At 39.5% G+C, this 62,638-nt stretch overlaps 3 protein-coding genes across 3 annotated transcripts; all 3 read left to right on the forward strand.

Annotated features, from left to right (window-relative positions):
- Positions 1-43,220: 43,220 nt before the first annotated feature.
- LOC140147478 (uncharacterized) lies at positions 43,221-44,828 on the forward strand. Its single transcript, XM_072169254.1, has one exon. The coding sequence runs from the start codon at positions 43,221-43,223 to the stop codon at positions 44,826-44,828; it is 1,608 nt and encodes a 535-aa protein (XP_072025355.1).
- Positions 44,829-45,077: 249 nt separating this feature from the next.
- Positions 45,078-45,992, forward strand: LOC140147479 (uncharacterized). Its single transcript, XM_072169255.1, has one exon. It carries the CDS (start codon positions 45,078-45,080, stop codon positions 45,990-45,992), a length of 915 nt encoding a protein of 304 aa, XP_072025356.1.
- A 119-nt stretch (positions 45,993-46,111) lies between these two features.
- On the forward strand, positions 46,112-47,422 carry LOC140147480 (uncharacterized). Its single transcript, XM_072169256.1, has one exon. It carries the CDS (start codon positions 46,112-46,114, stop codon positions 47,420-47,422), a length of 1,311 nt encoding a protein of 436 aa, XP_072025357.1.
- Positions 47,423-62,638: the final 15,216 nt, after the last annotated feature.

Below are 62,638 nucleotides of genomic sequence, written 5' to 3' on the forward strand. Positions count from 1 at the left end.
AGGTTGTCTGAGGAGGATGTTCCCCCCTCAGAAGTAAGAAACTTGTGCAAAATGAAGATCTAATTGAAGCGATTTGGTGGACAATTTTGGCACTATTACTAGTGTAAAATTTTAGGTTTGGCGGCCAAAATTTGTGAAATGTGCGGTTCATGAAGCCTTTCTTGGACAAGTTTCCCTATTGTCGTAGGCCTATAAATCGGCGAAAGAAGAAGCGAAAATGGCCACTTGTATATCGATTACGCATGGGGAGTGTAAAATGAAGAAAATTGAAGTGTTTTGGTGGACCATTTTGGTACAAGTGCATGTGTAAAAGTTTAGTTTGAAAAAGCCGCAAATTTGTTAAATGATAGTCCATGAAACCTTCCTTGGACAAGTTTTCCCTGTAAGCCTATACCCTTATAAATTATTGTGTTAACATAGGGCTTAAATTGGCAATTGGAAGAAGAGCGAAAATGATCATATGTTTATCCACTACGCAAGGCGGAGTCTGAGGGGGGGGTGTTCCCCCCTGAGAAGTTTGAAAAATTTGCAAAATGAAGGTCGAATTGAAGCCATTCGATGCATTGTTTTTACACTACTATTTGAATCAATTGCTTTTTAACAGAAAAAGGGCCCGAACTCAATTTGCAAAACTTGAGATTGGCAATTACTAAAGCATGCATAAATCGATGAAGTCGGTATGGAGTCCGTCTTAATACTGACATTGGTGGCAAAATGTGAGGGGCCCTGCATATCGGCGGACCCGCAGTAATTTTCACATGACCCGCCTTCAAGCAATGCCTAAAATAATCGCAGGCCTATAGGACCTACTTCCAATCGTCCCGACTGTGCGGTTATTTACACATGGGCCTACTCAATTACGTGCAATTTAGTTTCTCTCCTCCTTTCCTCCATTTTCTCTTCTCTTTTTCTCCTTTCTTCCCCTTCTCTTCTCTTTATTTTTTGGGGGTGGGTCCGTCAGCCACCTGAATCCGCGCCTTAATTGAGTCAATGTGTATGTTGGGACCGGGAGGGGAGGGGGGTACTGAGGCGAGGCCTACCACATTTAATAACGAACTTACTTACTCTTTGTGGGATTTCGAATCGCAACACAGGTAATAATAAAACCAGTAGCAAACTTCACTTAAACCAACAAGATAGGCCTACAACAACTTTACAACAACTTTACAACTTTCTTTTTAATTAATGAAACAAAGCTTATTTTTGACTCAGAGTTTAAATTTAAGATGCTAGCCGAGTCAATAACTTTGCACATTCTTCGGGTTCCTTTGTTTCCACTCTTGTTAAAAGAAGACATAAAACCTGATGATCAGCTGACTCTTTCTGTTGACAATTTAAGTTTAAAACATTATTAACACAATTATTTGTTTTCAATTTTCTAATATTTTTTTCAATACGTTCCATTAAATAATTCTTTAGGCCTATTCTGTCATGTCTGTAAAGCACGGTATCGTATGCGTGCGGTATCAGAGAATCCGCGATATCGAGTACCGCTCAACCTTAGTCAAAGGTCAAAACCAATTATAAAAATATGGCGTCATGTAATTTCGTGGCTTCGCTTGTCTTCGAAGCGAGCAGTGATTTTCACGGATTTTACAAGCTTTTACACATCATTTTCTCAAAATAGAAGGAATACACACCCACTACAGGTAAGTGACGAAACCGTTACTACACATGAAGTTTTAGGGTGTGTCCAACACTTTAATTTTGAGATTTTACCATTGTGAACATACCGATTCACATTATAAATCGTATTTTGTAAGCTTTCTATTTTCTCAGAAAACTGAGCAAAAATTCACCTAATACTGAAAATTGACTGTTTTGACTGTTCTTTAATTTCAACCTTATCAAACCTGAAACAAATGTGCTGCCTTGCGAACACAAATTTTGCATATCATTGTCAACTGGAAGGGTGAAAATAAGTTTAATTTCATTGATAACATGAAATTGATGCATATTTGTGTTTTCAAAGCTGTGCATAATTAATGCATTTCCAAAATAAAAAATATTTTGGTACTATTAGGGTCTGCCATTGATGATAAATAAGTGTGGGTAGGTCGATTCACGCTAGCAGTTATGAAATTGCAAATATGATCAAAATTGTGATGGGGTCATCATGTACCTCTCTTTGGCTTGTACAATTAAAAGCATGTAAGCTACATTATTATCAATACCACCAATAGAACGAGAAGATTTGCCCCTTCATTATGCATACCACTTTGACCATTTTTTTTTTCTCATTTCTTCACAAAATGCAAAAAACCCACAAAAAATGTGATGGGTGTAGTACCCCCTTAAGGGTATACGATATATTGTTGGTTGAAGCAAAAAAAAAAAGTAGTTCGGATCATCTTGCGAATGGTAGTGAGCTTTAGCAAAAAATTGCATTGCTCAATTCGTAGCGAGCATGTAGAAGAATTCAAATATCACAGATATACTTTTGTAGGTCCTGTTGTTCTTGAGTTATGTTGTAAATAGGGCTGAAACAACAACAGTTTTGTAAAATGTACATGACTCATTAACAATAAATTAAGCAAGTTTTCAAAGTATATGATTTGTAGAATGAACTTTTGCAAAACACCAGTGTTATTTTTCAATAATATATTGATTCAGATAATGAAAATCGATTTTTTGGCTGCTTCGACCAACAATACCTCGTACATTTGGGCATGTTTTTCGCACAATATGTTATACGCAGAGCACAAACAGCCATGTAAAAGTAAATTTTGCCCGGCGCAAAGCGGTAAATCTGGACATACTTTAAGTAGCCTTTTTGATTCTACCTCATTGTACCAGATAGGCTGAGAATTGACACATAGATTTTGTGAAGATAAAAATGATGATAGTATTTGATGTCTAATGTCATGAACATAATTCTCACAGAGGATTGAAACTTTGGTACCTCAGAAATTGGGAAAGCAAGTCGGCATACTTGTTATAACTGAATAAGATTGGATTGGCAAAATGAACCAATTTACTTTATATGATGATATTAAACTATCCAGGTCTGTCTGAATTTTTTTCATCATTCTGAAGAGTAGAATTAGCTCTTGATCTGTTGAGTTAATAAATTTGTAATATAGAACAGGGTTTTATAATCTGTGTCACCATAATCCAGATTCAATATCTGATCCACCCACCATAAAGTTATATTGAAAAGAAATAATCCTCGAGTGTGTTTGAGATGAAAGCAATGCCATGGTTTAATTTTCTTGACAAAGTAAAGTAGTTGTGAGTGGTCGTATACCTTGCAGTTGAGTTTGCCATCGTATTTGTAGTAGATCTAATGAGTCCTGTCCATGTCCACATGGAGACTAAACATTGTAAGTGTTGGATAATTGCAAGGTGTTCTGATTGTGTAGACACACTTTAGCAGGCGATGAATTAGACAATAATAACTGCGCACCATCTATTTTGAGGTCATTATGTGAAATCGGAGGGTTTTGTTTTGGGCTGAGATATTTTTCCGATAAAAATACAGAGGCCCAAAACAAACCCCGACAATTTCACACAATAAACTCAAAATAGATGGTGCAAAGTTATTATTGTCATTCATTACCGTCGTATTTAATAATTTGAACAAATCAAAATAGCATTTTATGTTATTTTATGCCATAAAACGTTGTTAAAATATATTACCAGTTTTAATTATTGTTGTAACCTACCCTACAAAAAATCGACCAGGCGAATTTAACATTCGCGCCAACAACAAGAGCTACCAATCACAGAAACGCGGCGGCATCGCGTAGAGCCGTGCGTTGCAATAACGCTTAGCTTTATACACGCACGCGCGCGCAGAAGTCATTGTAGCGCGTCAGGAGTCATTGTGAGTTATTAATGACCTCGCAATTAGTGCGCGGTCAGGCAATCAATTTCTTTTGATTGGATCACAGGTTTCGCGTATATTAATGAGGTTATGAATTAGAGGTTAATAACTGTGCATCGGTAATTTGGAGGGCATTGTGTAAAATCTAAACATTTTGCCTTTGGAACCGAGGAATATCCCGATACGCCCCGAGGGATATTCCGAGGTCCAAAGCAAAATGTTTAGATTTTTCACAGTGCCCGACATATTACCGATGCAAAGTTATTAACCTCATTCATAACCGTCACTTTAATCTCTTCACCTTACAAAATAACATGAAATTTTGCTCAAAAGTTTATAAAAATAGATTATTTTTACATCTTCCCTTTCCAAAAATCGATCAGACTAAAACAGGACGACCAATAACAAAAGTGCGTATCACAATCTGTGCAAATATGGCAGCGCGCACTCCAAATACGGCAGCCAGTGCGCGCGCAGTTTGTTCGACGCACAACAACATGCAAATAACTAAATGTAATTGGATCACACGCATCGCGTTTATTAATGAGTTTATGAATACGAGTTAACTGTTTTTTCACTTGAGGTGCTGGCTCAGCCAATATAAGTTTTGTTTTCAGCACCTGGGTTAATATGGCAGTACACTCAAAATTAACAGAAATGTTGACAAAATTCACTGAGGGCTCAGTCAATGAATAAGAACTGACTGGTCCACACCTCCATGTCTTTTAGTGTGTTCCCCTCCCAAATGGGGTGATAGTTTTAAGATGATTTGGGATTCAGTGGCAAGGAAACATGTGGACTCAACTTGGAGTTTGTGGTGATGACACCTGAAAAGTGATGCACACCTTTAATTTTCTGTGGGTTTGAACACAGCTATGGCGGTTGTATAGAACATAGTAACTGTGATATGGAGAATGATCTGACAAAATGTACATTGTAGGCTCATAGCATTATCTTATGTGTAAAGCGGATGGTTGGATTTCATGGATGTGACGTCGCATGGATTGTCCCAATTCATCTCATTCTGTTAGGTGCATTGTATGTTTACATCTTTGTATGCATTTGAAATACATGGAGCTTTGTGCATTGATATAAGAGAGGAACTGGATATATCATTACACATATTAAAGCCAAGTTCTTGAATCTTGGGGACCTGCGCATTAACAGCAACAGGTCACATTTCTTCAGGCCCCTATACAGTTCACCTAAAATCTGTGTATTTATTATATAACGAAGTATTAATAATGGCCGATGTTAATGTATCCGCATAAGTGAATAATGAAACAATTGTGCATTTTCATATGGCACATGCTCTAAACTCCTTTCTGGTTGACTCAGTTGATCCCAGGCCCCGGGGTACTCAAGTTTGGTTTTGGTAGGGACGTGCAGCTGAGATTTTGGAAGTAGACCCATAAATATACCAATTTTTCAAGAAATTTGGACCCATTGATATACCAAAAGTCAAAATTTTCGGCCGAATTTACCCAAAATTGTGAAAATTTTGGGAAAATTGTGAAAATTTTGGCTAGATTAAGGAAAAATTGGGCTGTTTTCCGAAAAAATTGAGAAAATTTTGAAAAAAGGACCCATCCAAAATAGGCTTTGAAAAAGGGGTCATTGATATACCAGAAGGCTGAAAATGCTACCCATGTTTGCGGCACGTCCCAGTATGGTCATTTATACTGAGTACCCCCCGGTCCCAGGAGCTCTCAAATGCTACCCAACAAAACAAACCTTTTGTTTCTATTTCCATCACTTGGGCCAAAAACGTGGTTGATTTTACAATTTCATTATTTCGGTTGCCATTTCAAACATTTAGTGGGCACTTTGACAACCCCATCCCACCCGGCTGCTTGTGCCCTGTCTACACATGATTTAGAGGAGTAGGGCCTCTATAGTTGACATTGACTCTGGAATTCCAGTATAATTGGGGAGGGCAAGTTAGCGCAGCGGTAATTCCCTCGCTTTGCACCACTGAGGTCCCGGGTTCAAGCCCGGCGCGCCCAAGGACTCATGTGCAGTTGGTTTATCCCGATCCATGCTCGCTCTCGCAGGTTTTCTCCGGGATCTCCGGTTTCCTCCTGCTTTCAAAATCGGTGATTAGTTGTTTCGTTATCAAAAACTTCCTTCACCCAATGGAATTTGGGGAGCTGCAGAAAATGGGTGGATCTGATTGTGATGATTCACCATGCAGCGAAATTACAGCGCTTTGAATCCTCTGGAAAAGGCGCTATATAAATTCCGAAATTTATTTATTTTATTCATAATTGTCTGTGATTTGAGCTTATTCAGATCATTTATTGAAGGGCCTTGAATTCACTGTCAAGCCTGGGCTCTCTTGGCCTGGGATCACTTTGATCAGTGGTTCGTAACAAGGAAAGTGTGATCCAGTTGACCTAGCAAAGGTCATATTCTAACGTGCACTATGACAGCGAATTATAAGATCAGAAAGCTAGACAATTTTCCAGGGTCTGTGGATTGATTGATTGAAAAAGATAATATACTCTGGTATAGGCCTGGGGGATCTGTATCACTTTTGTTTGATTCTGTAAGTGTGAGTGCTCTATTGAGTTTTGCTATTAAACTCCAAATTCTGAATTTTATACGGGTTTTGTTTTATCGGATGTAATGAATGAGCAAATTTGTTACTGGGCCTTGAAAGAAACAAATATTGGAGTATGAATTATGCACAGGAAATAAGGAAAGAACCGAGTACAAATTATATGATAAAATTATGCTCCTGTTTCATCTTCATTCCGGTGGGAAAGAAATTAGCATCTGTTACATATACAAACAAAGCTGTTGTGTTATTAGCTGATATATTTTTCAACCAAAACAATCACAGTAAGATTCAGTTGCTGTTTGCTTGATCTGATTACCTGGGAACAGGGAGAGGATGCATGTTGCTATGGTTACTCATCTCAATGATGATGCTATTGATGATGTCAACTTGGAGAGCTAGGGACATGGAGTTGGTATCCGGTATCTAGGGTCTGTGAAGTTTCATGTAACAACTTTTATAGTGGCATACTATGGCTGCTTTTTGTTTCTTTACACTTTCTTTATCACAGCTCAAGTCCATTAAGGTCATGTGTTTGGTGGTTCTTGAGATGCTACATGGAGCAGCTCAGCTTGTGCAGGACTCAAATACTTTATTGACTACAGGTGCTGTTTTGAACAGAATCTGTGAAGTAGCCTATTGTTGCAGCCAATTCTAAATTCCAGCACAAGGCAGCCATTGGAAGTTTTTAAAAAGTGACATGTCCAATAATGTGTAGCTGTTATCCATTTAGTGTCATCCCAATTGACATATGGGTTAGCCCACATGGTGTGAGACCTCATAAGGTCAAATTCAAGGTCCAGACTTTGATGGCCTAGTCTATTACCATGATCCAGACTTTGATGGCCTAGTCTAGTAGTACATGTACCACAACACAATGGATACACATAATCATGCATTGGAATCAACAGAATTTGGGAATAAGCTTTTTTCATGGATTATCTATTGAAATTGTAATTGCTTGGATCAACGGCTAATCAGACTTGCAGCAAAATAACCAAAGTATCAAATCAGAATTATGTATTAATTTAAAACTTACAACAAACTAAAGATAAGCCTTCACTCCATCTATTTTTAGAGTTTCATACAAATTTTAACATTTCTTATGTATTTCTTTATTTTTTGAATATTACCTAAATTTTTCCACATTTTAATTGTTTTAGCCTACATGGAGTGTGCTATGGTATCCAAAGTTTCAGTGATGTTGTGTAAGCTTAATATCTAAATTCTCTCACCATCTTTTTTAGATATAGTGTTTATTTTTTTAGAAAATTAATTTAGAAACACCTACCGTAAAATGGGGTAACTTTGGGCATTTTTAAGAGTTTTTAAACCACTGCTTCCAAACAAAACCAATTATATTTCTAATTGACTCTTTTTTATGACATTAAGGTTCCCTTCTACACCTTGAAGTTGAAAAAGATTTTTTAATAATTTTGTAAGGGTGCCCTAGGGGTTAAAAATAGCCTGACCAAAGTTACCTCGCCTTTGGGGCAACTTTGGTCAGAGTATTACATTCCATGAAAAAAAATCAAAAAAATTGATCTTCGCTGTATATAGGCAAGTTGATGTTTTTTGTGACATTTGACCCCTTGTAAAATTAATCAAGCACACATCCTTGCCCACAAATATCGATTTTTATTTTTTCTGAAGAAAATGTAAAAAAATGCTCATTTTTGGTCAAAAATCCTGAATTTTTCGTACATTTCAAGTAAATTAGACATGGGCAACTATTATTTCTTCCAAATATATTTCTTAACAAATTGACACTAAATATGACTAAAAACAATATTGCTGTACGAAAATATGACCATTTAAAAAAATATATTTGACCGACCAAAGTTACCCCGCTGACCGAAGTTACCCCATTTTACGGTATAACTTAAAATAGAAACACTTAATTAAAAAAAGCTGGCAAGATAATTTTCTAAATTTGATTAGTTTTCATATGACACCTTGTTTGTTGAAATTGGACTTATAGTTAGCTCCAGAAAATTCTAGAATTTAGGTAATTTAGTGTTTCTAGAAAAAGTCAAGAAAATTGAAAAAAGTACAAACATTACCATTAGGCCTAAATATCTCCTTTGTTAAGACTAAAAAATTTTTGGGGAAAAATCACTGTCCTTATTAAGTAGCATTTTTATAACATAAATCAAAAACCAGAGTTATGCAGCGGGTATAAAGAAGAAAAAATAACATTTAAACAAATTACCTGTTTTCATAAATTAAGCTGATTTTATGAACTTGGCAACATGCTAAAAACCCTCCATGTGCAAAGTCTATGGAGTGTTTCAATCACAAAAAATTACGTAAGTCAAAAACGCTCTTTTGGAAAAAATGAAAAATTGGCAGCTGAGTTTTTCTCACCCATCTACACATTCTGTATTATGTTCAACCAAATCTAAGCATGACCCAGTAGCCGTTCATACTACCTGAAATAATAAAATAAAATCCTTGTTCTTGTTATGCCTAGTTTAAAAATGGACTGCATGGCTCACACAATTTGGGGTTGAGGTTACATCATTTAGGCCAGGCTAGCGAAGATAACATTTCCAGACTTATAAAGGCTCAAAAAGAAACTTATAATTTTTCACAAGGTCATATCTTAAAATCCTGTGCATAAAAATGAGCCAAAATTACACACAGGATTACTTCAATACTCTACTCTAAACACATGTCAGGAACCAAGCAGTTGTCCAACTGAAACAACAGCAAAATGCACTGACACAGAACAGCTTCCTGGACCACATTCACAGGCAATTAATGGGCATCCAGCAAAAGAAATCTGAGAATGCGTACAAGATCCTTACACAGGTAATTATTTCTAAAGAGTAAGTGGAATAGTGTGGAATGGGGCTGGTTTCTGCTTTTCACATACTTTCTTCAAGAAACAGGTCTTGTTCCACACTATTCCACTTACTCACAGATTTCCTGTGCTGGGTGCCAATTATTTTCAATGTCAGTGCATTTTGCTGTTGTGTCAGTTGGACAACTTACTGACCAGTATTAAGAGTAGAGTATTGAAGTAATCCTGTGTGCAAGTTTGGTTCATTTTTATGGATAGGATTTTAAGATAGGACCTTGTGAAAATTTTAAAGTTTATTTTTGAGCCCATTAGTAAGCGGACTAATGTGTTCTCATGTGACTGCTATTTTGATCAAAACAAAAGGTACTATTTTAAGATATTCTGAATACTAGTAGCAATATTAATCTCAGTTAGTGTATGTATTCCAAGTAAAACAGCATTGTCTGAAAGAAACCTTTTGATTTTCTAACCATGCATCATGTTTTTGAGAACTAGTAGCGATCAATTTTATTTAGTGTAATATGCATTCCAAGTAAAACAGAATTTTCTGAAGGAAACCTTTTGATTTTCAAACCATACATCATGTTTTAAGACCTCAAAATATCTTTTACTTTGGTTTCTTTTATTATACTGAATTTTACGGTAAATTAGGGTAAAATACCAGAGGTTTATTCACAGATTCTCAACACATGAGAATCTGTGGTTTATTTTACTTACCGATTTGGAACTACTGTTCAATGATTTGTGGAGTTCATGAGCCCCTCAATAAGGAAAAGGTAACCTGCACAAAAATGGGCTATTCCATTTAAAATCCACACTACCCCTGTGGAAGATTTTGGAAATATCTTCAGAGTATGAATTTCAAAAGGAATAAACACATATAGGCAGCTCCATTTGAATTTCATACATCCTCTGAGAAAGATTCAACCCGAATCTTCCTCTGAGGGAGAGTGAGTTACAAATGGAGCTGCTAATGAGTTGATTCCATTTGAAATTCATACTCCCACTGTGGAAGATATTTCCAAAATCTTCCACAGGGGTAGTGTGGATTTTACATGGAATAGCCCAATACAGGTTACTTCAAATGAATGATCTGTGCTTCATACATTTATACCTGAAAAGGCTGCCATTCTCATCACTCTAGTGCCTTTCCACTTAGAACACCCCAGCTGGAATTCATGGATTTGCTCAAATTTAGCATTAGAAGATTTTGAAGGGTTTTTATTGAATGTTGTATCAATATGAACTGCATTAAATATGTGCTAGAATCTAATGATGAGATAACAAAATGTAGAGACATTTCTTTTTATATTGCATGAAAGCCCTGGGAAATCAACTTAAAATGTTTTATCTCCCAACAATTTCCACTTTATCCTCAAGCTTATGAATTCATTGGTCCTGTTACATTCCCAAGAGGTACTACTACATACATCATACATGTTGGCAGACGTTTGTATAGCCCCATTTCATCAAGAGCGCAGTACTCCGCTGCTGTTAATACCAATATCACAATCCAATTGGTTTACTTCCGCTGTGTATCATTATTTTATCCAATTCAATATTTTAATTTGCCTGCAAAAGTAAGTTCATCCAGCATCTCACCAATCAACAGATGTGAGTTAAATAATTGCTCAAGTATTGCTGGCATATTAATGTTATGCTAATAACTCAATTTTTGTCAAAAGCAGATGTAAGCAGTTTTGCAAATAAACTTTCAAATCTTCTTTCAGTTTAAAGGAAAGTGTGTTTAAAGTATTAGTTTCATTTTCTACTACGTATCAGAAAAAGCTTTTGCATCCTGTCAGTTGCTTATCATTGAACACTTTTATGTAACTAAGTGCAGAATTTATTTTAATTAACACAGTAGAGATGATACTGCATAATTACCTTCTCATTAACAGTAATGCCTTCTCTTCTTTGCTCCTTGCCACACACACCACACTTATATGTAACTAGATTTCGCGGTTCTCGGGTTGGGTGGTACTCATAATAGGCCTATCTCTAATTACCAAACACCGTTACTCATATACCTGCCCTGACCTTTTAAACTATTATGATATAGGCCTCGTCTCTTTGTGATCAAGACCCAAATTGACACAACTCTGTTTTGTAGCTGTGATGCTTACTTGGTATCCATAATCTGAAACCAATCGTTCGCCTCTTCCAAGCCCTGAGTGCCCTGCTACTACATTGGGGGACCCCGAAACTACCCCCAGTATTTGGATGTAGGCCGTTACTAAAGTAATGAAATCAATCGGGAGAAATGTGAATTATGAACGCGGGCCTAATATAATGGGTTATAGGCCTTAACCGGGTCCGGACCGCACTGCACCCCTCACCGCACCCGTCGGTACTCCGCGCACACGCCCGTTGATACTCCGCGTACGCGCTCTGCGTGCACGCGATAGCTCCACGCGCACGCAATAGCGCGCGGACAGCGAGCACGCGATAGCTCCACGCGCACGCAATAGCGCGCGGACAGACGGACAAACTCTCTATAATTAGTATTAAGATGACCACGCTCCTCTGTAACATGCTCAATAAGCCTACATGTAACACCCCCAACTATTAGCACCCGCTGTGTGCTTTCTGATTATGATATACTCTGGTTACACAAGTGCGGATTGCCCAAAGGAGAGGCGCTCCTCCTGCCAAACCCCCCCTCAAGAGTTCTAGGGTTACGCCTGTATACATGTATATGGCAGATAGACTCAAGCATTTCGTAAGTGGGCATATCATCCAGTGAAAGTGGGATGTTAGATGATTGGCAACAAATCAATTGCTTATGAAGGAGATATCTGAGTATCTCTGGAGGCGTATGAGACGTGTTAATTTTGCTTGTATAGTTGATATTTGATTAAAGTACAAGATGCTTTTGCCTATTAAATATGTTAAATACAAAATGAAAATGTCAAAACCTCAAGCCCGATCCTGACTCCACATCGCAGCGCGATGCGATGCTATAAAAACTGTAATCTGAGCAAGGTTTTTACGAGCTCAGCGGTGAAAATTCTCATCGTGCGGTGGAAATTTTGGTTCGCGAAAAAGTTGAACAATGTTCAACTTTTTCGCATCGCGCTGCGATATCGCAGCCGTACACGCTTCTGATTGGCTGCTGGAAAATCAAGGGCGGTAGAATGACCTTAAAAGGATATGCAGACCCCACATGCTTTTAAAACATCGCAACATCGTGCGATGAAATTAAAATGTACATTTTAATTTCATCGCGCGATGCTGCGATGTTTGAAAAGCATCGCAGCATCGCATCGCGCTGCGAAGTGGAGTCAGGATCGGGCTTTACTTACATAACATTAACTCCACACCACAGTACGCCATGCAGTTTATAAAACTGTTGCTAGAATAAACTGTTGCTAGTTGCACTGGCTAGGGAAGCCTGATTTAACTTTCCGGAAAGAGAGTGGTTTGTTTATCAAATAAATATTTAAGTAGCATCCTATATAAATAGATATATATGTATGTATATAGGAATATACAAATATTAATTGTACATCATATATTTATTTGTGAGACCCATTTGATCTGGTTTAGAAGGCAGAGCATTTATTTTAAACAATTTTTTTTAATAATTTTTTTTAAATGATGACTGAAAAGATGGTAAAATATCTATATAAAAATGAAATTCCATAGAACCCCACTAACCATGCTAACAATTACCATTTCATTTTTGTTGTAATCTGAACTTTTTTGTCTTATGACTATTTTTTATGTAAAGTGGAAAAATCCATCACCTTTCTGGCAAACATTTGCTTCAGCTGGCTACAAAATGAGGCGTTTAAAAGCTCTTGCTAATACTAGGAACACACTAGACGACAAAAATGCATCAATTTTAGATGCAGGTAGAGGTACATTCATGTATTCAATATTCATTGTATAAGCTCATTGTCTTTATGATTCTACACCCCAAGGATATGTTGGAGTGGTGTATTATATTTAATCGCTTCAACTTTCACATTGGATATCAGCTTGCCAAGTTGCTGAGCGGGCTTACGTCGAGCCTACTTGCTAGTGGAAATATTTCTCATAATTCTGAAATCTTGCCATCTGTGCTGAAACACTCAATTGACAAATTTTAATTTCAGGGAAATAGGCTAACCAAATATATGGATGGCATAGGGTGGTGTGTATTAGCTCTGTAAATTACATAAAGTCAAACTAGTGTGGATACATACAGCATCCAATACATTCACAACAGACTCGAAAGTCCATCCAAAAGACTAAAAAGCCAACTGAAACAGAGAATGGGTAGTCAACTGAATTTGAAGGCCTCCGTTTAAAGCGATTGCATGCCGCATGCAGTGATTTCCCATTTTCAATGTTATTTATGATTTTGTGGGAAAAGGTGAAATCTTACTTTTCACAAAATGTGGCAACAAGACCTAGTACTGATTCTGAGAATTATTTTTCTCATCTGGGAAGAACAAGCCAGTCTTTGCATCTAACAAGAAATTGAATGAAATGCAAGAACTTATAATACAATCCATTGTGTATACAGTACAAAATGAAAGATTTTGCTTTTAATATCACCTGCGTCTATACAGGCTTTTTTAAATGGTCAGAAAATAGGAGAAATGTATGACAGGTAAGTTAAATACAAATGGATAAAAAGAAACACTCCTGACAGAATTTATGAGGATGTCCAAAATATGAAGCAAAACCTGTCCCACATCCCATGATTTTCATTTTTTTTCTTTTCTTTTTTTTTGGCTATTGTTTGGTTATTTGATCTTACAATTATTCTGTAATTGACCAACATCTTTCATCTGGATCTGGATCTGGATGCTGTACTCCCAATTAAGCAGGACTAGCCTACATCACATCCTATACCTAGGGTTGCACAATTATATTCTGTAATTGACCAATGTTCTTTCCTGGCACAACCTAGAGTCCATTTCACTAAACTTTTAGCCCTTTTGTATCTCAAGTAACTGTTTGCAAGTTACCCTTTTACTAAACATAACTTTATGAAGGGTCCCTGTAATAAATCCTTATAACTTACAAAGGGTACCAATCATCAGTCACGTTTAGTGAAATGGACCCCAGCTCTTGTTCACATTACTTTCTTGATGGTTTCTGAATTTGATTGCTGTAATCAAATAAATATTGATTAGTATTGTCACTGTGGTATCTCAAACAAGAGCCATGATATCCTGTTACATTGTTTATTAAACCGATGTTTCCGATGTTTCTGGCTTATTCCTTGCAAACCCTGTGGTAAACAGAGAAAAAATTGACAGTGATTAAAATTTTCACAGCCCTGATCTTGGTACTAACTCTACTGTCAATTTTTTCCGAGAAGTGTCATGTAATTATCCTTTCTTTGACATGCATATTCTATTGACATTTACCAGGATAGTATGTAGCTTCAGGGATACTTATCCCTGAATTTGGAAAACCAATATCACTTGATTTTGTTCCAATAAGTGATTATAAATTGTAGACAATGGTATCATTAGCTTGTAGGCCAACAGGGGAGTGGAAAGAAGGATGTTTCTGAAACAATTTAGATGAAGCAATCATCAAGCAACCAGTGTTTTGTGACATTTCTATCTTTAAAAAGACAACACCATGGATGAAATTCATGATTTCGTAATTTAACATTGAAAAATGTGTGTTAAATAGGTCTACATTTAATTTATACTTAATTTATACTAGTACAAATATAGGGATCAATGGAAATCACATCCACCCGAGTTTCACTTCAATCCAACAATATATTCAGACGACTTTAAGATTGTTTGATCATAACCAGCCATGACAATCCAAATATCTTTTATCAGTAACTGCTAACATTGATGCATTTTTCTGGAATGGGGAGTAATGATGATCAAGCCTAGCAACTGTCAATCAAAAGCTAATGTCACATTATCATATGGCAAAATCACCAGTCTGGCAGAAGATTTGGGATCGAGGGGCCTCACCGGAACTTATTTGCAATTTATTCATCAGTTCTGGCCATTTTGTCTGATTGTTTCTCTATGCCCCGTTTACACAGAGAGAAGTCGACTTCAATTGCGACATCGAATTCAGATCGCGACTAAGGATTAGCATAAATTATTTTTTGACTGGGTGTTTACACGGTAGTCGACTTCAAAACAAATTGTGAATTCAAATTTTATGCCATCACTTGCCCATGTTTCAAATTACCATTATAAAGTCGACTTCTAATTACGTGTTCGTTTACACTGCAAAAGTCGATTTTGAAGTCGACTTTGAATTCGACAAATGTTGCTCCGGGTCATAATTCGAAGTCGACTTCTGAAGTCGAGTTCAAAATGCGACGACCCTGTTTACACACAAATGAAGTCGAGTTCAAAGTCGACTAAAGTCGACTTCAGGCTCTGTGTAAACGGGGTCTATGTGTTGTGGCCAGTAATAATCCTGCAGGCATCCTACATGTATGTATGTCCAATATATATTTGTTCAATGCCCTGCAAATGCCTGGGGCAAATGACCAGTGAATCCGTCCCATGTTCACCATTAATGCATCTGTCACCAATACCAGCAAACCCTCCTGAAGAGCTGCAGCATAAAAAAGAAAGAATAATGAACAAACTCAGGAAATATGCAGGACAATACGAACACACATCGGACAATTACCGAACATGTGTATTCGGCACACACCATTTCAACTTTTTGTGCATGCACAAAATTTGCCGTCACCCTTAACGAACATCATCTTGCACCAAACGCATTTGGTGGATGATAGCAGGACATAGAATGAAAATTGAAGAACAACAAGTCAACAACAGATTTCTAAAATACTATTTGTTTCTTGTAAGTAGGGCTGATCCGGAGATGTGTAACGGGCATTATCAAGCCTTTCCAAGTTTTAATCCATCTCACTATTGAAGTAGTATGTGAACATTGTCATCTGCATAATTGGCCTATACAAAAATGTTATGTATATAGAAATAAACCCTAACACCGACCATGGTTTTTTGCTTTCGGAAGTTATGAAAAAGAAGAGGAGATGAACAAAGAAGTCACTTGGTACCCCCAGGATTTGAATCTTAGATCCCTCGCGTACCAAGCTGAAGATCACCGACCGGCAGCAACTGGGTTGTGATTTCCTGCTTATAAATGACTTAGGGCCTATGCGAAAAAGGCATGGTTGAACTATGGTTAACCATGGTCAACCATGGTTCAACCATGGGTTTTGACCATGGTCAAACCATGGTCAACCATGCTTTTGAAAAATGGCACCACGGCCAGAGACCATGGTCAACCATGGTTAAAACTTAGCATGTTTGACCATGGTTGAACCATTGTCAACCATAGTTCAACAACCAGGGTTTTGACCATGGTCAACCATGTTTTTGACCATGGTCAACCATGTTTTTGACCATGGTCAACCATGTTTTTGACCATGGTCAACCATGGTCAACCATGTTTTTGAAAAATGGCACCACGGCCAGAGACCATGGTCAACCATGGTCTATCTAAAGTGACCATGGTCAACCATGGTCAAAAATTTGCCCATGGTTAACCATGGTCAACCATGGTTCAACAACCGTGGTCAACCATAGTCACCCATGTTTTTGACCATGGTCAACTATGGTCAACCATGTTTTTGAAAAATGGCACCACGGCCAGAGACCATGGTCAACCTTTTGACCATGGTCTATCCAAAATGACCATGGTCTATCCAAAGTGACCATGGTCAACCATGGTCAAAACTTTGCATGTTTGACCATGGTCTACCATGATTGGCAGTGGTGCCATTTTTCAAAAACACGGTCAACCATAGTCAATATGATCATGTTTAACCATGGTTGACCATGGTCAAATTGTCCATATTTGACCATGGTCAAGCATGGTTAACTTTTGACCATGGTCAACCATGGTCAAAACTGTTCATGTTTAACCATGGTTGGCAGTGGTGCCATTTTTCAAAAACATGGTCAACCATGGTCAAATATGGATGACAATGGTGCCAACAACTCCTCCTAATATACCTTTGTACAGGAGCCAACCGTTGTTAATCTGTGATGAATCCACACTTTTACTCAGTGTATAGCGTATACGGTACGCGAACGCGAGCGAGACTACAGCGTTACGCGAGAGCGCGAAAATTCGTCATGCCTGGAACCTTTGTGCGTATGCAAGCTTAGAAGTTGAATTCAGTGTCTTTTAGGTAGCGGCTAAACTTTGCCGTTTTATTCTATAGCGTTATTGCTGATATTAACAGAGAAATCATCGAAGTTTTTGTAAGGCTTAGTGACAATGATTGGCTGACATTCCTCGTAAAATAATCGTGAATTATACAATCTTTAGCTTCTTGTCGTTGTTGAAAGGGATTCTATCATGTTTCACTGTTGTTCATCACCGTTTAACAACTCGCGTCCGGCGAGTCTGCGTGGTTTACTTGATTTCAAAACCATAAAACACTAGTAACATTTATTTTGGGGTTAATTACATCATCAGGTGGGGCTTTAACCATGTTAACTGTAAACCGGCCTGCTTCACTAGTTATACTTATACACATACACAATCATATGATGATTAGCATAGAATAATAATATTAATATGTATCATTGACAGAGCCATCAATTTGTGGCATGAGATGTTCTAGAGTCATTATTATCCATGTTATCATGTCTTGATCTCTATCTGGTGTTTCCATGAAGAGTCAGCTGTAGCTTGTCGAACAGATAATGCATGCATGCAGCTCGCGTTTTTGTGCACAATACTCAAAAGTCATGTCATGACAGAAATACCACAGCTAGCTTTAACTTGCTTGAAGTCTACAGTTTTTACTCACTGCTTAAGCTTAACAGTTGTTTGGGATGTTTCCATACCAACTTCACCTCCAGTGGGTTCATCAATAACTGATAAGTCTTTCAATTGAAACTCTTGCAGTTATTCTGCAAATGTTAGATGTAAGAACGGAAACAATCTCAGCACATGTGTGCCATCCGTTTTGCTCATGCAGGCTGCCATTTTGATCTCCTACTGTATCCAGCCTGTAGGCAATTAAGCCTGTCTCCCATGGTCAGGTGAGGTGATGACCATGGCTGACCATGCTCAGCCATGCTAAAGCATGGTTGACCATGGTATACTTGAAGTAACCATGGTCAACCATGGTCAGGTGAGGTGATGACCATGGCTGACCATGCTCACACATGCTAAAGCATGGTTGACCATGGTATACTTGAAGTGACCATGGTCAGGTGAGGTGATGACCATGGCTGACCATGCTAAAGCATGATTGACCATGGTATACTTGAAGTGACCATGGTCAACCATGGTCAAGTGAGGTGATGAACATGGCTGACCATGCTCACCCATGATAAAGCATGGTTGACCATGGTATACTTAAAAGTGACCATGGTCAACCATGGTCAAGTAAGGTGAAGACCATGGCTGACCATGCTCGGCCATGCTAAAGCATGGTCGACCATGGTATACCATGGTGACCATGGCAACCATGGTTGACCATGGTCAAGCCACCATGGCTGATCATCGCTGACCATAGTTAACCATGGTCAACCATGTTTTGACCATGGTTGACCATGGTTGACCATGCTAGCACGGTTGACATTTCGCCTAGGGGTGATTGCATTGTCACATCGCATGGGATGCATGCATATCCAGTAGTTTTGCTTGTGGTATTTCATGGCATTAAATTACAGGTGTTAGGGTTAATTGGCTTGCGAAACCCAGAAGTGAACTGGTTCAACCGGAAGTCATTGTCATTTCGCCATTATTTTAAGGCTTTCCGAAAAAAAAATTGGGGGATAAATCGTTGTAAAAATGACCTAGTAATTATGCCCCCTTTTAGAAAATGCAACGCCACAGGCTGTTTAATAGAGTAAATATGGTAATTCTACTTCTTACAAGGCTGTTAAATTTAAGTTTGGAATTCAAATTAATACTCAAGATGTTTATATTTTGTTTGCTTTTTACAAAAATGTCCTTGAAAAAATGAAAAAATTTGATTAAGATTGTTATTCTTGAATCGTGAGTTGAACTCCAGCAAAACTGAGCTGAAGCTAGTGATGAATAATGAATACTTTCAAGACTTAGGTCTTGTTGGAGAGTTTTTATTGAAACAAAGGCAGCTTTGTATAATTATTGTTACTTAAGGTATACAATACATTTGTAATGCCATAATTAACATTATAATTCATTATAATTTCTTATCTCCTTTATCATTTTTCATTTATAAACTGTGACAATCTTACCGAATGTGCGCATGCGTTGTAAAAAAGTCAAACATATTGTAATTCCTTTATATCTCATAAAATGTGACAATCTCAATGTGCGCATGCTTTGAAGAAAAGTCACATCCTTTAGGCCTATATGTCATTTTTTCATTGATATAAAATGTGACAATCGCACCTAATGTGCGCATGATTTGAAGAAAAGTCAATATTGTAATTCCTTTATATCTCATTTTTTCATTGATATGAAACGTGACAATCTCACTGAAAGACAGTAACACCATGGCTGTCGAAAGATAAAAAAATAGGCCCAATCTCCTAGTCTACCATATATAACCATTGCAACCAGGATCAGCTCCCTGAGAACCATACAGGTAAATCAAGACAATTACACTATTTTGCAAAGAGCTTTTGCAAGGCGCTTTTGCACTGGCCGAATAATCGCATAAAAAGAACCAGGTCACGCTTGTGTCATGCAATGCTACGCAGATTGATGGGCGAATGGGGTGTTGATGTGATGATGACGTGATTCAATTAGCCTAATTAGCTAGCCAATCAGGACCTGACTTCATGTTTACTCCTTAAACTGCGCCAAATTGGAGAGTGCTAAAGGTGTTTGTAAATAGGTGTAGGCAGTTACTTCTGATGCACTGAAGTCTGATGCACTGAAATCTGATGCACTGAATTCTGATGTACTGAAGTCTGATGCACTGAAGTCTGATGCACTGAAGTCTGATGTAGGCCACGCGTTTTGAACTCGCCACCCAAAAATGGTGGTTTTGTTACGCTTTTCCAAATCGAGACTCGTTCAAATTGTTATATCTCTGCTTAAACAAAAGGTATTGAAGTGTGTTTGGTGTCATGTTGTAGCTAAATGTGTGCCCTAACAGACCTCCAAAGGAGAATTGTTTATCAGCTAAGATAGTGGAGTTAGAGTTGTTTGAGTTCAGAATGACCGAGGTGGCGGATGAGGCGGTGGCGGTATGTGTAAAGTCTATGGGAAATAAAGATTTTGCGTGTGCGCGTTGAATCAACTGATCATATCTTTGCATCCATATGAGCTACAGACATGGTTAAGAGCTCTTTTGAAAGATTATTTATTCTGCTAATTGTTTTTAATCATTTTGAACTCTTTATGATTGTTTTAGTCTGTGAAACTTTCATGTGCAAAACTACCTGTTTTCATATTAAACACTGTAGTAAGCAATGCGGATGTCTTCAAAATCTAAAAGTTGCCCTAAATTTTTAATTACTTATCCTATCATAGTCAAAGTTTACATTTTCTAAGAGGAAATTTGATGAGGAATCTAAATATGGACTTTCTTTTTTTGTATGGGTTAGGGGTAAAATGTTTCAGTTCAAAAATATGTTGAATTGTAAAAAAATTTGAACATATTTTGGGACACCCTGTATTCGAGATTACCAAACAGCTGTGATTTTTTTTTCTTCCAAAGTCAGTAGGCTCCCCTAACATCTAACCAAATCAATGTTGTTTACTTTCAGTTTATAACTGCAAGTTAGTAATAAGCAATGCATTAAGTGACCCATTTTTTATTTGGATTTTTTTTATTCCACCCTGTATAACTTCAAGGTCACCCTGTACAATGAGTGGAAATGTGTATATTTAAATTGCTTTTGCCTTCAGCTTTCCAAAAATGTATACTTTTGCTAGTTTAGTGTTGATAGTTGTGGAGATATTCTAATTTGAAACTTGATTGGTGTAAAAATTTATAATATTTGTGATGTAACGCTAAGGGTGGCGAGTTCAAAACACGTGGCCTGTACTGAAGTCTGATGCACTGAAGTCTGATGCACTGAAGTCTGATGCCGAATTAGCTGTGCTAACTTGACTGATTGTGTAATTAATCATTTACATAAAGTACATCTATAAATAAACACATGTGGCAATTTAATCTTATTATGTGAAGAATATATCTTGTTTTTCAGTATATTGGATTCAAGTCGCAACTGCTTTTTGCCTAAGGATCCTGGATCAATTCCCATGATGGCAAAAGTCTATGTTGTTTGTGCTATGTTATGACAGTTTCTAACCTTGAATCATAGCTTAAAAGTCAAGTTGTGAAGTATGATTTCTATTCTAATGAAAGAGTTGAGATACTAGTCACTATTTATGCTTGTCCGTCTCATCTTAGCGTTGCTTACAAAATCACCTCTGAATATTAAAAGCTTGTCATATAGTCCTCAGTGATTATTAATCAAACAACAGTTTAATGCAGTCGTTGCCCTATCGGGTCTTTTCTCCACTGCCCCTGACAATAACTGTACAGTAATGTTACCGGAAACTGAGCTGAAAGTCCTTGCCATTGGTGAAGTACGTGATGTTGCAGAAATCTCAGTGGACAGGACAGGTGGTGCACGATCGGCTTCTGAATTGAAAAAAAACTGAATAGCGATACAAGAGACTCAGTACACCGGTCGATCTTACCGCTTCCGATGTTGATTAAGATACTTCTTGCATCGATCCCGAGATGCGGAAAAACCAATAGTCATTTTGTCCCACATAAATGAATAAATAACAAAACCCCGATCCCCTGGTGGACTCACCCAAAAGGTGACGCCACACCATATGATCGCCCTTATCCTCCTTGGTCTCCGACTGACACAGACGTGCCTATCGATTGTTCATAGCACTGTGTATCAATTTCTCGACCAAAGGCGAGATATACGGTTGTAGTTTCACACCTTAGGTAAAACCAAACCGGTATTGTTCGGCTGAGGATAGTTTTGACGGCATTTTCTGGCGAAAAAGTGACAAAAACGATCCAAAACTTAGCTACATATCGTGCCTCCGTTTGTATCACGGGACACACGAGCAATTCAAAATGGCCGCTCGTTGGCGCCATTCATTTTGTTTCCCACGTAAAACAACCATTGCAGCCTGTAAGTTACAATAGATGTTTGTACATACACATTGTATTTCATGTACGGTAGGTTATTGTTGCTATGTTAGGGTGATTACTCTATCGTTATGTCTTCATTACCGTCCGATAAGACGAGTTAATCAGATATTCATACGGTGGGGATTGGTAGGGACCCGTCTGACATTTTAGTAATAAAGTTAGCCAGTCCTTACTTTACCACTAACGTTAGCGACCAGCCTCCGTGCTCAGGTTTGCTTACTGGGCTTGAGTCGCGTGTGGGGGGGGGGGGGAGGTGCCCCCCTCCCTTTTTTCCCCGCTTCGCCTCGGCCCTGTCGGGCTTGCCCTTCCCTGGTGACGGAGCGGGACCCACACCCGCTCTGTTTCACCCTCAGGGAGTGCTCACGATCTTCTAGATGTCTTTCTTTTGCTTAGGACTCTCCGAGTTCCAGCTTGACGATTGGGATAGGCTCCATCATCGCCATAAGACGAAGAAATCTACCAAGGGCACTGGTAAGGTCGATCACGGTGGATTCTGCTGTGACAGCCCCTATGGGTCATGGCAGGTCTGCTTAAGGGGGCTCCGGTCCCCGGACAAGCAGGCGGTTCCTTCGGGGACTGCTAGCGCGTCCAAAGGCTCAGCAGCCAGCGAAAGCACTGACTATACGTCGGAGCAAAGTAGCAGGCAACAGAGCGGTAACCACCAGCGAAAACCCTAGCGGGTTTTGCAGCAGGAGGATACCAGTCGATACGGTAGATTCTGCTGTGACAGCCCCTATGGGTCATGGCAGGTCTGCTTAAGGGGCTCGGTCCCCGGACAAGCAGGCGGTTCCTTCGGGACTGCTAAGCGCGTCCAAAGGCTCAGCAGCCAGCGAAAGCACTGACTATACGTCCGGAGCAAAGTAGCAGGCAGCAGAGCGGTAACCACCAGCGAAAACCCTAGCGGGTTTTGTAGCAGGAGGATACCAGTCCTCTAGCCAAAAATCCTCACGGGTTTTTAGCAGGAGGACACCCGTCTGTTGCAGGCATATCTACGGGCTCAAACAGCCACAGTAGTAGCCAGCGACGGGCAGCATGCAAGGGTACCCGGGCTTGCCTGGGTTGAACCCTAGCATGCATGGGTTCAGCAGAGACGATACCGCGGCTAACGCTGTGGGTGTAGTCTTAGCAGAACCAACTGGGGTTGTCACACGGCAGCGTTCCATGGCGGGACCGCCGAGTGATACCCTGGGCCCTAGAATAGCTGCTGGCTGTCCACAGGGACTGGCTGGCGATTATTCAGGGGTTGGGCTCGCAGTCTCTCACAGGACAGCGACCCAGGTGCATTCGGTGGCAGCTACAAAGACGAGCTACGGCTTGACTTCAGTGGTAGCCGCTATGCACCCGCCCATAGCTGCCGTGAGTGGTCCGCCACACACAGCGACCTTGGGCGAAGCTCTAGAGGGTACAGTAAGTAGCTTGAACAGCCTAGCTGATCAACAACCCACTTATGTCCTCGAGAGCCAGCGGAGCGTGGGTGATCCATTATCGCCAATGGGTCACTTACCCTCTCTTGATCGATCACTGTCAAATCAACAGGGCATAGCTCCATTGATTGACGCTGCCTATCCAGGTGGCGAGGTGATTGATCGGGGTATGCACGCTCAGCTACCCGTGGTACTAGGCAAGCTCCCTCTAGCCAAGGGACAGCCGGTATAGCGGGTACCCATACACGCGGCTTGATCCTTGCGGGGAACGCAGTGAGGCATGGGTACAGTGGTACACAGCCGGGAGCCCTCACGGGCACCTACGCTGGAACCACGCATACAGCGGTACACAGCCGGAACCCTCACGGGTACCCATGCTAGTACAGCGCCGGGTACTGACGCCAGCACACAGCTTGATCCCCCAAACGGGGAACGCGGTGTGGCGAGGGTACAGCGGTCCACAGTTGGGAACCCTCAAGGGTACCCCCGCTGATACCGCACCGGTACCGCAGCACCCGCCTTAGTCGCCACAGTCTATGTGGCAACAAGGGGGGGGGGGAGGCGGTGCTGGTACTGCAGTACCATGGGGTTACCCTGGTGGCGGATCCTTTCAGGGTCAGCTGCCGGCTGGGTATGCCCGTGGTACCCGCCGCAGGGTGTTTCTTCCACGGCCTAGCACCGCGGCAAGTGTCGCCAGCGATGGCCACGCAGTACCAACATCAGCTGTTGACCAGGCCAGCCGGCATGGGGCTAACCCAGATCTTGATCAGGGTAGGCCCGTGCTGCTAGCGCTAGGACGACGGCTGCGAGAGCATGCGGACCCAGTGGTGCCATGGCGGATACCTCAGGGTCTTGCGGGAGTACTCCCTCTTCTGCTGGCAGGTAGTCGGCGAGCCACACAGTGGTTATGCCTTCTTACCCGCTTTCAGATGCCCGTCCTCAGTTACCGTCATCATCGAGCATGATACGGATACTGTGGGCGAGGGAAAGGAGTCGGAAGCTGAGTCCGGTAGGGACACCACTACAATCTCCTTCCCCCGCTGCCCCGCGAGGGGAGCAACAGCACTGATCTTCCTCCGGACCCCCCCTATGGGGGAGTCCATGGAGGAGGACCAAGGGATCCTTTCAGTAGGATGCTCAGCTGCTGCTTCCTCACAGGGGCGCCTGCACTCTCATTCCCGCAAACCTCACGGGTAGATATCGTAGGGCTGTCGAGCTCAGTAGAGCTATGACGCCGGCGCGCTTGCACGCCCTCTGCGTGTAACGCGGGAGGACCACGGACCTACCTGAGGGGATCCGAGAGGGACCCAGATGTCGCAAGCGTATCACGCTCAGACAACATCTGAGCTCTTCCGCGAGGTGAGCCTATTAGCGGTGCTAACAGCTAGCCTCAACGAGAGCTCCATGGGCCTAGCCCATAGGGTGTCCACTCAGCGCCGGGGGGTGGGGCCTGCCACTCCAATCGCTCAACGCGATGGAAAGGCAGGGTCCTTTTTCTCTTTGGATGCTTCTGCGCTACGGTGGAGGACCGTGCAAAGAAGTTACCAACGGAGCACTCTGAAGAAGTCGGAAACTGCCCTTACCATGGGTAGGAGCTCCGACTTCAGCAGGCCGTGGCACCACCAACAGTACCCGAGCCCACTACCTCTGTAGCACCCATTTCTGGGAGGCGCAAGGGTAGCACAGGAACAGCTAGCAAGCCCCGAAGAAGAGCAAGCGCTCTTCCAAGGGAAGCTAGGCAGAGCATTCCTGGGGGGCTCAGCGGGTTTTCCACAGGGGGATCTCCGAGTGGACGACCGCTTATGGCTTTCACCCAGAGGTGGGAAACCATCTCTTTGAGCGCCTGGGTATGGTCAGTGGTGAGTGGGGGTTACAGACTGGCAACCCAGTCTCCCCACATTCTGCCTGCACATTTCAGAGGTCCACAGTAGTGCCGTCAGGCGGCCCCCAGCGTCGGGCACTACTGACAGGGATCACACAGCTTCTCCGCGGCGGGCGATTGTCCCGGTCTACCCCCGTTCTACGGGTGATCTTGGAGCCATTGCTCCTAGGAAGACCGGCGACGGAGCCCCATCCGGAACCGCAGGCTGTTGAACACGTTCTTCAGGCCCAAGAGGTTCAGAATGGGGACTCTCGCCTCGGTGCTAGCCTGCCCCATCAGGGGCATGGGAACAGCATCGCTAGATCTCTCGGACGCCTATCTGCATATGCCAATCGCCTCTCAAGATCGGAGGCATCTGCGCTTCTAGGTACAGGATCAAAATTACCAGTTTTGATACCGCCATCCGCCTGTCCATCTCTCCCAGGGTGTTTAACACTCTTGGTCAGAGCGGTGGCAGCGTACCTGAAGCACAGGGGTGTCAACATCAGTTGCTACCTGGACGTTTGGCTCATATACGGACGCACTCCACTGAAGACTACGGGTCTCATGGGGTTGATAGTCCGTGGGGTGCGGGACCCTGGATTTTTTTTGATCAGCTCAAAAAAGTCCAGCGTGGTCCCGACGCAGAACACCACTATTTGTAGGGGCCCAGATCACCCTCACGGAGGGGTTCAGCGGTGCTCTCACCCGAGCGGGTGATTTAACATGGTGCGGTGTGCCTGACTCTTGGCCGAGTCTCGGGCAAAACCCGCTGTGGCATGGATGAAGGTGGTAGGCCTAATGGCCAGTATGGTAGACCTCGTACTGTACTGCCGTTTCTACGTTAGGCTTACCCAACTACACCTTCTAGCCTGCTTGCAGGCCCAGTCGTCACCAATATCCTCGCGGTTCCGTTGTCGGAGATCGCGCGAGAGGAACTCTGGTGGTGGACCCATCAGCCCAATTTGACCCAGGGTGTCAGGTTTCCTGCACCCCGGTATGTCACGTAGTGACGACCATAGCGTCAAAACGGGGACATCCACGAGACTCCGTCTCGGGCCTATGGGGGCCATAGAGACAGAGTTTCACATCAACCTCCCTCGCTCACGAGGAGGTGATCGTGGAATCACATACCGTTGTCCTGACGGATAACACAACCGTGGTAGCCTACCCCAACAGACAAGGGGACTCCGGGCCACCACGATTGAGCCTGCATGCACGACACCTGATAGGGTGGTGCAAGTTCAGGCAGATTACGATGAGAGCGATACACATCGCGGCGCGTCACCAGCATCCTCGCGCACAATCTGTCACGAGGAAGGGTGTCGGGACCAGCAGAATGGTCCCTTGCTCCGCAGGTCGCTCAGACGATCTTCAAGGGGATGTACCACCCCTCGAAAGATCTGTTCGCATCTCATCGCAATCATCCACTGCCGGTGTACTGATCAAGGGTCGCGGACCCCCAAGCATTCACCGTGGGACGCTCTGTCCATAGACTGGGGAGGGATGACAGCTTATGCAGTCCCTCCGATCTCACTACTCATGAGGGTGGTGACCAAGATCGGGTGGGAAGACTGCATTGTCATTCTGCTAGCGGCAAGGCCGCTGGCACTCCCAGTACCAGATCTACTCCGGATGCCCGGAGCGGAGGTACCCAGTCTATCACTAGAGCACCTGCAGTTAGCTGCATGGCCCTTACCAGGAACAGCATGAGCGAGGGATACTTTTCATCAGAAGCTGTTTTTCTCATCGCCGGGCTAGACGGAAGTCTAACCTCCGTGCGCGATATAGCCAGAGTCTGGCTCCATACTACGCTTGGTGCAATGAGACAAATAGCTCTCCCGCTAGAACCTCTGTGCTGCTAGTTCCAGAGTTTCTGACAGAAAAGTTCCAAGCAAGACTTCAGCGGGCCACTGGGGCCAGCTATAAGTCAGCTGTCCTCTCCATTCACCGAGGGTTCGAGACGGGGACCTTATTAGTCTACGCCTCGACGGTATGTTCAACGCAGTGTCTACCAAAAGGAAAGTGATCCTCCTAAGGGATCCCAACACAGTCTTAGATTACTTTAAGGGTCACCCTTTTGACCTTCCGTCCAAAAGCGACGCTTAAATCGTAACTCTCAAGATGGCTTTCCGGTTTGGCGTTGGCTTCGGACGGCGGTGCTGAGTTGCACACGGTCTCGAGGTTAGCTTCCGTGTTCACAAACACTGGAGCGACACTGTTTCGGCGCTCTGTTCTCGTGCCTACGAACGGGCGCGGGGCATACCGACATTCGTCCCTCTCCAATCCCCAGGGTTGGGCAAGGTTCGGCTGAAGCCAAAGATAGGCTGGGGTGTCCGATAAGGCGCTGCAGCACTATTTCTTCCGAACACAAGCCTTGCGAGGACTCACGACCGCATTCATCACCCTTACAGAGCCTTTCGGTCCAGCCGCTGTCGCAATGGCTGGTCCAGGTGTTGGTGGGGTCCGGGGGGTCGCGAAGGTGTCGCGTCCCACGACCCACTGGACACGAGCTATCTCATCATCTTGGGTATATCGTTCGGTTGTCCCTTGAGGAGATCTAGCAGGCGGTGTCCCGGAAGCCACCTTCGCCCTTCTCTTCGATACTTCCGTTTACGTTAGTAATCAGAGACGGGGCGGGAGGTTTACCGGGACATTGTTCGGGCGATCATAATACGGTGGTGTACGGGTACCAGGTTTTCAGACTATACAGAATACTCAGCATGGTAAGAACCAGTGTCGCTATTCTTAACCACCAAACTTATTAAGTAAGGAGGTTTATGTCTGTGATCGCGTGGTCTTTTTGTTTTCCCGACCGTTGGGGAAAATATTTCGGACCTCGCGAAATCCATCGTTACCGCTCCCGATCCCTGATCAGATGCTGACCAATCTTGTACCTCCATCCGTCGGTTACTTGCTAGATCGATCTTTCAGATGTTGATGCAAGAAGTATCTTAATCAACATCGAAGCGGTAAGATCGACCGGTGTACTGAGTCTAGTCCCAAACAAAAATGTTTGGTAGACTCATAACCGTGCGATCTTACCTTTCCGATGTTGATTATCCCGACCCCGCCACCCCTACAAGTTTGGTCCGAGTAGGGGATCCCAAGTCGGATAAGGGGCGATCATATGGTGTGACGTCACCTTTTGGGTGAGTCCACCGGGGATCGGGGTTTTGTTATTTATTCATTTATGTGGGACAAAATGACTATTGGTTTTTCCGCATCTCGGGATCGATGCAAGAAGTATCTTAATCAACATCGGAAAGGTAAGATCGCACCGGTTATGAGTCTACCAAACATTTTTGTTTGGGACTAGATATAGGACAGATGTGCTAAATGAAAAAATAAGCATCCTTCACTTGGTCATGTCTGGGCTTAGGGTTACCAAGAATTGTACTGAAGCAACAGAAGTGGCAGGTGCATTAGGCCAACAACAAAAAAAGGTTTGTCTCAAAGCTCACAAGCAGTTTGAAACAAATGCGAAATGCGATTTTTTTTTTTTTTTTTTTGAATTCCCGACTTGGTATTTTTATGGTATTTTGAGGAAAAAAATCTGATTTTTGCCGAATTTTTTCGGGAAATCGAAATAAAAAAAATTCTGTATTTCTTTTTCTTCAAATTGCGCGATTTTACAAATGCGCGCGCGAGCTTTGAGACAACCCTTTTTTTTTTGCCCCACAACACTTACCTCAACATTCGGGGGGGGGGGGTAAATTTGGTCACTTTGTGTTTGGTCTTCATCAGACAGAGCACCCAAAAAGGGCTGATTCAAAATATATTTTCATTTTTTTTTTTTTCATTCTTGGTTTTTTTTTCAATGGGGCAGCCTGAATCACCTCCTAACCACTCCCACACACCCCACCCCTTCTAGTGGAAGGAAGGGAGAATAAAATTTGGGGTAAACTGGTATTAGTACACAGTAAGTACATTAGCGGTATGAAAATGTGAGTAGTTTATTTTACCAGTGCTATCTAAGGTAGATAGCAGTTTCACAGCATATAGACCACTTGACATGTGACGTCATTGCCCGGCAGTATGCGCGCGAATGATGGCACTTTCCATTGTTCTTTGCCCTGCAGTGTGCGTACGCATCGTAGTTTACTCAGAGCACGTGCATTTTAAATCTCCCACCACATTTCAAATAGTACAAGAAAGTCATTGAACAGTGAAGCGGTTCGTTCGAGCATATCGATAGACTAATCCCTCGCCTTTGTTGATAAACATTGATGTCAAGTGGTCTATAGCATGCTTACAGATTTAAGCATTGAATAGCTGTTATTGTTACTGCTATTATTTTTAACACAAATGAAATGTGTGATAATGTATCCTGTAAGGGGAGAGCTTAAGGGATCTAAAATGAGCGTTTATTGCGTTTCGATAGTATTTTTTGTGGCACATGAGAGCACCTCAGACCTATCGAATTGTATTCTGAATCTGAAGCATGTCTTTCTGATATCAAATAATTTTCATTTTTGAAAATCACAATATAATACAAATTTTATGACAAATTATAAAAATTTGATATTTTTCGAATTTTGATATATAACAGTCCTCGGTAAATTATATAAATCTAATGATATATTCTTAAAGTGTATGTAGCAGGGAGGAAAAGCCGACGGTCAATTGAAAATTTTGACCTTTCATATTGAAGATATGGATTTTTTTCCCAAAAGACCTCATTTTTTTTGGTGTTTTGGGGAAAAAATTCATATCTTCAATATGAAAGGTCAGAATTTTCAATTGATCGTCGACTTTTCAACCCACCTAGTACACTTTAAGTATAAATCATCAGATTTATAAAGTTTACTTCAAGTACTGTTAAATATCAAAATATCAATTTTAATGATTTGCCATAAAATGTGTATTAAATTGCGAATTTCAAAAATTCAAAATTATTTGATATCAGAATGACATTCTTCGTATTCAGAATGCAATTCGATATGTCTGATGTGCTCTAATGTCCCAAAATAAATACTGTCCAAACGTTCATACCCCAGCCCTTAATGTATTTTAATTAAATGAAATAAAGATAGAAAGCAAATTATTTGTCTACGCTACTCAAATTTGGTACACTCACCGGAGCGCTTTTACCGGGTCAACCGGCATCTTCAGCAGATGTAATTGCTCTGAAGATTGTTGTTGCTAGTGATGTAGTACTAGGACACCTCTGATGACATCACTAGCAACAACAACACTAGCAACAACAATCTTCAGAGCAATAACATCTGTTCAAGATGCCGGTTGACCCGGTGAAAGCCTTCCGGTGAGTAGCGTAAAAGTATTTTGCTTTCTACTTACGTTTACCGCTAAAGATGAATGAATGAATGATTCAATGAAAGAATGGTTTAGGAAGCTCTTTATTTTGCATGGTCAGCCAAATTCTCACTTTATCCTGTCTTGATACTTTAATATTGGCTGTGTTTAGAGAAGACTAGTATATCAAAAGTTTTTGGATTTTTTGCCTATTCAAAATTCATTTGTAGCAGCAATGTGCTATGGAACATAAGATTCCTATTGTAGAGGCTCCAAATAAATTCAATAATACACTTCAGCTCATCAGGTTTTACCATTCTTGTGGTATGTATCAAAGACACGGTTTTAACTTTAAAAGCTACAAAACAGTAATTAGAATATATTTTAATTGCCTGACAGTCTTCTTTATTTAAATATAATCATTCCAGATTTTGTTTAACTAAATACAAAAATTACATTTGTTGAGTCCGTGGTTTAGTAAATTAGTTACTCATCTAAAAGCTACTTTCTATTGACTTGTTCCAAAGAAAAGATCTTGATCCAAACATGTGAAGTTTCCTCATTTTTTCTTCTTTTTAAATCTGCCTTTAGTTATTTAAAATGCATGTTCAGACAAGTTGAAATCTACTCTACACTTGTCAACTATTGTACATCAGATTAAATAACTCTAGACCTATAGAAACTTGGTTTGTAGGAATTCTTCTTATTGAAAGATGAAAAGAATGATGAATGATTTGAGTCCCTTACAACACTGGAATTCTGAGAATTGGAACAATGCAAGAGGTAAAATGTTGAGTTATGTGCAGTGAGTTTTGTAATACAAGGAGCCTAAATTGTGAGATGCGGGGAAATACAAGACATGGTTAAATATTAAGCTTTCTCCTCATATGTCGGTATCATAAAAGCTCCACAAGGTCATGGAGAAGCATACTTTGTTCCTGAATTGTTAATATTATCGTAGGCAAATGTTAAAATGTATGGGCCAATGGTGTACTGATGATTAGGCCAAAAAAAAAGGTTTGTCTCAAAGCTCACGAGTGGTTTGAAAACAAATGCAAAATGTGATTTTTTTTTTTTAATTCCGACTTTTATGGTATTTTGAGAAAAAAGTCTGATCTTTGCCGACTTTTTCCGGAAAAATCTATAAAAAAAATTTGAAATAAACAAAATTCTGCATTTTTGTTTTGTTTCAAATATTTGATGTAACATATCTACATTATTTAATAACGAATGTTTGATGACATAAAATCGATAATATATTACGTATAATATCTGGAGGAAATATATTAACGATTTTACATCATCAAAACATAACATTTGTTAGAACTTAAACATTACTGGAAATAGAATGGGAATAGATTAATTAACGTAGATATGTTACATCGGATATTTTACGTCTAATAAAAAGTCTGTAGGGTCTCTTAGAGGCTTATTTAGTTTCAGTTTAAATTCCATTTTCACAGTTTTCACTTTTCCCATCAATTTATAACATATCAAGGATATGGACAAATCAAGCTTTAAAACTTAAGAAGGTGATTGGCATTTAGCTCCACTCCACTGCTAGTTGAATGATTTTAGGGCCAACAGTGTGGGGATATTTGTGTGCGAAATGTAGTGTCTGTAGAATCAAATTCATATAAGGCCAAATAAAAAAATAAACATGTTTCACGTCCCCTCCCGCTTCCTTTTTTGAGGTTTTCTCAAATAAATTTTTATTTTTTGAAATTCAGTTATAACTTTTCAAAAAATATGTCCAGGAAGTTGGGATGCTTTCTATAGCCTTGTTAAGATACAAGAAACATTTTAGGAAGGTTTTGTGATCATTAGAGGGGGTGTAACTCTCAGAACAACAAATAAAAAAGGGCCTCCTCCTTTTTCCAGGCATTATTGTATGTACGGATTGTACGCTAAAACAGCTCCAAGTATGGGTATTTACACCAATTTTGCGATAAAAAATAGAAAATAAAAAGCCCCTCTTCCTCCTTTTTTTTTTTTCGAAAACCGGACGTGAAACATGTTTTATTTTTTACTTAGCCTAATAAAAAGTAAGGATGTGTTCGTTGATCAGACCATCCTTCTTTCAAAAAATTAATAAGATTTATATTTTTTTAAATGTGATAATAATATTTCCTGAGATTCAGCTGTAATAGAGGTTTTTCAAGGGAGGTAAGGTTAAAGAATGATCAAGCAAATAACCACTTAGATTCCTAGAAAGGTGTGAGCAGAATGCTTTTGGTAGGAAAAAAATGTATGTTAACTTAATGGAATGGCAGCTTCAGTGGTTCAGTGTCTGAATATACAGCAAGGGTAAGAACCTGTGATTTAATTTGATGGAGAGGATAACTAAGAAATGGATTACAAGTCCTTCAGGGAGGGTTTTTAGATTCTGCATACAGATTTGAATTAAAGCCATCAAGATGAAGCTGTTATCATTTTACTGGTCAATGTGCATATATACTCTTTGTTAATTATGCCCCCATCCCGGCAAGGGGATGCGCACCACGCTGAGCATGCCAGGTGATGGGATACACAGCAGTTTTTCTCCCTATGTATTGTACATGTATTAGGCAAACTAATTTTTCCTATTTTCATAGGGGTGTTTATGTATTATTTCAACCTTAAATCAACAAATTTATGTAAAATAAATTATTACAGAGCTTGCGATTTCCAAACGCTGTGATCACATGCCCGTGCATCTATTCAAAATCACTCTCATGTGTTGGGATTTTGAATAGATGCATTAATTGTGACCAATTTGTGGCACCCTTGGAATTAATGAACTTGCCACCTTATAAACAAGCGTTTGCTTGAAAGAATAAATAAAACTTAAATACAATGGAACTACATCAAACTTACTTCTTGGTCATCTTGTCACTATAAATCTTGTATCTTCTAAAATAGACATTAAAATATCTGAGTGCAATGAGCAACTTGAAATAAATGATGAACAGGTAAATTCATTTTCAAAAAAGCTATGTCACTCTATACAGTATACATATATCACTGAGTTGCACTTATATAAAATGGAGGTGGACAAGTTGCCTCTCCAGCCTGACTAGGCATAACTTGATGCTGTACAGAATCCTCCATCAGCTTGTGAATATCCAGTTTAATTCCTCTATAATTATGTGATCTCTGCCTACTACTTTTCTCACAGACCAACTGCTTCTTAAGAATACAAATTCATCTATCCATGCTCCATATGGCATGCATTGTGGTGGGAACATTCAAATAAGCAACCCTCCTGTCTGTAGGGGATGTGTCCATCAGCAGTCTTGTAACATGTCTCCCAGATACTGTATAAGTGCACCTCAATTCATCATTGGATCATTTTCTAATTTATTTTTCATAAGTTCCCTGAGCCCCCAAGAAACTGGCAGTTTATTACAGGTGTCTACCCCACATTTATGAAAACCTAGTGTTGCCCAAAATCTTGAAGAGCCATTCAGCCATTGGCTTTGAAATACATGCACTCGCACTCTCAATAATTTGTAAGATTTCAATGTTATACTGGTCTACATATATGTGACAATTTATTTAGACTTTAGATTCACAAATCTGCCATGGATTGATAGTAAGTAAAGTTAAAGGAGATGATCCTGTATAAACAGTGATCGGAGTGCCCATCTCTCTTTCATTGGCGATTGGGGCAGACTCCTCCATGTAATGTTGCTATAAGGAGATTGCTACACCTCCTCCACTGGGAGTCTGTTACCTTCCCAGCATTTAAGAATGCCGGTACCCAAAAGCGAGTCTGTTACCTTCCCAGCATTTAAGAATGTCGGTACCCAAAAGCGAGTTTCCCAGCATTTAAGAATGTCGGTACCCATTTATACACCTGGGTGGAGTGGAGTAATCGAGATAAAGTGCCTTACTCAAGGGCACAACACGGTGGCGTCGCCGGGGCTCGAACCCACAACCTTCCCATGATGAGTCAGGGCCCGTTCCGCTCGGCCACCGTGCTCCTAAATGGATTAATATTGAAGTCAGTATTGAGTCGGTCTTACCAATGGTGACATAATTTCATGGGCTTTTGCCTGATGGTTATGCAATTGTCAGCAATTTTTCAAACCCATAAAAATTTATCAGGAAAAACTGGGTCAAATCATAACATCTTACCAGCAAAAATATCAGGTTGACTGCAATTTTGATGTTATATAAGTGTGTGCTCCGAAAGATGTTATTAAAAAAAATATATTTTCGCAAGCTTAACCACAAAGGTAAATTAGGTGCACAGCCTGGTCAAGAGGCTACTTACTCAATAGTGGTACTCATAAACAAAAATGGGTCAACTATCACGGTGATTTATGCAAGACAAATACTTCACATACTAGCTTCCATGTTGTTTGAGCCAGTTTTTTATGACCTCTGCGATGTAAAATCATAGATTATCTGAGGTAAAATCTTGCCCATGGTGAATTTTTGGTCAGTGCAGAGAGTTGAAATTTGTTCAACATAACCATGATATTGCAGTGCTGTATGCTTCTGATTGGCTGGTTTATTCAGCAGATAGGATTGTAACTTATAAATAAAACCATGGTTTAATTCAAGGAGCAACCCCCACCTCACTACCTCACTATCCCAACTTGATGCACTTGATGCAAATCCAGATGCAGGCCACTCAAATCATAAACATCTCTAGGCAGTGTTTGGGCAGTGGCTGACTGTCCGTCGGGGCAGACGGGCGGGCGGAAGCAAAACCATTGATCCACTGTGTAGCTTAAATACAATAACCTATCAACTTCAAACTTGGTATTGTGATAGTATATGGTGGCCTGACATGCAGTATAGTTTTGTGTCATGTTATATGTATAGTGGCCTGATGTGCTGTATAGTTTTGTGTCATGTTATTTGCATACTTATGAATATTAACAGACCTGAAACGTTCCTCTTTTTAGCTGATTTCCTCTGTTTTTATTCCTGAAATTTACGCATTAGGCCCTTAGCACTTGATTATTAGTTTCCTGTTTACCGCCCGCGTCCATAATTGAAAATCTCAAAATAATTAATTATTTTATTTTTAATTTTCTCCTTTAAAGTAACTTTCAAGTACTTCTACTTGCCATTTTATGACTTTAAAAATATCAACAATAATGATAAATGAACAAAGAGTTCAACTCCACCTTCACTTATTTATAAAATCAAATATTGTCGTGAAATAATTAAATGCCCGCTCTAGTCAAAACGAGTCAATAGTTGCTTGTAATAGTTCAAACTAAATAAAGAAAATAAAAGATAATTAATAATTAATAATTAAAAGTCACCTCATCCCTTTTTCAAAATCTTTAACAGGAAACTAATAATCAAGTGCGAAGGGCCTTATTTGTTATTTAGTCCAATTTGAGCTTTTTAGCATTAGAGGCTTTGCAAAGCAGCAGCTGAATCGCTTTATTCAGTTTTAGCATATGAAATTTTTGTAATTTCCAAACACATGTATGACGTCTCTTCTTTTGTCTTGATATTGATTTTTAAAAAACCATTCCTATTTGACATCTTGAATTCAGCATTATTTTTGTCTAATATTACTTTCATATTACGCATCCCATATGCTTGTAGTAAATTTTTATATCCATTTTATGAATTTTGCAGGAACAAGTACAAGGAGGCTGCGCTCCCTAGTGAAGGTATCGTCTCTTGCCAATCTGATGTCGCCAGTCTCAACGGCAAAGAAAGTCGGTCATGTATTGCAGGTAAGAAGCAGCTGTACATAGAGTTAATACATGCAGAGCTAATATGTCCACTTCAAGAATGGATCAATGAGCAGCCTAGTGCATAGATAATATAAAATCAATTTTATGAAATGGAGTAGAGCTGATGGGGGCAGCCATTACAAGGCCACCCAGTGGCAGATATTTGAATGGTGATCACTCTTTTTCTTCACAATACTGATGATATGACAGCATAGATAGTGCTGATGAGCAGTACAACCACCTAATGTAATCTAATTTTGTCTGGATACAAAGCAGTGACTTGGGACTTTTTCTCAAGACCATATATGTCTGTGATTGTAAAAATAATGCCAATGGTAATCAACAGTTTCAAGCTAATTATATATGTGCATCCAATATGTTACACTTCGGAGCTCAAAGTGCCAAGGGATGTGTGGGGTCTAGAGCAGATTGATTTTATTCCTTCCACATACTTGAGTGGGATGGTACATCACAAGATCTACTAAATTTAACCTTTTCTCTCGGGATAAATCCTTTTAATAATTTTGTGATCTGTACTGATGCATTGCCAAACTTTATTTTTGTGACAACTGTAACATTGATTTGATAAGTTGGGGAAACTGGGTGTTTAGTTTATAGGCTTCTGAATCATAGAGTTGGGCGACTATCCCTTTTTCCTAGTCGACTAGTCGCAGCAAATAGTCACAACTACGACTACTCGCGACTATCTGTGGTAAAAAAGTTGGACCGAAAATCGGGTGAAAGATTGGGGCAAATTTATGATACAAGTCAACAACACCAATTTAATGATGATTTGTTGGTTAATTTTACTATTGTAAGACGATGATTAACGTTTTATCACATTTTCGTTGTAGTTTATATTAGTATTTGGTTGTCTGATTCAGATATCTGGCACTTTCAAATGATTTTTTAACATAAAAATATAGTTGTGTGAGTCAACTTTTGGTTTTCAATAGTCGTAGTCGCGACTACCAGTACTAGTCACGACTAACGACTTAGTCGCCCGAGCCTACTGAATCAAATAAAGTTTAGTAAGTACCATACTGATGCGAGTATAGTCCCACCTTCGAGTAAAGTCCCACCCCCAAATTTTCGAAAAATTTCAGAAATTAAAAAAAAAAAAAAAATCAAGATGTTTTGTATTTTTAATATGAAAATTGATAATTTGTATTCATGTCATACTCTATTAATGATTTCAAAATGCATTGAATTTGTATGATCCTAGCATTTTGGTCTAGGTCCAGGGACACTCCGAAACCGAAAAAAACTAAACTTTTTTTTTTTTTAAATTCGAGTATAATCCCCCCCCCCAATTGTTAAAAAATTTCACATAAAAAACGGGTGGGACTATACTCAAGCCATCATTACAGTAAGTAGAAAGGAAAGCATTTCATCTTATTGGTCTGATTATTGGTTAATTCTTTTGAGTAGCATCTGAAAATTAAGGTTAATATGAATTGTATTATCACCCTTGACAAATCCCATCTATTCCATGTTTTAATTCTTCACAACTTCTCATCACATACGCCATATTTCCTGATTGAGGTGCTTTTATTAAAATACCGTATTTCGTCAAATAGTCGCCCCCCTCAAATAAACGCCCCCACCACTTTTTTCAACCAAGATGTTTCAAAAATGCCGATATTTCCATGCTATCTTGTGTAGTAGTAAGCTTACCAAGTTGTCCACATGGTCGTAAATTGCGTCAATAATTGGCGAAAATCTGGATTGGAAACCCGGAAGTGAGCCAGAAGTCGTGTTTCTAGTTCATAGTTCGTCATTTTAGCGTGTGTTTTTACTTTACCTAATGATTTTAACGGGAATTATCGTTCTAAAATTGACCTTGAATAAATGCCCCCCCTTGGGAAAATGTAACGCCCCCGGGGGCGTTTATTTGACGAAATACGGTAGTCTTGTGCCAGGCTTGTGGTTATGGGATAAATTACATACAAGAAGCATCTGACTACTTTAAATAAATAAAAAATGGGTAAAAAATGCCTGTATGAAATAGTGCTCACCACTAATATGGGATCTGTTGCTTTAGTATACAGTGTGGGCCAAAAACAACTTTACCCAATTTCAGAGGGGGGTTGCTCGAATTGTAGAAAAGCTATTCATGATATTATTACATATTGTAAATGTATATCTTTCTAAAAGTATGTGATGAAAAAATGAAAGCAAAAGAAGCTAAATTAACAAAATGGTGCTAGTTTTACGTCCGAGGGTCAAAATTCACTTTGTCCACACGTAATTCAATGGAATGTGTTCGATTGCTAAGAGCAAGGCATACATATGCGTTAGGTATACATGTAATTGGTGAACACGTTTGTCTTGTCTTTGAAAAGTTATTGTTTTACATGCATGAACGAAATACAATCGATTTTAATCCCCATGTACTTGTCATGTACTCGAACTTCACTCCTGTCTTTGACCAACAATTAGCATAACAATTACGCAGTTACAAAGGTTTCACCTGGAGCAATTTTTGAATTTTAAATAGGTCTTTGTGCATTTTGTGACTGCGTGGCTTATTTCTAGATAGGTTTGCAAGGTGTCAAGATACTTTAGTAAGGCAATTAACAACACAAGAGAGGACTTTTATGGCAGAGGTATACTTAAGAACAGGAAGCAGGAAGTGCAGCGTCAATTTCGGATTCGCTTTCCCGAACGTAAGAGTCCCGCCGAAATTAAACCTACCATAACTCTACATACCAACAACTTTCACAATTTCGAAATGTGATGAATGGATACAAAGCACGAAGCGGACGTCCAAGAGCTGGCCATTCAGCTGCAAATATTGCAGCAGTTCAAAGGAACATGCAGCTAACCCCCGAGTCAGTCTTCGACGCAAGAATTTGCCGAACATACCACGAACGCAATAAGTTCAATAACTTCAAACTTTCTTGTAGATAACATTTCGTAATGACAGAATATGAGGTCTCAGGTTACTGCTTTGCGCATATTTGAAGAAATTTGTTTATTATATCTTTGCAGCATGAAAGCTGCATGTCATGACGGAATATCGTTGCTCGACATTTGAATTGTTTATTTGTTTATTTATTTGATTGTGTTATATAAAATTGCTGAACAAATGTGTGCGTATACTGAGTGGTTCTCATTCTCTATCGAACTCGCTATTGCAAGTGATGCGATGTGACTGCCAGTAGGCCTTCGCGTGGACAAAGTTAATTTTGACCCTTTGATTTAAAACTAGCGTCACATTTTTATTTTAATACATTTTTGAATCGTTTTTTCACCAAATACTCTTAAGAAGATGTTCTTTACGAATATGTGATAACATTTTGAAACAGGCTTTCAATTTTGAGATATGAATCTTTTAAATTGGGTAAAGTTGTTTTTGGCCCACACTGTACATCAAGAGAGGTTGTAGCTGTCCAAGGTCAGTGAATGTGCCCCCTCTCCCAAACCACCAAAGATGGCCTGTTTGGATCCGTATGATGCATATATCACAGACTTGGTCACAAAACTGGCTGTATCCAAAATTGATGTTTTGAGTTTAATAGTTCTTTCTAAAAAATAATATTAAAATTATAGCAAAAGCAATGAGTAATGAGTACATAATTCTCCTTGATACAATCATGGAAGTAAGAGACAAACATAGGACAGTGGGCATAACCAGTTGCAAGTCCTTCTGATATGATGTTACTCAATCCACCAATCATATGCTAGTATATTATCACCTTATTCAATCATCCAATCACCTGATCTGATCACTTTTCAGCATTTACTACGCACACGTTTTGTCCAACGTCAGCAACAACTATGAAAGTATTGTCACACAATGCTGAGCTAAGATTCAGCTAAAACTGAGAAACCCAATTGAGACACACTTAATATGGATTTGCATTATGCATTCTTCTTGTAATATTTTTTATTTTCGTTTATTTGAAGAAAAAAAACCATTGTGGTGAAATAAAACAGATTGACCTCCTTTACTGTGCTGTGAATTGCTTTGAGAGGTTATAGACATTCCAAGTAGCTGTATATCAAATGAGCGCATTGAATAATCCCTCATTTATGTAGACAATAGAGAGATTCTGAGAGATGCTTATTTTTATGTTAAACATCAATAACTTAATGTTGATGCCATTTACCAAAATCAAAGTTTGTTTAAGTGTTGTGCATCCTTAATCATTGCATTCCTATGGCATGTTTATTTATGTGATGAGCGCCCTTGAAGTGTTAAGCTAAACATAGCCTGCAGCCCATCAATCACATGTAATTTGGTGCCGAATTTGGCACTGGAGGCTGTCATCTTGGTTTTTGATGTATTGTAGTGTAGAAGCTCTCGGTAAAGACACAATTAATCTTTACCTAAACCAACATAATTAGTATTTGTGACAAGAACAAGAAGAAGAATAGCAAGTGAAGATAATAAACATCATCAAGATACGTTTCAGCTAAAGTGTATCCTTGGATTTGTGATGATTTGTGTCACTTTTTGTTGTTGGTTCCGAGTCATCGAAGATTGTATTATTTAGTACCAAGCTTCTGCTAACCAGGTGAGCAAAGCAAGTTTGCCCCTACATTTGTAAAGATTAATTATCTGTAAGAAGATGCTATAGTTGGTAAATAGTTACCAAATAAAGGTTCAGTTGAGCGTCTGTTTTGTAAGCTTACCTAAAAATAGCTAAAAGCTTAAGGTCGTGTCAGCAGTGTAAACATAAACATTGCATTGGCACAGACAGTCACCACAGCCTCCAGTCATGTCAGACGTCACTGAATATAGCAATATTAATGAGTGTGCATGTAGATAAATGCACACTTGGTAGAAGCTTATAGATTAGAACTTCAAAGAAGTTATCAAGGCCTATGAATCCGAATCGTAGAAATCAAATAAAGATATCAGTAGTAGTGCCTGCATGTACATTTCTAACACTCCCACGAGGCGCTACGACAACACAAGCACAAACTGACACGGGACTACGTCTGAAAAATAGCTTTGTGGTATTTTTTAATAAATATCTAATAAAGGGGTAACAAGTTTACTCCCACCCGTCGCGAGTCGCTTACGACAATTCAAATAAAGTTTGGTAGTAAAGTGCCTGCATGTACGCTGACTCTAATACTGACATTAGTAATCTTGCAGTTGCACAGCTAGTGCATGCAGGAATAACTCATAGAATCATACAACACTGACACAGGACTTCTACCTAAAAAAGAGTTTTGTGGTATTTTGTTATCAATAAACGGACGCAAAGAGCTTACTCCCGCCCGTCGGCACACAATAAACGGGTGCATCGAGCTTTCTCCCACCCGTCGGTAAGCAACGTAGGGCCTGCATTCAAGCGAAGTTTCGTGTATACTGACATTCGCATTTATTTCAGGTTTCGACACATGTAGCCTCACAAAGCACACCTTACACAGGTCCTACGTATAGTTTCTCACATAAATTTGTGAACCGTTGTTCACTTTAGAAAAGTATTAAACGCTTTCGTTGCTTGCATCGGCGTCGTTTAGTTAATTAGCTCGTTTCGGTACTATCGAAAACATCATGTCGAGTCATAAAAGCAGTTCAATTAAGAAGCAGAAGATCTTATAAAAGTGATGCATTATCAAAAAGTACAGAATATGCATTATTGCAAGCTGCAACTCGAAAGGTTGAACTAGAATGTCGAGCCAAAGCATTGAAGGAAAAACAAGCTTTAGAAAGTGATGAATTTAATATCCAAGCAAGGGCAAGAGACTTGGAACAAGAAATGCAAGCCAGGGCAAGGGACTTGCAACAACAAAGAGAGTGGTTGGAAATGAAGACCGAAATAAACATAGAGCAAGCTAAAATAGATGTATTGGAGGATTATGAACATAAATCCCAGAGCTTAAGAAGTAGACCAAAATCGGTGCTTGATGACCTCACAGAAGCTCAACCAGATACAAACACATCAGTGAGGCAGTGGTTGAACCACAACACTAGAGAAGGTCAAGAAATTGATGGCAAGTTCCTAGCTAAACAAGATACAATTGGTGCTGTAGGACTAAATCCAGGGGCAAGACCAAAATACACTCACATGGATTCGGGATTTGCTAAAGACCAGCCAGCAGTGGGTATGACTACTGATGGTAAAGTACATGCTGATATAGGTCAACAAGTTCAACCTAGAAGCATGTTAACAACCAGTAAAACTATGCAAGTCAATTTTCCACCACAAAGTGAAGTCTTGTTTCCTGCAGCAGCACCTGAGGAATCAGAAAGTACAGGGGACAGAATACCCCCACATTATTTGTCAGCCACGAAATATGAAAATATTGATGAACAGTATCGTCAGTATGGTCAAGAACAGTACAGTGAACAGTATGAACATGACGGGCCTTCATCAGTAAAGTATGGTCATAGAGTAACCGTCACCAGAGCCTGATGTGAAGAAAAAACAAGTCATGTTGCCACGGCAACATACAACAGAAGTGAAAGAAGAAGATAAAGATACCAGTATAGAAAATTTGGCACGCAACCAAGACAACTTAACAAGGCTGCTGGTGGAACAACATAAACAAGCGAGTCTACCAAAGCGGACATTACAGACATTTACTGGAGACCCGCTTCAGTATGTTACTTTCATACGAGCCTTGAATTCATAATCGAAAATAAGAGCAAAAGCAATAGAGACCGTCTGTACTATCTTGAACAGTACACAAGAGGTGAAGCCAACAGTTTGGTGAAAAGTTGTATTCACATGGATGATGAGGTTGGTTACCTGGAAGCAAAAAGGTTGCTGGAAAGGAAATATGGTAATAAGCACAAGATTGCAGAGGCTTACTTAGCGAAGATGAGGCAGTGGCCGAATGTGAAAGGTGATAGTTCAGGGCTACAAGATTTGTCATTATTTTTGTTAGAATGCAAGAATACCATGACCAGCCTGGGCTATACTAATGAGTTGCAAAGTACAGCAAACATTAGAATGTTGATGATGAAGTTACCATATAGTATGAGAGACAGATGGAGGAGACAAGTAGATTATGTAGAAGAAGAAAGAAACAAAGTGGTAACATTTGAAGACTTCACCTCCTTCTTAGAAAAACAGGCTAGAATCGCAACTAATGCTGCCTACGGTAGAAGTGCGACGGAGAAGGAAGATAGTACTAAGAAGGAAGAAAGGGTAAAAAACCCAAACTATCAGACTTATAAAGCTAGAAGAAATCTAGCAACAAACACAGAAGCTGTGTCGGCAAGTGTGACATCAAATAGTCCAGGAGCCAGACCAAATGTAATGTCATATAGTCCAGGAGCCAGGCCAAATGTGTCGTCAAGTAGCCCAGGAGCCGACAAGCCGTGTACATATTGCAAGGGTAAAGATCACACTTTGGAAATGTGTAACAAATTGAAGGAAAAGCCTATAAGTGACCGGTTGCAGTATCTAAGAGAGTTGGGAGTTTGTTTTGGCTGCCTAAAGAAAGCAACACATTACAGTAAAATCTGCAAATACAAGCTTACCTGCAAGACATGTAAAAAGCGCCATCCAACAGTGCTGCATGTGAAACAGGAAGAGACAAAGAAGTCTGGTGAAGTTGCCAATCAGACATGTGGGCTTACAGGCGCCGGAGTTAAATCTAGTGAATCATATCCCACAATAATACCAGTCATAGTCTACTCAAGAGTTTCCAGAATGTCTGTAGAAACTTACGCCTATCTCGACAACGGCAGTGATGCTGTATTCTGTTCTGAAAGGCTGCAAAAGGAACTGCATGTTAAAGGCAAGAAAACCAAATTGGAAATTGAAACCATAACAGATGATATCATAGTAGACAGTGAAATCATCCAAGATTTAGAAGTTTCTGACATGAACAGAAATAATATCATCTCTCTTCCAAAGGCATACACACAAGATAAGATCCCTGGTGACTTGGCTGACATTATCAACCAGGATGATATTGATGCAATTCCATATATGGAAGAAGTTAAGCTAGGAAGATTAAGTGATGAATCTCAATGCCATATTGGTCTCCTCATAGGAAATAATGTGCCTAAAGCATTTGAGCCAATACATGTAGTAAACAGCCAAGGTGAAGGACCTTTTGCCTGCCAAACTAGACTTGGATGGACAGTGTATGGTGTCAAAAATAAAGAACACAAAAGGACATCAGTCATCCACAGAATTAAGGCACATGACACTATTGACCAGCAATTAGAGAAACTCTACAACGCTGAGTTCAATGAGCGAATCATTGATGATAAACCAGAGAGAAGCGTGAGTGAAGGACAATTCCTAAACAGAGTAGAAGCATCAATCAAGTATGTAGATGGGCACTACCAAGTAGGTTTCCGCTCAAAGATGATGACATGAAATTGCCGAACAATATACATCAAGCGAACAGCGGGCATGCCATCTGAAGAGGAAGTTAGAAAGGGACTCGGTTTTCAACGACCAATACACTGCATTCATGAATGATATGTTTAAAAATGATTATGCAGAAGAAGTGCCCAAAGATGCATGCAATAGAAAGGATGGCAAGGTGTGGTATGTCCCCACCATGGGGTGTTTCACCCCACCAAGGGCAAGCTACGAGTTGTATTTGATTGTGCGGCGAAGTACATGGGCCAGTCTTTAAACTCACAATTACTAAAAGGACCCGACTTGACAAGCAACTTGGTAGGTGTGTTGACGAGGTTTAGAGAGCACCCTGTTGGAGTTGTAGCAGACATAAAAGCAATGTACCATCAAGTGTGTGTACCAGAACCAGACAGAGACTTAGTAAGATTTCTATGGTGGCCCTACGGTGACCTGAGTCTGCCTCTGAAGGAATATAGGATGAATGTGCACTTGTTCGGCGCAACTTCGTCACCTTCATGTGCAAATTTTGCACTGAGAAAGACCGCTGATGATGGTAAGGAGAAATACAGCGAAGAAGTATGCAACACAGTGCTGTCCAACTTCTATGTCGATGACTACCTCAAATCTATCGAAAGTGAAAGCAAAGCTATTCAACTCGTCAGTGATCTCACCAGCTTGTGTAAGGATGGTGGCTTCAAGTTGACAAAGTGGTTGAGTAACTCAAGAGAAGTGTTGCAGTCAGTCCCTGAAGACGATAGAGCTGAGACTACAAAGACACTAGATTTGAAGAATGAAGAATTACCATCAGAAAAGGTGCTGGGGTTGCTATGGTCACCACAAACCGACAGGTTCGGCTTCCATATTAAAGTAAAAGAGAGACCTCCTACCAGAAGAGGCATCCTAGCAACTGTAAGCTCCATCTATGACCCGCTAGGATTTGTTGCTCCAGCAATCCTGCCAGCAAAACAAATACTGCAGAACTTAAGCAAGCTGCAGCTTGGTTGGGATGAGTCTATTCCTAGTGAGCTTCTGACCCGTTGGGAAAGATGGCTTGATGAAGTTCGAAATTGTCAGATTTCACCATCGAAAGATGTTTCAAGCCCAAGGACTTTGAAGAAAGTGAAGTTCAGATGCACCACTTCTGTGATGCAAGTCATAAGGGGTATGGTTCAGTGAGTTACTTACGATTAGTTAACGAGAGTGGTCAAGTGCATCTTACTCTCCTGACAGCCAAGGCAAGAGTTGCTCCTTTGAAGATCATAACTATACCTCGCCTAGAGTTAACTGCAGCTGCAATGGCAGTAAAGGTCAACAACATGTTGCAAAAGGAACTACAGTTGAAGGTCGAAAGCACATACTTCTGGACTGATAGTCAGACCGTGATCAAGTATATTAACAATGACACCGCCAGATTCCACACCTTTGTGGCTAATCGAGTCGCACTGATTAGAGATGGCTCCCAGCCACACCAATGGAAGTATGTAGGAACCAGCTCAAACCCTGCAGACGACTGCTCAAGGGGCTTAGCCGTTGATTGCTTCCTCAAGAATAGAAGGTGGACTGATGGTCCAGACTTCTTACACAAAGCAGAAAACCAGTGGCCAAAGACTACCATTGGAAACAGCGCTGAAGAGCTAGCTGATGATCCAGAAGTTAAAAAGAAATTAGTAGTCAACACAGCGTTGACAGAAGAAGCAACAGATACAATGGAGAAACTACTTACACGATTCTCCTCATGGTATCAACTTTGTCGTTGTGTTGCATGGATCCTCAGAGTCAAGAAATATCTCCGTAAGATCTGTCATGATAGAGATGATGATAGAGTTGATAATGGAGATGATGATGGTAGAAAGAATGATGAGAATGAAGAGCATGGCAACATTACAGATTTGCTTAATGTTGCTGACATGCAAGAAGCAGAAAGAGCTGTGATAGTATATGTCCAAACCAAGGCATATCCAGAAGAAATTATGACACTAAAAGAGCTGCAATTGAGAAGTAATGACAGTCAGCCAGAAGACGACTTGCGACAAGTTAGCAAGATTAAGAAAGCAAGTCCTCTCTACAGACTTAATCCATTTATAGAAGATGGAGTAATCAGAGTAGGTGGTCGACTGGCTAAGTCAGCTCTACCTGAAAAGACAAAATTTCCATCAATCATACCAAAGAAGTCCCACATTGCAAAGTTGATTTTACATGACGTCCATGAAGCAACTGGACATGGGGGCAGAAACCACATGTTGGCTCATCTGCACAAGAAGTACTGGATAACAAATGCCAATGCAGCAGCTAGAAAGGTTATCAACAGTTGCATCACCTGCAGAAAGAGGAATGCAAAAGTACAACAGCAGATGATGAGTGATCTTCCCAAAGACAGAGTCACTCCAGGAGAGCCACCATTTTCAAGAGTCGGAATGGACTATTTCGGTCCACTAGAAGTTAAACAAGGCCGTAGTATAGTCAAGCGATATGGTGTAGTGTTCGTCTGCCTTGCATCCAAAGCCATACACATTGAAATGGCAGCGTCTTTGGATACCGATGCCTGCGTAAATGTCATACTGACGATTCGTGTCCAGAAGAGGCCAAGTGAAACAGATCCGCTCTGACAATGGCACCAATTTGATAGGGGCAGAAAGAGAGTTACGCCGAGAAATTGCAGCTTGGAATCAAGACAGAATCCATGACTACCTTCTGCAAAGAGAGATTGAGTGGACCTTTAATCCACCAGCAGGAAGTCACCATGGAGGCATCTGGGAACGTCAAATACGGACAATCAGGAAAGTGATGTGCTCTGTTATAAAGGAACAAATACTAACAGATGACTCTCTTCATACATTACTGTGTGAGATAGAAGCCATAGTTAACAGCCGACCACTCACCAATGTTCCTGGAGAAGTATCTGATTTAGAGCCACTTACACCAAATCACCTTCTTCAACTAAAGAGTGACATGATCTTACCACCAGCCGCTGCAGGAAAGCTGAGTCAGTATGCCAAGCGTCGGTGGAGGCAAGTCCAGTATCTGGCAGACCTGTTTTGGCGCAGATGGATCAAAGAATACCTTCCTCAGTTACAACAAAGACAAAAGTGGATTCACCCACAGCGAAATGCCAAGGTGGGAGATGTCGTCATGGTTGTAAATAAATCTACACCCAGAAACGTCTGGCCGCTAGGAAGGGTGATTGAAACTCTCCCAGCAAGTGATGGACTGGTTCGACGTGTGCGAGTGAAAACTAGGACAAGCATTCTCACCAGACCCATTGATAAACTGTGTTTGCTGTTGGAATCAGAAGTCCCAGATCAAGATATAGGAGTGAAGAAAGATTCTACTTCAGCTCATCCACCAGTACCAGCACTTGGTAACCCAAGTACCAAGCCTAAAACTACGTCCAGTGCTACCAACAATGAAACTGTATCAGTGTCAGGTACTCCAGAAGCAAGACCAAGACGAACATTGAAACCAGTGAAACGCCTGGACTTGTAAAGAACTAAAGAACTAATAGTGTTATAACAACAAGTCACTGAAACCGTTATAACCAAAAGGTATCAGCTAAGCTAAATTGCCACTTAGTCTGGAGGCTAAGCTACGGATCAGCTGATATATAAAATAAGACTAAACATCAGTTTACGTTAAATTGCCATGAAAGGCAAGCTGACACCTTGCTTTCACTTTGGAACAACTGATGCAAACTGTCAAATTCATCATGAGATATCTACCAGATGTGATGACGGATGAACCTATCTGTACTACAGATGTGAAGACTGGTGATTCGCTCTCTACAGCGGCGTGTCTGCGTTTAGTGTGAAGTTGCCAGATTCAGTATACAACTCATCGTCAAGATCAAGAATGAACATGTTTGACACCTACATCACCACATCTGTGAATTTGATTTTGTAAAGAAGAATCCTATGCATGCAATTTGTACCGATGGAACCAGTGTGCATCATTAGCAAGTTTGTTTAAAGTTTGGTACACCACAGGCCCATGGAGTTTTAATTTGCAAGATTCTACATCGTATTCTACTGCTTAAAATGTGTGCACAATTTGTTGGATGTGTACAGTATAGCATGTAATCCATATTTGGGATACACATTTGAAAGTAATGTTCTCTGCGTGTATTTTGGAATCTCGATAATGCTCAAATTTGATTTCTCTTGAAATTGTTGCTCTGCTATTAATCAAAGGGTATGCATGATCGAGGTCTGAAATACTTTCACTCAAGTTTGTAATTGTGTATTCCCTTCTACATGTACTTTGCAAGTAAATGCATCAAGTAAATCAGCATCTGGTGTTTTGACTATAACCTGGATTGACTGAATTTGCAAATTTGGGCCATGGCTGCTATGGTTGTGCACAGGCAGTCATATTATATCAAGTTGTGTTTTTCTCATGGCTGCTATGGTTGTGCACAGGCAGTCATATTATATCAAGTTGTATTCTCATTTACAAGGTGTACCAAACAAGATATTCGCATGCAAAGAGTTATGTACTTTGATTGAAAGGACAGCAACAGACTGCATTTCTAGTTTACAAACTAAACATTGTGTGTTCATGTTGATATGTTGTGATCATGTTGCACTTAAATAGTATCTCCCATGTGTTCTGTTGGCTTTTCCAATCTCACCAAAATGTGCCTGTTGTGTGGGCTTTTGTTTGGTTTTGTTTCAAGTAATTTTGGTTGGCATGGGCAGTTATCTCTTGAGTGCAGCATCATCTATCTTGAATGTAAAATGAAGCTAAATAATTCTTTCATGTGAAGCTAAAATCACTTTTTGAAATGTCCAAAACTCAGTTTGTTTGGTTTTTTTTTTTTGGATCAAATCATTTGAAATTTTTTGAAATGTTTTTTGTTTTGAATCATAGCATTGATACAAGTTTTTTATCACACAAGTGAATCTCAGATAAAGGTTTTTGATTTCATAAACTTTTTTCATGTTTTTTTTTCAGTCAAGTTTGATGTTTTGAAGTTTAAGGGGTCACAAAGGCACCTCTTGTAACAGGTTCAGTTTTGTCAGTAAATGGCACACCAAAACTATGTTTTAAGAAGTAATTGTTGCTGGTAGCAGACAATTAGGCGCCGGAATGTTGATGCCATTTACCAAAATCAAAGTTTGTTTAAGTGTTGTGCATCCTTAATCATTGCATTCCTATGGCATGTTTATTTATGTGATGAGCGCCCTTGAAGTGTTAAGCTAAACATAGCCTGCAGCCCATCAATCACATGTAATTTGGTGCGAATTTGGCACTGGAGGCTGTCATCTTGGTTTTTGATGTATTGTAGTGTAGAAGCTCTCGGTAAAGACACAATTAATCTTTACCTAAACCAACATAATTAGTATTTGTGACAAGAACAAGAAGAAGAATAGCAAGTGAAGATAATAAACATCATCAAGATACGTTTCAGCTAAAGTGTATCCTTGGATTTGTGATGATTTGTGTCACTTTTTGTTGTTGGTTCCGAGTCATCGAAGATTGTATTATTTAGTACCAAGCTTCTGCTAACCAGGGGAGCAAAGCAAGTTTGCCCCTACACTTAAAAACAATGGTAATTCCATCAATATCGCTGAAGTAGGACTGGCGAACTTGACATGCATGCACGTCCGCAACTTTCAACATGATGGTCTTTCAAGAGCCATATTGTGTGAAAAATAGGGATCTTTCGGAGGAATATGCTAAAAAATGGGGGTGTTTCACAGGCAGATGCTAGAATATTGGGGTCCTCTCAGGTAAGATCATGAAATGGACTCTTTCAGCAGCAGCATGCAGATTCTAAAAATTGAGTCGCAGGGTGGGGATGGCCAATGCTGTAACAGTAAGAATGTTTCCACAAAAAGGGTCTTGGAAGACAAAATTGGCCCAGGATGAGGGTGGAAACAAGAAAAATGTGGCATATTTAGGATAATACATAACGACTACCTATTCTGGAAGGTCTGTTCTTTGAATAGGATAATACATACATACATACATACAAAAGTTTCTTAGGACGCAATTCGCCAAAGCAACATTGCGTTTACAAAAATAACATGAGCAAAATACATAAAAGGGAGTTTTTGGGGAAAACATGAAAAATATGGGGTCCTTGATGGGAATGGTACTAGGAGTCTTTAGGAGTGCACATTATGTAGGCTTACACCTTAGTACTGAGTGTGTCCCCTGTAGTAAATAGCATGGGTGAGACTGGTTACGTTCTTGCTTTACTTCACTTTTGGATCCATTCTTTTTGGCCTTGTGCAGTCAATGATGTCATTGCACCATGAGAGCTATTCAAAATGCTCCCTTCCTGGTTTCTCACATGTGTACGTCAGCGCATTGCTCAACTTGGAAGATGTGCGCAGTTAAATTTGCAATTATGTCAGTGACTGCAAAAACACTGAGAAGAAGACGTCAGATTAGTAAGACGTCAGATTGTAATTTGATGGAAACTAAAAGAGTGCGTATGAATAAATGAAAATGAATAAATGAGAAACCAAATTACCAGTTATAAAAATAAAATGCAGCTATGCGTAATAATCATAGATGGGGGGAATTGAAGTCAAATATGATCATTCTTTGATAAAAGATTACTTATTAAGTGTGTTTTTGTTTTAGCATGTCAATGTGTACTTGTATTTGTTTGACGCATATTTGACAATCCACCTCCTCAATTCCCAGGTCCTGATGATATGTCGGGCTGCTCCATACACTATTTTCCAGGCAGATCTCTTGCTTGAATGTTGTTATGGTAGATGTTCTTGAATGTCATATATGCTAAAATATTGACTTGAGTTGTAATCCATTAATTGTCTTTGAAGAACAAAATATTATGATATCACTTTACTCTGTTTATATTATGAAATGCATCCTCCTTCAACCTATCAAGATTGATGCTGAATGCATTACATAAACGCATTGTAAACAGTCTAACTTAAAGGTTATGGGCTGCAGAATATTGTTGTGACCTAGTGGAGGGTAAAATGGGAGCAAGCTATTTTTGTTAGTGGGGCAAAACGAGAAAAAGAATATTTGGCACACAATTTTTGCAGCAGCTTTAAAATGTGAATTATACAGTAAAAAGTTGTCAAAATCAAGCATCAAAACATGCAAACTGTTCCTCAAGTTCAAGGATTCGGGGAACGAATAGTTTTTACTATCTGCAATGTGAAGTTCAGAAGATAGATGATAAATAAATACAAATGCCATTGAATCCATCTATGGAATCCTACATATCTTTTAACTCTGCTGTGTAACATGCTATTAAACTAGGCAACAAAGATAGTGCAAACTATTCTTTTTCTGAAACCTCTGAGCTAGGCAAACAGTTTGCCTCAACTTTTACGGAAATTGGAAGAATTTTGACTTTTTACCCATACACAACAAGCAAATTGATCTTAGACCTTTTGAAGCCCCATAACTTCTTGACGATAGGTCATACACGCACAAACATTACATTTCTGGTAGGCTTATCTGTTTGGCCAGAGGCATAATTTGATATATTTGAAAGTGTTATTGGAATCAATTTAATTTTTGCCCCCTATACGATCCTATGGGGTTATTTGGGGGGTCTTTTTGAGGGTCACTGTCTCAAAATACTGCTTGGCAGGCAACAGATTCGAGTTTAGCATACCCAAATTAACTAAAACAAGTTGGTTGCCAACTTTTTACGCAAATTTGCTGGTTGAAACACGATTTTTTCCAAAATAGAATCGGTCTAATCCAGGAATACCATTGGGAATTATACAGTTTCAAGATGAGATCTAACAGTATAGTTAATGTAGAAATATTTGAAATATGGAAATATAAGTTTTGTATTGTCCTGAAAGCCTTATTTTAAACTTACAGAATTGTAATAAAGGTAATTAAATTACTCCTCATACAGTGCTATTTACCGTAACCACTCGGGTATAAGCCCCCCCCCCCTAGAAGGCAGATTTCACTTCAAAAATGGGGGTGGGCTTATATCCGGGGAGGGGCTAGTACTTGAATTTAGAAATAAGATAAGTCATCCCCATTCGTATATGCCCATGTACCAGTAATTTCTATCATCTATGTCAATTTTTTACAATTATAAGTGTGGAATGTTAATTATCAACTGATATTTTTTATATTTGTTCTTAAATGGGAGAGAAAAGCATTGATTTGATTTAAGAACTTGGCCAAAATTTAGTACTGGGCTTATAGCCGAGTGCACCCTTGTTCCCAGAATATTTTGAAAATTAGGGGGTGAACTTATACCTGAAGGTGGGCTTATACCCGGGTGGTTACGGTATTAATATTTTATTCTTGCTGTAATGCAAAATTGAAATTATCCTTGCATTCAATCCAGTAGAGTGTTTGCACTACATTGTTCTCCATCTCTACAATCAACTTGAAACAGTACACTTTGTTCTGTTCTGTTTGAGTGCCTTATGCAGTGTTCAATTTAAGGGTAAAAATATGGTCCGCCGGATGACCATGTCATAAAATCTGGTCATCCGCCAAAATTTTTGGTCATCCGTATACATTATATAATCCAAAATTTGATACATTTTTTTTAATGTCATCTTAAAAGGCCTATAACTCAAAAACATGTCTGGTGACTTTTTCCGGGTCTGGTTGGAGCTGGTCACATATATGCTTATATTTCATTTTGATTTGTGAAATGTGATTTTTAATCACGGAATGTGAACACAGAATTGAAATTACATCACAGAAAATCACAGAATTTAGTATTTAAAACCACCCACAGAAAATTGTGGAATTTGGTGTTTTAAATCACAGAGACCTTGTCACTTAAATCTATTGGTTTGCAAAATGAACGTGTGAGAGCAACCACGTGTAGTGCTTGCCTAAGCAAGTAAGCGTCCTGGTCCGTTACATCAAACCAAATCCCACAAGTGGGTGTTTTGACGTCCAGATATTCAATCTCCTCCTTAAAAACGTTTTTTTACACAACCTGTGAGAATGTGCTAAATCATGCTTACGAACATTGTGTAAAAGAAAAATTAATTATCTGGGAGCATGAAAAGTTTGAATATTTATTGTGCAAAATTTGCATCATGTTAATTAGCATGGAAATTTCTTGCTTTCGGTGACAAAAAACCTGCCTGGCTTTTAAGCTGTATGCAGTAAGCAGCTGGTTTGTTTTTGCTGAGGTGTGTAGAGTTTGACTGAAGTGTATTTGTTTTGACTGAAATTTGTTTTTAAATGTTTTTAAAACATGTTTATTTGTCTTTTTTAGGGTCATGTAGCCTCTTTCAGGATGAAAAAGGGAAAATTATTTATTTATTATCTAGTGTCACAAAAAAAGGCATTTTGCATGATTGTGGTCAATTTTCGATGTATATCTAATAACCATGATAACCATAAGTTACAAATTTGGTTGAGCCAAGTTTTCTTCACAATGCAAAAGGCGGTACATGGCCAAATTTGGGCAAATTCAATAGTAAAATATGAACAGTTCCAAGGTATACCTTGTTTGCTTTCCCAATTTGTTATCTACACATAATGTACAAAATATAATACTTAAAGGATCTTGTTTGAGTGGTTTTGCAATGTTCTGTTTTTTGTTTTTTGTTTTTTCAAGCTGCAAAAGCCAGTTCAATTTCCAGTGTGAACCACTCTTTCAGCAGGGGCCTGGGAAAATCATGCCCCCACTGCACTGCTTGTTGAAATAGTACAAACATATCTTGTAGGAGGCCAAAGCATAGACAAAAAGAGTCCCAGCAAAATAAACCTGCTGCATTGTAATTTCGCAACCAACGTAGCAATGATTTGACAAAATCTGACTTTGTTTCACCACACGTGTCTCTGTAGCCACGTGTCTAGGATAGATCAATATGCATTACAGAATCCATTAACGATGGAATGCCAGTAGTTCATGATCATCTTATCATTCTTGATGTTTACGCTGGGGGATTTAGAGACTGGATGGCCTGTCATTAGATTTCTATTGTTTGGGATGTAGGTTATGAATTGATGCAGCAATGTGGTTCACAAATCGACAGGCTATTCAAGCTGACTCAGCATTTATTTAATGTTTTTCATAGAGTTAATTATTTATTTTTCTGTATTGAATGTTCTGTAAATCTTAAAGCTTTCATTCATTTTACTGCAAGTTAAATTTCACAAGATTTTTGGCTCCACATATATGTGGGGTTTATATTATCATCCAGATGGTTGCCTGTCTGTCCGTCTGCCTGGTTGTTTGCCTGTCCAAGCGGAAGCAAATTCATTAATCCACTGTCCAGCTCCAACACAATAACCGATCAACTTCAAACGTGGTATGGTGATAGGATATAGTGGCCTGATGTGCTGTTTAGTTTTGTGTCATGTTATTTGCCTATTTATGAATATTAATGAGCTTATTTGCATATTTTGCCTACATTTTCATTAATCCACTCTGCAGCTTAAACACAATAACCGATCAACTTCAAACTTGGTGCAGTGAATTGATATGGTGGCCAGATGTGCTGTATAGTTTTGTGTCGTGTTAGTTGCATATTTATGAATATTAATGAGCTGATTTGCATATTTTAGCTACATTTTCATTCAGTTTAATTGCAAAGACCGATTAACTTCCAACTTGGTATGGAGATTGGCAGCACCCCCCTCCCCCACAAAAAATCCTGGCTACAGGCCTGGGGATTGGATATGGTGGCCTGATGTGGTGTATAGTTTTATGTCATGTTATTTGTGTATTTATGAATATTAATGAGCTTATTTGCATATTATTTGTATTTACAAACCTTTGCTATTTACAAGTTGTTTGAGGGCCACCTTAATTACAAACTGTGTAATTCTATGGGGTTTTTTAGGTAGTCAATTCAATCTTGCGCAATTAACATGTTACTGTCCTAAAATTTTCTTGAAGCTTTGATTTTTGCTATAAACTTTCATAAAAGTAGTAAAATTCCTGTAAAAAGTCCAATCTGTTAAAATTTCTTGCTGTAAAATATTGGGGTATTTCAAGTTATCAATAGAAAGCCAGGAGCATAAAAATTGCTTTTCATCAATATACATTGTAGAACAAGATATGGTTCTAGGAAGTGAAATTTTCTTTGAGCTTCTATTACCTTAAACACATTTTCATCACATACCATAAAACAGCAGAAAAAATTGTTACCAATTTCTGATGTTTCATGTTCGAGGTCCTAAGTGTGCCTTTTCTTTACAAGCATACTGTCTTTGCTGGTTTTTGACTTTACCTTATCAATTCAAGTGCATGATTCCGTCAGTGGCATAAGCCATGGGGACCGTCCCCCAAAATTGTCAAAAAGGTCCACTTTTCAGGAAAAAAATATATATAGGCCTATATTTTAGGGGGTAAAGTTTAGTCCACTCTTTGAACGTAAGCAAATTAATTGAGTAATTCAAAAAAGGTCCACGTTTGGAAATTCTGCACCCTGTCACCTTTCAAACAAATCAGGACTACACCCCTGGATCCTGTATTCAACTATCAGTGTGTTACTTTTATGAAATGTCATAGGTATAAAGTAAGTATTGGGACATTGAATGGAAAAACCACATCTTGAGCTCACCTCAAACGCCCACGTATCTCAACCTGTCTCCATGCATTCACTTGACATGTGAAAGTATTCCACGTTGTTGCTGGGACATTTTGATGTGCCCTTACAAAGGGCAAACATTCAATTAAGCAAAAAAAAAAGATTGCTTGCTAGTCCTCCAGCGACCGACCGTATATTTACCACCCGTGTTTAAAAATTAAAAAGTTTTTAATAACTTTTACCGACTGGCCAAACCCAAGTTTTTTTGTGTTTTGTTTTTTGTTTTTTTTTTTTGGTTTTTTTAATATTCTGCTTGTTAAACAACTGCTGATAAAATAAGCTTAATAAGAACAAACTCAAAATAATAAAGTAAAACAAAATAGTTAAATAAATGGTTTCAATAGACAGAGATTCTAGAGCCACAATGTTTGAATCTTTAGTCTCTGCACACACCTCTCTAGTATATGCATGCGTTGTTTGTCCATAGACAGTAGAGAGAACAGACTGAGCTTTGGCAGTAAACACACGTGCGTGTATATGATGTATTTATCCGACAGATCAAATACTTGATGCAACATGCTAGTTTGTACGAAAATAAAAAAAATACATAAGGGGCAAAATAAATAAAAAAGCAAGACCATATCTTACCATATCTTGTCAAGCATGATACGAGGAACATGAAAAAAATATAAGAGAAGGTCCCCACTACAAAATTGATTTATTAATTAATTAGTTAAAAATAAAATAAAGAAAATCATAAGGGGTGAAATAAATAAAAATCACCACCTTATTTTGTCAATTGTAACTTTTCTTATTTCTCACAAACTTGAAATTGCTTACTGAGAGGAAGCTTTCATCCAGAATTCTCTTGGACGTCTTCAGCCCCAATATTTGGGATGTGGGGGCACTGTTGGCTATTCTGAGCCACCGACACCAGTATATAAGAGAGTATCGCACCCACTACAAAATTATTTATCTCAAAATTACCGACATCCGACTCAGTCCCCTTGATCATGTCAGATTTATGTTGGGCAGTATAAACTTAAAAGGCCCATTCAGCAATTTACTCATTTGGAAAATTGTATAAATCACCCGGAATCCCAGATAAATCATCAAAATTCCCAGGCAAAATTCAGTTATTTGCACTTTTGTTAGTAGACTACTCCGTAGTCCACTTGCCCATAGTGTATACTCTGGATATTGTATTTAAGCTTAAAACTCTGATTTAATTAATGTGTGCACAATTGATAGATTTTCACATCTGATCTTTTCAGTTACCGTACCCCCTCTGTTTGTTAGCTTCCCAAGTGGACTACTGACTTTGACTTGCGGTTAACATTTTTAACACGGGACTCTATGGAGAGTTAGGCCAATTTCTGGCCTAACTAAAATTGGCCATGATGTAATGCATCTTTAATTGGATCTGGCTTGTGATTGGTCGCCCAGATCTCGTTATGGTTTAAATCCTCCAGGCACCTGCCATTACCATTAATAACTACATGGTACACAACTATGCAGCCTTTGTGATTTTTGATCTTGATTTCCACACATTCCGTATTGTCTGTAATAAAGACCCACGGGCATTGCATTTTTCCAAAAGGGGGATGTTTATTAGAAGTGAATTTTCAGTGAAAAAAATTTTAAAATCAGGTTCAATTTCCCGTAGAAAGGAGGGATTTACGAATATGCTAATACTACTACTATGGAAAATGACATTTTTGTGGTCAATACAGCATAATTACACCCGTAAGTGCATCATCAATCCAGTTTTCATAAAAGTTTGTTCACTTAGCTAAGAGGTTTCAGAAAAAAAAAATCTGCGATGTCTAGTTAGCATGTTGTTAGCAATTTTAGCCCCCCGATAGTTTATTCTTGGGGAAAAGGTGTTTTTGGCTTTGGGTATATAACAACATTTCCATTTAAAAATTGTTAATATCTTATTTTAGTTTATTATATTAATATTTACTGCCAGCTGCTTCTCAAAAATCAACGAGGCCACCGCCACACTTGCCTCAATGTAGCTACTTTTCTGATAATTTGTTTGTCTTTTAGTCAGTGCCACTTGTGATGAAGATAGATGTTATCATCTTGTTTTTCCAGTGTTGCACGTCAATTGGAGATTGAATGTTTTGTCCAGCAGATTATATTATAATTATAATAAAGATTGGATAGGAACGTGACCATGGGATTATGATTTCTGGTGTGTATACATACATGTGTCCTTCATATTCATTAATTCTAACTGATAGATGTTTGTTTTCTAGTAGATTATTCACTAGTTACTAAGGGATGAAATCAAAAACTCGACCGCCGGTTCCGTCCGATTCCCGTTGTTTTGAACAAAAGAAACCGGACGGAACCGGACATAACTGGCAGTCAACCGCCGTCGAGTTTTGATTTCATCCCTTATTGATTCAGAAAATATAAAACTAAATTTGATTTCAAGACCGTCCCAACATACAGAGAAAAGGAGCGGGAGATATCCATCACTTTTGTTTCCAGTCCAACATTTACACTGTTGTAACCATCTCATCTCAGTACATATAAACCATAATAACTTTACTCAACATGAATATGCATACTTGACAACAAAATATGTGACATTATATCCTTCATTAATAGATTCTTGTTCATTGATTGGTTAAAAGTGTGTCACGTGATCAAAAATAAACTATTCTGGAAAGAAGTGGAAAAAGTACTATTTACGTCCGTAAATAGTACTTCTGGATATATACTATTTACGGATAGCAGCATACCCACATCGCAGTCCATAAAGCATAAAAATAACTTTGAACATCGACATTGACTATGAGAATATTTTGTCACTGCCGTAAAACGACAACACAAACATGGCGAAATATTAAATCAAGCTGGAGTGGCTGCTTCTGCTGAAGAAGATTCACGATTTCAGCTGTTTAATTTGAACTTTTTTACCAGTTCTAGCGCAGGAATATTTACTGAATTCATACCACAGACCAACACAGTCAGATTCAGAGCGACACTGACACGGTAAGCTTAAAAACAAACACTGACAGTGCGAGACCAGTCTCAGACCGCCTAGGCCATGCATGCATGAAGGTAGCTGGCCTAGTACCGTGCGTATGGAGGCCTATCCCGATTGCACGATGGCCTTCGAGTTTACACATGTATATCTTTTTACATGTAACAACTTGAACAAATAAACACTGACAGTGAGTAAGCTTAAAAACCACTAACACAGGAACATGACAATGCGAGTTTTTGAACCGCCTAAACCGGCCTGCCGTGCATAGGCCCTACCTAGGCCTATCTTGAAGCATGGTGGAGTTTTCATATAATCTTTTAACCAATCAATGAACAAAAAATCTATGAATGAAGGATATAAAACAAATATATACTGCCTTCATTCGAGGTTCTGGTTAAAACTATGGTCCCTCGCTGAGATCAATAGTACTAATTGATCTCACCTCGGGCCCATAGTTTTAACCAGAACCTCTCATGGCAGTATATATTTGTATACTATCTGGTCCATGTTAGCCAATAACGCTTCTTACATCGCAAATATAATATTAACATTCATCAATATCTTGATCATATTGAACTTTCATTATTATTCATAATACCCACCACACCCATAAAATGAGATAACAATTCTCACCTAAAGTTAAAACAAAGAGAATTGACCAGTAATTGTTGTACATGTAGGTGTTCTGGGGATTCCTTGAAACAAGTCTACTAGTCAATATGGCATCTGCAACATAGTGTGTCGATGATCATTTATCTTTTTCCTCTTTGTTTGGAAACGTTTAGTATTTGATAGCTTGGTCAAATAGTGATTTCACATTTGCGGAGAAACCTTGTTTGGTTGACACTTTGTAATGCATCACATAGCGTTTGTATTTTACTGTGAACTTGAAAACCTAATGTGTCATTTTCATGGAAACAGAAGATTCTGAGAAGAAAATTATGTGTGTATTTGTTCAAGTAATGGTTTAATTTAAAATGTTTAAACAGTGTCACCAATTATTCTTATACTGGCTATGGTGCCTCTGAAGTGAAAAAGTGTGTACAAGAAAGTTGATGACATTTCTTTATTCTTCTTCAGACTACATCTATGACATGCTCCATTTACAGTCGCAGATGCCTTAGTTCCATCTCTTCCTCACCACAATTTGATGATCCCATACAGCGGCAGAACTACGGGGGGCATGGGGGGAACAATAACATATTCAATGCAAACATTTAGTAAAGGGTATATTGGGCAGTCATTCTCTTCTAATTCAGTGCGCTCAATAGTAATGAAGATATCATCAACAAAATGCAGCCAGAGTTTAGGCTAAATGCCATGGTATGATTGCAAGGCTTACAAAGGTTAACAACTATCAGGCTAACTGGTGACCCCATCGCAACTCCATGTTGTTGATTGTCGAAAATGGTATGAGAAGTAAGTGGTGTTCCACGATTAGATCCAGTGGAATACATGTGAACAGGGCGGTTACGTCATATGATGTTATTGTTTCACCTTTGCTCAGTGTGATATCCTTGATCCGGTTAACAAACTCTTGGGTGTTTTTGATGTGGTGTGGAGATTGTCCAACCAACAAGGGGCCTAAGATTTTAGCTGTGGTACTTCGCGAGATTGTATGTTACAGATCCGATACTGCTCACAATGGGCCTGACAGGTATTGGTTCAATTTCAAATTTTTGGAAGTCATTTAAAAACAGGCACCGCTGGCTCTGAGGAGGAATCTTAACTGTCTCTTATGCTTTGATGTTTATGATTTTTCATAAGGATCTTAGTAGTAAACTCAGTTACCTTTTTCCTGTAACCACTTACAGTTGTACGTCTTTTCATCTTTTAGCAGATGATTACTCTTTTCATCATAGTCATACTTGTTTAAAACCTGCCTTTGTCTACCGGGACTATGGAGATGGTTTCATCCTTAGTTAATTCCGACAGAGCTTTCCTCTTATCCTTGGTGATGCTTGATTGGGGTGATATAGCATTTCGCAGATCTTATGTCTTAGTGTTTCGGCGTCCGATGGGTTTAGTCGAGCTAGCGACACAGCAGATTCAGTTACGGTGATGAATTCTGCAACCGGTACTATCTCTAGTATGATGACGAGAACACTGACTTCATGACTCGATAAGTCACGATCCCTAGTTGTCTTTAAGTGTCACATGACCAGCCCAACTGGTTAGTTGTCTGATAAAGTCTGATGGTATCAGACGCAATGTAGCAAGTTGTAAATGTAAGTTCCAGTAAAAACTTTGTGATTTGAATGACTGGATGACTGAGAATATTCACTACTTTGTTTGTTTGGTTGTCTGTGTGGAATTAAAATCATTAATCCACTCTCCCGCTTAAATGCAATAACCAATCAACTTCAAATTTGGTACGGTGATAGGGTCATATGGTGGCCTGATGTGCTGTACAATGTATAGTTTTGTGTCATGATATTTGCATATTTATTAATATTAATGAGGTTATTTGCATATTTTGCCTACATTTTCATTCATCCACTCTGCAGCTTTCTTTGTAACATGATCTATAAACTCCAAAGTTGCAAAGGTATACTGAACAAGGCTTTAGGAAAGCTTTCTAAGTTTGGTTTATTTGTGTAGCTTTTTTCTCCTTTCTTTGTGTGGACTTTTTTAAGAATCTTGCATTCAAAGAACTTAAACATATTTTAAAGTTGTCCCTCATATTTTTTTTCACCATGTGGACTTAGTTCTTACTGACAGTTCCAGCAAATTTCCTTCAAAATTGTCCTTGATTGCACATTTCTCCCCACACCTATTCATTAGTATCTCTGTAATCAAACCTACTCAGAGGATAATGCTAATAGATTTGTAATCAAACATATTGTGACTCAGCAAGAACATGTTTGAGCAAATATACTTGAGAATTGTAATATAATCTTGACGTAGCCTTTTGAATGATGGGCCGAATGATGTAGTTCACATTTCCTTCAAAGACATAGTTTTCAAGTTATGAGCATTTAAAGTTGTCGCATGCATTGCAACCCGTACTGTTTTTCGTTTGATTTTTGTGTGTAAATCTTTCACCATGTGGACTTATTTCTCACCAACAGTTTCCTTTTTAGGACTGTCACCAGTGGCGGCGACAGGAATTTTTTTTTCGGGGGGGCATTAGGGGGCAAAGTGAATTTCAGGGGGCAAAATCAACAAAGTTTGCGCAAAATTACCGTAAAAAGTGGAAATTTTCGTAATTTTGGGTTTTTTCTGGGGGGCAACAGGGGGCAAGAGTTCTGACTGGGGGGGCATTTGCCCCCCATGCCCCCCCGTGGCGCCGCCACTGACTGTCACACAGCCGAGCTCGATCCAATATTCCAGGAATGCTATATTTCAAACAGCTC

Source organism: Amphiura filiformis, chromosome 3 (genome assembly GCF_039555335.1).
Source record: "Amphiura filiformis chromosome 3, Afil_fr2py, whole genome shotgun sequence".
NCBI lineage: Eukaryota > Metazoa > Echinodermata > Ophiuroidea > Amphilepidida > Amphiuridae > Amphiura > Amphiura filiformis.

What these genes read in the sequence shown, in the direction of transcription:
- LOC140147478 (XM_072169254.1), top strand. Translation starts at nt 43,221, where the DNA reads ATGGATGATGAGGTTGGTTACCTGGAAGCAAAAAGGTTGCTGGAAAGG.
- LOC140147479 (XM_072169255.1), top strand. Translation starts at nt 45,078, where the DNA reads ATGGGCCAGTCTTTAAACTCACAATTACTAAAAGGACCCGACTTGACA.
- LOC140147480 (XM_072169256.1), top strand. Translation starts at nt 46,112, where the DNA reads ATGGCAGTAAAGGTCAACAACATGTTGCAAAAGGAACTACAGTTGAAG.